Source organism: Magnolia sinica, chromosome 10 (assembly GCF_029962835.1).
Source record: "Magnolia sinica isolate HGM2019 chromosome 10, MsV1, whole genome shotgun sequence".
Classification (NCBI taxonomy): Eukaryota; Viridiplantae; Streptophyta; class Magnoliopsida; order Magnoliales; family Magnoliaceae; genus Magnolia; species Magnolia sinica.
In genome coordinates this window covers 35,182,910-35,254,998 of record NC_080582.1, presented here as the reverse complement: position 1 = coordinate 35,254,998, position 72,089 = coordinate 35,182,910, and the positions used below count along the sequence as shown (strand labels likewise).

General features: G+C 39.7%; 1 protein-coding gene across 3 annotated transcripts; it reads left to right on the top strand.

The window, feature by feature from the left end:
- The first annotated feature begins 20,682 nt into the window (after positions 1-20,682).
- Positions 20,683-60,565, top strand: LOC131258289 (paired amphipathic helix protein Sin3-like 4). 3 transcript variants are annotated; one of them, XM_058259517.1, is made up of 23 exons: positions 20,687-20,965; positions 21,468-21,608; positions 21,711-21,888; positions 22,226-22,324; positions 22,440-22,622; positions 22,719-23,019; positions 29,499-29,635; positions 34,101-34,176; positions 34,296-34,325; positions 34,858-35,138; positions 35,248-35,402; positions 35,702-35,829; positions 35,969-36,223; positions 39,192-39,890; positions 40,065-40,159; positions 54,884-55,546; positions 56,548-56,648; positions 56,736-56,874; positions 57,012-57,164; positions 57,285-57,448; positions 57,534-57,645; positions 57,787-57,935; positions 60,261-60,565. In XM_058259517.1, the coding sequence occupies exons 1-22, from the start codon at positions 20,886-20,888 to the stop codon at positions 57,910-57,912; spliced, it is 4,296 nt and encodes a 1,431-aa protein (XP_058115500.1). In that variant the 5' UTR covers positions 20,687-20,885; the 3' UTR covers positions 57,913-57,935; positions 60,261-60,565. The 3 variants fall into 3 exon arrangements, with proteins under 3 accessions (XP_058115501.1, XP_058115500.1, XP_058115499.1); XM_058259516.1 differs by having other exon boundaries at positions 20,688-20,965; positions 22,716-23,019; XM_058259518.1 differs by lacking the exons at positions 34,101-34,176; positions 34,296-34,325; positions 34,858-35,138; ... (11 more) ...; positions 57,787-57,935; positions 60,261-60,565 and adding an exon at positions 30,776-30,802 and having other exon boundaries at positions 20,683-20,965; positions 22,716-23,019.
- Positions 60,566-72,089: the final 11,524 nt, after the last annotated feature.

Genomic DNA, 72,089 nt, shown 5'->3' with positions numbered 1-72,089 from the left:
GTAGTCGACTTTTAGTTCATTTGTTGCTTGTTTTCTTGCTTCTATGTGTAGCCTTGATGGCCTTAGTAATGTGGTAGTGTGGTTTGCAGATTTTAGTGTGCGGAGTCTTACTTAGATTAACTCACATGCATTTCCCATCATGATCCATGTAATGCCTTATCTCATGTATTGTGACAATTTTGGTATATGAAATGCATAAAGCTTTTTTTTATATTTCAAAATGTGATTGATGTATGACTGCGTGCATTGATCTTATGCTAAATCTCACGGGTTGCGCCCTATGTTGTATATAGGGAATGCCACCTAAGAGCACGTGGAGCACGACACGTCTCGCACCTGGTGATTCACTTGACCGAGCACCTCCCCTAAGCGATAGCCATACGGACCTCAGTTCGGGTCTGACCTTCGAGACTATGCCGGATTCTCAGCCGGCCACTGGCCCCATAAATGGGCCGACACCTGTGCCACCATCTACTGCACCACCTGTGCCACCATTTACAGTACCACCTGTTGCACCACTGGTTCCTAAGCAGAACCATGCATCTTCTTCGACGTCGCACATGCCTCAGTCGGCTCCTCCTACTGATAGGTTCGAGCAAATGATGTTGTTGATGCAGTAGTAGCAGCTACAGCACCAGCACCAGCAGCTCTTGGCCACCCTTAGGGGAATCTTTGCCCAGGGCATGGATGTGGCTTCACCTGCACCTTTTGTACACCCTGCTGGGAACACGAGTATCAGCGGCGCATTCAAGCGATTCCAGTGCTTGCGACCTCCCACTTTCACGGGTACTCATAGACCCGAGGAGACCGAATATTGGCTTGACCGCATCTTTAAGATGCTAAAGCCGTTGCACTGCACTAAGGCAGAGCAGGTGGAGTTGGTCACCTTCATGTTTGAGAAGGAGGCCAGCTTATGGTGGGACAGTATCCTGCGGACTATTGCGGTCGGCTATGTATGGACGTAGGAGGCCTTTAAGATGCGCTTCCACGACAAGTATTTTTTCCTCACGTACCGTCACGAGAAGGAGGGAGAGTTTCTTCGCCTCCGACAGGGAGGGATGACAATGGCGAAGTATGAGAACCAATTCACGGAGCTGGGCAGGTATGCTCCGTTGATATTAGTGAACGAGCCGATGTGGATGCGGCGATTTTCTGAGGGTCTACGACCCGAGATCCGCTCGAAGATGTGCTGTACTAGTATACCCAACTATGCTGAGCTAGTGAGCATGTCCATGTGAGCTGAGCAGGATGGGAACAGGTAATCCCGTATGCGAGCACCTATGGCCCCTAAGCCGCGACTTGATCTTCCGAGTAGACTGTTCTTCGGTAAGAGGCTGCGTGCGAATTCACCGCCTAGGCTTATGGCTTCATCGGTCCCGATGAGGCAACCGGATGTGTGGTGTACCTATTGTAAGAGGTCAGGCTACACAGAGAGGAATTGTTTACTAGGATGAGGGACAGTGGCTTCTTGCCACCTCAGAGGATCAACCGCCCGCTTTCTCAAGCCATTATAGCCCCACCTCTGCAATCAGCACCAACACATCCATCTTTCCGGTCGCCTGCACCCCGATTTAGGCCACCTCAGTGACCTATGATACTGCAGCTGAACTGATCTCAGCAGGCTCGCGTGCACTTACTTGCAGCTAAGGCATCAGAGACAGCACCTACAGCACCTATGGCTTTTGATGTTACGGCACATATCTAAGGTACTCTAGTCTTCTTATTAGTGGACACCGGGTCCACTATCTCTATAATATCGTGCGTAGCAGTCAAGTGACTGGGGTTGGAAACTAGTCCTATGGTTGGGGTGAGAATTCTTACCGCCACAGGGACTTTCTCGGACGCTATCAGGATCTGTAAGGGGTGTTTGATAGACGTAGGGAGCAGGACAGTGCTCATCGACTTGATTGTCACCCCGTTACATCATTATGACATCATTCTCGGTATGGATTGGCTCACAGAGATGAAGGTAGAGATCGACTGCGATACTAGAGTGGTGACAGCCTGTAGACCAGAGGGCATAACCTTTACATTCTCAGTGCAGGTCAGTTGGCCCTATTGCTTTAGTTGTTACGCTTCCATGCTGGAGGATGTTCATGGTCCAACACTTAAGGACACTCCTGTGGTCCAAGAGTTCTCAGATGTGTTCAAGAAGATACCTAGACTACCCCCTCAGTGCGAAATCAATTTTACCATCAATCTAGTGCCTAGTACGACACCTGTATCTCTTCCGACCTATCGCATGGCCCCGTGTGAGATGGAGGAGCTGAGGAAACAGATCGATATTCTGTTGGATGCAGGCTTTATACGACCTAGCGTGTCTCCATGGGGAGCACCCGTGTTGTTCGTAAAGAAGAATGATGGATCTCTGCGATTATGTATTGATTATCGCAGATTGAACCAAGTGACGGTGAAGAACAAGTATCCTTTGCCCAGGATAGATGAACTATTTGATCAGTTGAAGGGGGCACAATATTTCATGAAGATTGACTTGCAGTCGGGGTATCACCAGTTGTGCGTTAGGGATGAGGACGTGTAGAAGACGGCCTTCAGGACCAGTTTTGGACACTATGAGTTTCTCGTGATGTTGCTCGGCCTTATGAACGCACCGGTCATGTTCATGGACCTGATGAACAGGGTGTTTTGGCCATTTCTATTCCGATTCGTCATTATGTTTATTGATGACATCCTGATATACTCTAAGAATCGGGAAGAACACGAGGAACACCTGCGAGCAGTCTTGGATACTCTGAAAAAGAACCAGTTGTTTGCACGGTACAAGAAGTGCGACTTCTGGAAAGAGGAAGTCAAGTTCCTGGGACATGTAGTGTCCAAGGAAGGGATAGTCGTGGACCTTGCTAAGATAGCCGCAGTTCAGGACTAGGAGCAGCCCGGTTCGGTTACTGAGGTGAGGAGTTTTCTTGGGCTGGCAAGTTATTATCGACGATTCATTTGAGACTTCTCCAAGATAGCCAGACCTTTGTCTCAGTTGCCTCAGAAGGATCTTAAGTTCGCTTGGAATGAAAAGGCAGAAGCAGCTTTTCAAGAGTTGAAAGACAAGTTGACGTCTGCCCCTGTGTTAGTATTGCCAGAGCAAGGAGTTAAGTATACGATATACACGGACGCGTCTCGCATCGGTTTGGATGGTGTTTTGATGTAGAAGGACAGAGTTATTCCCTACCTATCGCGACAGTTGAGGAAATATGAGAAAAACTACCCTACGCACGACCTGGAGTTAGCGGCCGTCATCTTTACTTTGAAGATCTGGAGACATTACCTCTACGGAGAGGAGTTCGAGCTCTTTTGCGACCACAAGAGCCTCATATACATATTCACTTAGTGGGACCTGAGTATGAGACAGCGACGACGGATGGAAACCTTGAAGGACTTCAAGTTCGAGGTTTCCTACCATTCGGGCAAGGCTAACTTTGTGACTGACGTGTTGAGTTGCAAGAAGACCATAGAGTTTACGGCTCTGCTGATGGTGGCAGAATGAGATATGGTAGAGTTCGTGCGAGACTTCGAGCAGAAGCTCACTATGGAAGAGCCGTTCGAGAGCGTCGCACACGTTCATGTGCGGCCACTTATTGATGATAGGATCATTGAGGCCCAGAAAAGTGATGGACGATTGTCTGAGCTTTAAGAGCAGGCTAGTGACAATGAGGACGCCGAGTGGAGAGTTGGTACTGATGGGGGCTTACGTTACCGTGGCTGCCTATGTATCCCAAATCTTCACGATATGAGGCGGGAAGTTCTCGAGGTTGCGCATAATGCGAAGATAGCGATGCACCCTGGAAGTACGAAGATGTATCGCGATATGAAGAGATCGTACTGGTGGGACAACATGAAGGCCCACATAGCAGATTACGTGTCCCGTTGTCTCACATGCCAGCAGGTCAATGAAGAGCATTGCCGACCTCCTGGACTTCTTCAGCCCATGCCCATAGCTGAATGGAAGTGGGATTTCATCTCTATGGACTTTATCTCGGGACTACCGAAGACGAGAAAGGGTTATGATTCCATATGGGTGATCGTGGATCGGTTGACGAAATCGGCTCACTTCCTCCCGATTAAAGTTTCGAACTCAGCAGATGAGTTGGCCAAACTGTACATCAGGGAGATTGTGTGTCTGCATGGAGTTCCCTTGGAGATCATGTCAGACCGAGACACGCAATTCACATCTATCTTCTAGACTCGCATCGAGGAAGTAATGGGTGTGAAACTGAAGTTCAGTACTGCGTTCCACCCACAGACTGACGGGTTGACGGAACGGGTGAATCAGATTTTGGAAGATATGTTGCGAGCTTGTGTGATTGATTTCAAGGACAGTTGGGATGACTGTCTCTCATATGCAGAGTTCACGTATAACAATAGTTTTCAGGCGAGCATTGGCATGACTCCCTATGAGGCCTTGTATGGGCGCCCCTGTCAAGCATCGCATTGCTGGGCAGAGGTTGGCGAGAAGAACTTGATTGACCCAGAGTTAGTTAAGGCGACCTCAGAGAAGATCGACATTATCAGGCGTCGACTTCTGGTAGCACAGAACAGACAGAAGAGCTACGCTGATACAAGGTGACGGTAGCTAGAGTTCGAGGTTGGGGACCATGTATTCCTTAAATTTTTTCCCATGAAGGGAGTCCTTCAGTTTGGCAAGAAGGGGAAGCTTACGCTGCGGTTCATGGGCCCATTTCAGATACTTGATCGAGTGGGTGTGGTGGCATACCGCCTTGCCTTGCCCACACCACTTGCGGGCATTCACAACGTATTTCATATATCTATGCTGAAGAAATACGTCCCTTACCCTTCCCACATTATCAAATGGGAGCAGGTACAGTTGAGTGAGGACGCTACATACGTACTACGACCGACGCGTATCCTGCACAGGAAGGAGTAGGTATTGCGTAGTAAAGTTATCCCACTTGTGAAGGTACTGTGGACACATCCCACAGAAGAAGAGGCTACTTGGAAAACTGAAGCCGAGGTCCGTAAGAACTACTCTCAGATTCTCGAGAAATATAAAAAGGTACTAATTTCGAGGACGAAATTTTTCTTTAAGGAGGGTAGATTGTAACGTCTCGAAAAAATTCGTACAAAGGCCCAAATATCACCTCAGGCAGAAATCACTCAGGACCAAATCATTTAGAAATTAGGCGAGAATTAGATAGTGCTAAACTAAAGTATCTGTGAAATTAGCACTAATCACTTTAAATACAATCTGCAAGACACAAAACGTGTACAATCATTGACGGTACTTTACCTGAAATCTAGAATCAATCTCTAAACTCCGTTGCTCTCGGGAGCACATCAAAACTCTGTATCGGACCTGGACCACACATTAAAAGTCCAATAACTACGAAACTATACGAATATGACCGCCTTGTTGGACTTGACAACCATCCCGGAAATCAAGTCCTAATAGTATCCAGAAACGCACAACTTAAGCCCGGAGCGAAGTGTGTGAGAAACGCGAATATCTTTAAGAAATAAACCCAAACTTAAGTAAATTGAGTCGTTCACTTGCAGGTCCAAATATAAGGATTCAGACCGTCAGAATCTGACCCAATTATACCCTCAGATTATGAAAAAATTTCAACCCATGTCGGTGCACTTATGGCCCTGATCGAGTACTAGTGACCGTTAAACTGAAACTGGTCTACCACGGTCGAATTGTAAATCTGATCAAACCAAAACTTAGCTTGACTTAGATCCAATGTCAGAGAGCTTAAGTCCGACCGCACGTAGTAAAGGGGCCTCCAGAGGTGCTCCATTGAGCTGGAACAACTGACTATTTGGCTATAACCTAAGTATATCATGGCCTTAAGGCCATTCCCATTAGTTCTGGGTGTATATAAGCCCCTTAAATCCTCTCTCTCATTCCATACGAATTTAAAAAACCCTAAAAGAGAGAGAGAGGAGAGAAAAGAGAAGGAAAGAGAGAGAAAGTGAGAGAGTGAGTTGGCGATTCTTCCTGGGATTCGATCTCGCTACTCCACGCACTCAACCACCCCATCTGTATCGCTATACCTTTGTTTCCGACAACATACTTAGGTAAGGAATCCTAACCCTAACCTGTTTTAGGGTTTCCAACTAGTGTAATAGATGAAATAGCTAACTTATTTCCTCATATAGGTTGTTGTGGTGCCGTAGACAAAGACTTAGTGGTTAAACTGAGTTCGTTACGAGTTTATCGGCGTAAGGTGCAGACTATAAACGTTTAGGTTATGGCTTTCAAGGCTTTCAATGTCGGTTAATGATTTATAACTGACTTGGGTGTCATTTCACATACTAATTGCGACGTTTGTTTCGCTTTTCAGATATATATATATATATATATATATGAACTATGTTGAGTGTAGTGTATTCCATGTGTTTGATGAAATGACTGGATTCGTATGAAATCTGGATTTGTGCTTGCCATGATTAATTGTCGTGAATATATGATTGTTGTATATGAGACAGCTCCTTGGTGAAAGGATTTGTCCTAATACATATTACGGCCAACATACGTCGTGTATGTTGGAACTTGTAGTCTAAGTGTTTATAAAAATGTCTGTATGAGTAAGTATTTAGTGAATTGTACTTTATGTGAGTGTTGAGATGAGATTCTCAACTATCTTAACTAGGTGTATAAATCCCTCCATGCAACTTACACTGTATTGTCTGCTTTACTCATGGAATGTGTGAATTTATGTGTATGTTGTATTTCATAACATGCTCAAATGGTTGTAGGATTGGAATGATTTGTTCATTATTGCTTGACTATTTCATATGAGTACTTGTTGGAATTGGGTGTGTTTGGGACTACGGTATAGTCCAGGCAATTGGTAACAGGTTCTGACCAGTTGGCTGAGGTTGTTTCACCACGCAGGACGTGTTCAATAAAATCTGAGCCGTACTTTGGTTGTCGACAGTGGTTAGGCCACACGGAGTGCTTACGCACTTCATGTCGATCAACTCGAGGTGCACTCATTCCACTTGAGCTCGTCAAGTAACCCGATTGACCCGATATATGTTCACCATATATGGACGCTACTGTTTGAACCTAAGATACCAAACTCACCAGTGAAAATTCCGTTAACCTTGGTACCTCGATCCGCTAAGATTCATGAGCCGGGCATGGTGGTATGGGACACCGTGGTCATGCTGTCAGCCTACGCTAGGGTGACGAGCCTCCCTGTAGTGACCAGTGAGTAACCCAGACTCGTAAGCCGAATACAGTGTTATGAGACACTGTATTCGATCTATCGGCCTACGACTAGGGGACAACCATTCGTAGTGATCTCGAGCATACTCTAAGACTGCGCTGAGGTGACGAGCCTTGCCATAGTAGACAAGAGTATAAACCAGGTATGCATCGAGGTAACGAGCCCTTTGTAGCGACTTGTAACCGCAACATCGTATGAGATTAGCTAGGACTGACGACCCTAGAATGGATCATTGTTTGGGAAATTATATAAGGGAGGTACCTTAGTTTCTCAATCCTGCTGTATGAAAAGGCTTAATAAGAACTTGGTAATCACGCTCATGCACCACATTGCATGTGCCGTTTGACGTTGGGTAGAGCACTGAAGAAGTGACTGACATGCGACGACCGTGAGATGAAGATCGCAGAGGGAGTGCAGGCGAGGGCATGCATCATTATTACATATCATTCTTGCATTAATCACAGTACTTAGGGATGTTTGATTGTATTGCTTTATCATTACTACTTGACTGAATTGACAGCATGTTAACCTTTACTTTATGGCTCCACTGAGTTGATCGCTCACTCCCACGTTCTGGGACGGTGTTTTAAACACCAATCAGACCCTGTCATAGCTATAGGTGATGGTGATGCCTGCGAGACAGAGCCGGACTTCGAGGACGATGAGGAGGCGTTCTCCTATATGCAGTTGTCAGGCGGGTTTATATAGTCCTGGTGTTGCGCTGACGGGGCTACAGGGTTTTGGATAAAGAACATTACACTATCTTATTTTGTACATTTTAGAACTAAACTTGTAATTATTTAACCTACTAACATTCATACTCTGAGGGCTTGCTATTACTTTTATACAGTTTATATACATATCACAATCTTCCGCTAGCATAGTTTAATTGTCTCTGGAGTATGATATGTTGATTTGGTATAATCCTATTTATGTTTAAAGCACTAGTACAAACAACATTCAATCATCATTATCAGTGTTGCATAAGTGATGCGTTGGAACTCGGGAGCTGAGTATCTACTCGACCCCCGATTTTTAGGGCGTTACAACTACGATATAAGTTCTTGCATTTAATTGATTAAGAAGAAGCTTGAATATCATGTTAATCAAAGTCACAAGTCACATTCAAATTGTTTTATGTAAATAATGCTAGATTTTTCTAACAGTTAGCATGTGCATCATTGATAGGTATTGAGAATTGAGTCTAGAGAATTTTTTCCACCTTAAAAAGATGGAAAAAAAAATCAATTAAAAAACAGAAGATCGATAAAAAGGTCATGCATGATGCAAAGACTGGAAAATAATGAGAAAACTGAAAAATTGAAAAAACTGAATAAATAAAAGGGACCGTCGATATAAAATAAAAAACTGAAAAAAAAAGGAAAAGGAGATAAGTTTGGAATTAGTACTTGAGTTTTCAACTAATCTTGATATGGTGAACATGACTAACATTATGAAATGATAGTATTCTTATGAAAGTAAGTTGATATTCACTAAACACATTGAAAAATGTGATATATGAATTTACGCTCTTAAGTAATTGATAAAGAACCTATCTGATTGATTGCTTATATGATTCGGCTTTAGGTTTTCAAAATCTTACTTTCTCGTCTTAATTCGACTTATTCATGCTTGATTGCATAAATGATTAATTTCTGAATAAGGCTTGAACCTTTTTAATTGAGAATTTTTTCATGCATGTTTTGCTCGGGACTAGTAAAATGTTGGTTGGGGAGTATGTTGAGTGTCAATGTAACGCCCCGACTTTTCAGGACCCGAGTATATGACCCGTGTCCCAAAAGCCCAAGTGTTAACTTTAAAGGATGGTCAAATTCGAGTGTACATTTTTTTTCTTCATCAGAGTAAGCAAATGAGTGTAAAGTGGATAAATCGACATAAAGGAAAATTTCATTATCGTTCAAATATATAAGAAGCTGCCCATAATGACTTATACAAACCAATGTCTCTGAATTTAAACAAGTACAAGATTTACATGATTTAATACATGAAGAATAATAGAAAGCATATAAACATAAGCCGCGAGATCACGCAGCTCCTTCAAACAAATACAGTTATGCATCTCTGGCGATCGTACCCTACTCCTCATCAAGTCTAAACAAGTATATTACTTAAGCTACCTGTATTACCTATACGGTTGTATATTTAATGGATGAGTGGCCAACTCAGTGTGAATTCTCCTCAAGATTACACACCGCCGCATTAGGTAAGAAATAGTATAAAACATTCAGACAACCAAAACAGAGTAAATGCAGTCTTATTAGGTGCATGGATGCATGAATGCAATCATCGACCCGGGTAAACCATCCGGACAGTCGGTGCCCCGGGAAAAACATCCAGACAGGCAATAGGGTCATCACCCAAGGATGTGACTAGTCATCAGCACAACACGCGGCGTAATCGTATGGGCATGAGTGATCCAAGTCATCATCATAAATCGATCAGCTGGTCATTAGCTCAACACGCGGTGTAATCGTATGGGCATAATGATCCAAGCCGTCGTAGTATGCTATGCGTGCATGATTTGTCAGCCCGTTATTAGTCCAATTGCAATCAGTCATTTTTGAATAAGCTCACGATCACTACAGGGAGCACATGGCCCAACGTAAGCCGACAGCTCGGGCATAGTGTCTCATTACTACCATCCCCGGCTCATGAGGCTACTATTTTAGGATGTTTAATGGAAACTCGTCGACTAGTGGCCAATCATATTACAGTATATGGGGCTTACCATCGTATGGTTGTACGGTATAAAACATCGAACCCATATAGGAAAAATACCAGAACAAAGCCACATAGGGCGATATTAAACAAGCCACATATGACAATTATCAAAATAGGCCTCATAGGGCGAGTATCAAAACCATGCGATAAAAGACCATCCTTGAAAACTATTGGACACAACAACCGTGGATGGTAGGCCCACATTAATGATCCATTTAGACCACCACTCAATAACCACTAAGTCGAAGGTCCATTTTAATCACAATCAGTCGGGTTACATCCCAAGTATGGGTGTATATTTATAGGTGGGGGGTTTCCCACTAATATACCAGTTTAAAGTCCATAAGTAATACACAAATAATTCATAAGTATGAGCAAATATACAGGATGAACATTAAGCAGGCAATATAGCAATTCAATTTCCACCAGCTAACACATGTGATTATAAGAGAGAGATATCAATTATAATTTTTAATAAAAACTATTACTTAAGCTAATGAGAAGATGAAAAGCTCAAGGGGAAGAATCATCACCTGATCAGGAACCGAATCACCTTCTGGTAACGCTAACTGCTTGCGCCTTATAGAATTGAATCCTAACACAATTCATGAATTCGTACCATTAGATCCAAGCTCCACGCATTACCTAGGTTTAAGATCATATCCTAGGGTTTAAGTTATCTATCTAATAATTAGTCCTAGCATAAATGTTCCACTAACGTCTAATCATATTAATATTAACAATCCCAATAAATAAGAGTGGTAACAATTATATTAATATAATGAGACATGTCTAGTTTAGAAAGAAAGCATTGACTCGTCGAGTCGACTCAGTCGATTTGGACTCGGTTGGAAAGGTTACCTGATGACGGTGCCTAGCATTATGCTCGGGATTGGGAGCCCCAATGTAGTTGATCCGCTGACCGAGCATGGTCCCTAAATGGCATGGGATTCAGTCAGCCCTGACTCAGTGAGTTGACTCGGTTTGAAACCAAGTTAACTCCATCTCCTCTCTCTTCTTCCTTCTCTTCTTTTGCTAGTTTTCTTTATCTCCTTATCATTCTTTTCTTTTCTTTCTTTTCCTCCTTCCCGCAGCTGGAAGCATCCCGAAATGGCCGAACTAGGCCCAACTCGAGCCGTGACTCGACAGCGAGTCGGGTGCAGCACAAGCACACCCCTCACTCTCATTTTCTCTCTTTTTTTTCCCCTTTCACTCTCTCCTTTTCTTTCTCTTTTCTTCCCTCTTCACCTACTATTGGAAACACCCAACAAGTAGACTAACCGGTTCGACTCAAACCGAGCCGAGTCCAGTTAACTCGGTAGCAATCAAACCCGGCTGAAACCTCCCTTCTCTCTCTCTTCTTCTTCTTCCTTCCTACTGCTGGAAACACCCAACAGTAGCTGTCAAACCCGGCCTGATGTAGCCTCAGTCGAGCTAAGTCGATGTGGTGACTTCGTGAAGAGGCAGCGAGTCAGGCTCCCGAGTCAGGCTCCCTCTCTTTCTCTCCCTTTTTTCTTTTCTTTCATATCTCTCTTCTCCTCCTTCTTTCCTTCCTTTCTTTCTTCATTCTCTTCCTTTCTCTTTTTTCCTTCTCATCTCTGTGAGAACTCCACCATGGACGAATCAGCCCTGCCCGAGTCGCGACACAATGTCGTTCTAGACGAGGAAGACGACCGGGCGACAATGGTGGATTTCGAACAACAACTCCTCTCCTCAAAACGAAGCCACTGGGCTGTCTCTGTACTGCCAACAGAGCTTAGGAAATCAAAAGATCGAAGCTCTAAAGGCATTTCGCCAGTGGGTTCGAAGGAAGAATGGAAACGGCTAGTTTTTTGGCTGCAGCTGCAAAAATGGAGGATGAGCTCCTATTTTCTCGATTCTAATGCCTTTGTAATGAGCCCTAGATCTCCCTATGGCCATCGGATTCAAATAAAGGGCTGGGATGTAATCCTGCTACCAGTTTTCTGAAAAACTGTTGGCGGAAGGGAGGTTTTTGGCTTCGGTTTTCCTCAAGAAACCCTTGCTCACGTGAAATCAACGGACGGCTGGGATCCGTTTGAGAATGGAGCGCTAAGATGATGTAAGAGCAGCTCACGCGGATTGCCCTGCTAGTGTGCAGATAGGTTTCCTCTTTTAAAAATAAGGTGTTTGTAGGACCAGGTTGAACCAAGAATTGTGTGCATACAAACGAGTTCCAGGGTGTGGGTTTAGGTGGGATTTGGTCAGAGGAACCGTCCAGACAAGATGGACGGTTTAGATCATGAAGATGGGTCCCCCTAGTGGGCCACCATTGAAACAAATGGACGTCAGTCCGTTCGCTGGAAGAAAACAAACGGAAAGGGAATCCTTTCCTATTGCGAGAGAACACGGGTCAAACCCGTTTGACTGAGCTGGATCATCCAGTGCATCGCAGGTGCTTTAGCACTGGTGCACACTCACCCTAATTTGGGCCCCGTGGTAATGTTTGTGGAAAATCCGCACCGGCCATTCTCCTTGGAAGCGTAGTCAGGTCTTTTGACCCAAAATCAGGCAGATCTCAGGTCTAGGTGGGGCTCACAACTTGATTTAGGTCACGATGGTGGGTTTCTCGTCAATATAATGGTCGGATGATTCCGAAGTTGGACGTCAACGGTTAAAAGATCTTAATGAGCCATTTATAAGGTTTTCGTCATATATTACTAACCGATACTAATATTAATATAATTTTTGTTATTACTACTATACATTACTTATAATTTCAATGATTCAAATCTCATACACATATAAAAATATAATTTCAATATTAACATAGTACTATATGTATGCCATTGATCTCCTATTTATTAATATATAATTCAAAATATACAGTCTCATATTATACATGAATTGAAAATTGTACAATATCCTATTTAAAATCACATTGCTAAATAATATAAAATTTTATCCAAATATCTAATAAATTTTGGTATACATGTTTATAAAAATATTCAATACTACATTAATATTTATAATTCAATTATATATTATAAAATTATTATTCATTATGTTTAGTTAATATAATATATATATTTTTTCATAATATTTTATATACATTAAATATATACGTATTACTCTTATTATAATATATTTTCATACACTTCTATATGATAAATAATTTACATCTATAATCTTTTCCTGATCTATGTTTGTGTAAAATAAAATAATTATACTTATTAAATATTATACGACTATTGGATGGTTTGATCCATCCATCGAGGTTATCGAAGTCGTAACAATGGGTTGCGCTGATGACATGATGGTTCGTCTCAAAGATCAACGGATGGATAGCTTAATACATAGGTGCAGACTGCTTTCAACAGTCAGATTTAAACTAGGATGAACGTGAATGTTTACTTAAGTCAGGCTTGTATTTATACTAAGTTTGGTTATACGGTAACACCCGAGTACTGGAAAGTACGGGGTGTTACAGTCAAATATTGCATATCTTCCCCTTGTTCATATCTTGGTTTTATGAACATGATATTAATGGGTATATTTTATACATGTTTGTATTGTAAGGTTAATTTGGGAGCTTTGATTTAAAATAATGTTAAAAGTATGGATTTGATGCTCATGAATCACCAAGGCAAAAGATGGATCTTAAGAGACCAAGAATGAAGAATTCACATAATAAAGATCCAAAGAAACCAAGTATAAAGGATGAAGAAAAGACCAGAGAAGATTATTTAATTCATAGCAGAAAATAAATAGGTTCAATTTTACCGAAATCGCACAAAACAATCCAGCAACCAATGATGAAATTCAGAGTTAATTCGGTTCGATTGAAGATTAATTCGGTCCAACCGAAATCAGGCAACTGCTGAAATAAAATCCTGTCGTGATTCGAACTCAACTTCGGTCCGACCGAAGGTGACTTAAGGCTTGACCAATGCGTAACACGGCTGTGTAAATTTGAGGCAGTTTCAAGGTCGGTTTGTGAAAATTCCAAGGCGGTGCAAAAGATAGAGTTTCGCAACTATAAATCGAAGTCCCTAGGATGTCCCAAAATCATCTTATAGGGTTCAAGAAGTAAAGTCAAATGGTTGAGCAGCTTCCTAAGTGTTTTTCTTCATCTTCTTTAGTTTATTTTCATGTTTTGTTTAGGAGCTTTTAGTTCAATCATGTTTATGGTTAACTAAACCTATTGGTTAGAGCTAAGAGGTGAAGCTTGTAGCGTGTTGGAATGTTTATTTTGCTTTAATTTTTGTTTATGTTGAACTTTATTAATTTCTAGTTTGATTATTAAGGAATATTTTCACTTTTCTACGATTTATTGTAACTTAAATTATAATAGATGTTGCAATAGCTTTGAATATCTTCTTTTCCATTATAAGATTGTGAGATTGGTATATCTTGTTGCTCACCATCGTCTCTTAGGCATAGTAGGATAATGGAATCCCTTCCAAGCATCATAATATTCATCTATGTGAGAACTAGTTAAATGATAAGTTTAGATTGTGCTTTAAAACTTTTATCTTCTAATTGGATAGGATAAGAGTCCAATTTCAATTGTGTTTCGTGAATCAAACGAGGTAACATCTTGATAACTACAAGTGAATCCTTGGCGCTTTAATTTCCTTTTAATATTTGATAAATCATTCACAATTTCTCTCTTTTATTCCAAATTTAGGTTTAGATTTTATTATAGTTCTACTTCTAGTTATTTTCAGAATATGTACAAGTTTAGTCCATGTGGATTCGACCTTGGTCTTACCGAGTAATTACTACATCGCGACCCTACACTTGGGGCTGTGAACATTATCTAACACCTCTTGATGGCCCACCTTGTCCACTTGCAGGTGTTGGATAATCTAGATCAAACCCCTTTCTCTATTCAATCACCCATATGGTGATGGTTTAGAGTGTTGGAGGAATTGACCACCGATATGGATATATCATTTGGATAGATCAGATCTTTCATTCTCTTAATTCCAATCATCTTATATAATGGGATTCAGTGTAAGTTTAATTGTCTCTTTATGATTTTAGTCTGAGGTCAGGTCATGTTTGGCTTGCATACTGAGTCGACTTTCGACTTTCAAAATATTTTAGATTACTTCCGGCTCTCCAAACATTTATGAAAAAATCTCTCATTTTGGAAGGACTATAAGAGACAGCCCTCCGGATGATATCATATATACTTGTGAGATATGATATGTTCACTCAACAGGTCTTTTATAACCGTATCAGGCATACTCCTCATTTAATGGGCATGTCTATCATAGCCATATGGCGTATGACAATTCATCATCCTCAAAGGACCTAATATGAGTATGTATAGTTGCATTAGTGACATAATGCATAATGCCGAAGGAAAATCAAATGCAGATCTCCTTCGGTTGCAAGTATGATTCTGGCCACGCCAAACACGTAATGTTTACATGTAGTGCGTTCTTATTAGCACACGTAAGGGTGCCAAAAATGGATGTAAACGGCTCACAACATATTTTTAATGGTCAATCATCATTGTTTCACGTGGTGTTGTGGTGAGGTCCACCTTAGATTTGAATCCACTTCGTGTTTAGTCTCATGCCCTAAAAGGACATGGAAAAATAGATGGACGGTGTGGATATACTACACGAACATCAAGGTGGGCCCGTGGTCAGGGATGCGCCATGTTGGTTGAGGCCAGGGCCGGACCTAATTGGCTCTGCCCACACGCACACATATAAGAAAATGAGTGGGTGAAGTCGCTGCACCTATGGTTGCGTGCAGCCGATCTAAATAGTTGTGTGGTGTGTGGATGGACATTCAACCCATTAAAAATGGGCTCTCCCCAGATGAAAATGGGGCAGTAGAAAATTAGTCCAAACTAATACGTGTTTCACACCACCAATGACAATAACAAATACTTGAGAACCAACAAATTCAAGTTGTGGGGCCTACCTGACTTTGTGGACTGACTGATTTTTGGGGCCCCATCGTCACTATGACATGTACCTGATGCACGGGCTGGATGTCATGCAAGCGTTATAGTGGGCCTCAACCCATAGAAAACAATGCAAAAAAGCCCATGGATATTGGAATCCAGTGGTGAACGCCAACTGATGGTCAAATTAGACATTTTTTATTATTTATGTTTTTTTTATGTGTGACCGAAAGCATCATGGTTGGTCGCATATGATGCATGGGTCCTATGATACTGCATGATTATGGGCCAAACAAGGAATCCATCAGTTTTCACTTTGGGTTTCCTATCCATTGGTTCACCGCGGTGGTTGCACCTCACTATTCGATGGACAGAATTTTTTGCACCCCCCATTGGTTCACCATGGCGAACTGGGATTCCCAGTTACCCCTCGAGTACGGAGGAAGGGAGCCAAGACTAGATCTGTACTAATAGTTTAAAGGAGATCAAAGTTCCATAGCCACACAATGGTGTATTTATTATATCCACACCGTTTATCCATTTGGCTAGATCATTTTAGAGCATGAGCCTAAAAATAAGTCGTATCCAAAACTAAAGTGGACCACATCACATATGGCGGTGGGGACAATAATTCTCACCCTTAAAACAGTTGTAGGGCCTACCGTAACATTTATTTTCCATCCAACCTGTTCATGAGGTCAAACATACCTGGATGAGGAGGAAAAACAAATATCAACTTTTGTGAACCCTGAAAGGGTTTCAATGGTAAATGTTCAATCTGCCACTGTTTTTTTGAGTTTGGTCCATTTGATATTTGGATCTGTCTTAGTTTTAAGCTTGATCCTTATAAAAAGATCGCCAAATGGACAAATGGTTCAGATATAACAGATGCCTCATGATAGAACCCATGGAACTTGGTGACCTGAACACACCAGTCAGTTTGGTGGTGTCTGGTACACCAGCCAATCCGCTTCCGAGTAGAGACATCTGTTACCTTAAAGGCTCCACAGTCCCACGTGTTTTATCTTGGCTGTCCATCCATTTAGCCTGCTCATTTTATGGCATAAGCTCAAAAAATGCCATATCTAGAGGTAAAGTGGACCACACGGTAGGATAACGTGGTGATTGAGCACCCGCCATTAAATGCTTCTCCGGGACAATAGCGTTTTGGATCTCTAAGCTGATATTTATGTTTTACTTTCATCCAATTCCGTGTGACCTAATAAATGGGTTGGATGGCAAACAACTACTGGATTGGGTTTTTGGAAGTTTTTAATGGTGATTGCTCAATGTTTGTTATGATTTCTGTGGTGTGATTCACTTCATATATGAGTATGCCTCGTTTTTTGGCCGGTGCTAAATGAGGGGTAAAATGAATAGACACTTGGCAGCATGGATAAAATACATAGATCATAGTGGGCCCATAGAGCATGTAACAACACTACCATGGTATTGGAGGAAGCTGATTAAGTAAGCGTATTGAGTAAACTTTGTTGACCCACCATCATTTATGCATTTTATCCACTCTGTACATTCATTTACTAGAAAATTGTAGGGCTTTAGCCCAAAAATGAAGCGTTTCCAAAGCTCAAGTGAACCACACCATTGAAAACAATCTACCATTGAAAAGTTGTTGGGTCCACAAAAGTTTTGGATCAAGCTATATTTGTGTTTTCCATTCATCCATGTATATGCAATCTCATGAATAGGTTTAATGACAAATAAACATCACTATGAGCCTTAAAAAGGTTTCACGGAAATCAATATTTCTACTGTTTCTCGTGGTATGCCCTACTTGAGTTTTAGTTATACTTCAATTTTGGGCTCAATACCTAAAATGACTTGTAAAAATGGATGGATAGTGTGGATAAAACACATGCTTTCACAGTGGGCCCAATAGACTCTACTTAGTACATAAGAAAATACCGAATAAAATTCGATTTCAGCACTGGAGGGCCATTGTAGAATTCGAGTCCACACACATCCTTATTAGGGGTGTCAATGAGTCAAGTTTAGCCATGCAAAATCAGAAAATTGAATGGATTGGCTTGACGACATACCCAAAATGGTTCAAAATCTTGGCCAAGACCGACTCTAGGTCTAAACCATTGACAACCCTACCCTTCTCACGCCATCATCCCGTTAAATTTTGTGGCCCCCATGGTGTATGTTTGATCCAAGTTGTCCATCTATTTTACTAATTCATATAAGAGCCTGAGGCTAGAATTAAAGAATATCCAAAGTTAAGGAGAACCGTAGCATAGGAAGGATGGGGATAATGAGGCCCACCATTGAAACCTTCCTAGGGCTTACAAAGTTGCTTATTTGTCATTCAATTCGTTCATAAGGTCACATAGATATGGGTAAAGAGAAAATGTAAAAGAAAACATGTTTATCCAGAAACTTTTATGGCCTAAGAAATTTTCAATAATAAGCATTCAATTCTCATTAAGATAATGCCTTAAAATGAACTGGTAAAGTGGATAAGACATGTATATCACCCCGGGCCTTATTGGGTTTACTCGGCTGGAGTGGATTAGGTGACACTTGATCCATGGAGGTGAGTGGGACCCTGACAGTGGGGCACACTGTGATCTATGTGCCTTAAATCCAATTTGTCCAAGCATTTTGAAAGCCCATTTTGGGCCATGATCCCAAAAATGATGCTGACTCAAAATTTTGGTGGACCATGCCATTAAAAATTTCATAGATTCCATCAAAATGTTTATTTGCCATCCACCCTATTGAGAAAGGTGATAAACACTTAAATGAAGAGACCACACAAATATCACATTGGATCTAAAGTTGTGTGGCTCACATTAAGTTTTTAATGGTCTATCATCAATCTCGGATTTGGAACTGCTTCAATATCTGGGTAATGCTCTAAAATGACCTTTTAACATTGGTTGGTGGCACTGATGTAGTCACATACATCACAGTGGACCCCACACTCAGGGGTCCACCCACCTGGGTGGATCTGGAGCTCACCTATTACGCCTCCTTAGTATGCAATCTGCGCTCCCCGATTAGTTGGTGTGAATGATGGACGTACGGTACGGATATCATGCACATGTCACATACGTCAAATCGTTGGTGTGGTCCACTTAAGGTTTGGATCTGTCTTATTTCTGAGCTCATGACTTAAAATGATATAGCAAGATGAATAGACAACAAGGATATAACATATAAATTATGCTGGGGCCCAGAGAACTTTGCCAGGTGAACACACTGCCTAGGTCGGTAAACCACGCAATCCGCCTCCAATTGACCGCGAACATAGAGAAAACGGACGCGGATTTCCTTCCCCTCGTTAGGTTCTCGTGGTCGGATGCTATGTGGGGCCCGCGGAAATGTTCTCGACAAATCTACTTTATCCATCCGTTTTGCAAAGCCACGTTAACAATGAAATCTAAAATAAGTTAGATCCAAAACTCATATGGGCCACACGAATGGAACAGGAGCATATTATAATGTTTGTATGCCATCCAAACAAATTATTACCACTCAGATAAGCTGTAGACACAAATATCATCCAGATACAAAACTTCCTTGGCTGAAAAAGTTTATAACTTTGAATGATGTGGTATGGCTAACATGATTTTTGAATCTAACTAATTTTTAATTTCCTATGGTCACTTGAAATATATAGGCTGGGTAGATTTGTCACGTGTCTCAGGGAGCTCAGTATCTTCCTGCCACATGCATTCTCAGGTGACACAAATGACCGTAAAAAACGTTTTCACCTTGCATTCTCAAGTGCCAGAGATAACAGTTACAGGGAGCAGATTAGGTGCAGCCTCCCTCGTCCTCACTGTGGGCTACCTTGATACATGTTTTGTACATCCATGCTCTCCATCTGTTTTGTCTGGAAGATCCAAATTTACGGTGGACCATACTTATAGGAAATAGTGGTCTGTAAAAATATTTTTTTGGGCCCACTACTGCAATATTTCCATAATATTTATTTGTCATCCAAGGCATTGATAAAGCCACAAAAACCTGAAAGAAGGAAATAAGCTTGATTCAAAACTTGTGTGGCTCACGTGAAGTTTTTAGTGGTTAATCACTGCTGTTTCTTATTACTTGGTTCACCTGAGATTTGGATCTGCTTTATTATTGGGCTTATGCACTAAAACTTAGTCTGAAAATGGATGGACGACAAGTTGGGCCCCCTTGATAAGGGTCCCACCGTCTTGGATGAGTGGGGAGCACCTAATCCGCTCCCACGGCTAAGAGGGGACGGCCCAAGTAGGTTTTTGTATGGGGTCCAGCTAATTTTTTGGTCCCATTGCTTAAGATCGAAGGACAGCATCTTATGCACGGTTTGGATGTTCCTCAGACACGTGTGAGGGGAATAACTAAAACTAATTAACGTACATTTGAGCCGTATAGCGCCACAGATGTGCATGAAATCCAAACCGTGAATCTGGACCGGGAATCATTCGGATCCATAACTCAAGTGGGACACACCACAAGTAGCATGCACAATCATGCCTGTATATATTCACGTTTGTGGCTCACGTGAGTTTTTAAGTGGCCCTTCATCCGGTGCGGCTCCCCAGGTGAATGGGTTGGATGACACCTGCACAATATGGTGGACCCATATCCTCCCGTGGACGTTTCTACTTTCCTCGTCACCTCCCTAGTGTTCCCATTGTTCATTTTAGATGGCCCAAGCCCACCTGAGTCATGGATCAGACTGAATTCCGGGATCTAGGCCTAACGTTTGAGGGTGATCATATGATAGACGGGCTGGATGCATCTACACATTAAGGTGGGCCCCACGAAGCTCGCACGTACGGGCACTTACCATACATACCCCTAAGGCAAAGCATAGATAACCATCTCCAAAGGATCTGTTGTTCTCCTCCCTCCCTCCTCCCGGCTCTCTCTTTCTCCCGCTTTCTTCTTGTGTGGATCGTTTCCTTCTGTCGAAGCTATCTCTTTCCCTTTTCTCCTGGCTACTAGGAGTTTCCCCTTTCACGCAAGTGCCGATCTGTTCATATTCAAAAGCCCGAATTGGATTCCGCATCTGGATCGGCGCTGCCGAGATGAAAAGGTCCCGAGAGGACGGTGGTGGTTACACGGGCTCTCAGCCCAAGCGGAACACTGCTTCTTCGCGAGGCGATCCGTAAGAAATAAAATCTCTCCTTCTTTTCTTTTCAGTTCTCTCAGATTGATGAATTCTTCTGCAAAGGCTTTCTTCTTTAGCTTTCTCTGCTGATTCTTCAGTTTCTAAGGAGAAGAATCTCTGTAATATGATATGCAGATCAGGATTTTCAAAAATTCCTGTTTAAGTTTCAATTGCTGTTTTAGGTTTCTGCACTATTCTTTTAGGGTATGTTTGGATCTCGGGGTTGGTTTGATACCTCGTTTCTGCCCCAAATAAGAAATCCTATGTGTTTCTGGTCTGAGGCTCGTCTGATTTCGATCTGGGGCAGAAACGTGAAAGTGCGGATTTTGTTCTTTGACCTGTCCTAGACGGGGAGGGGAACGGATAAATATCGTTGGAAATATTGCCACCACTAACGGTCCCCTTTCGTTCACTTGCTTGCTTTCCTTTTTAAGGATACATGGGTTTGATCTGTCGGGATTGATTGAGTTTTGGTGCCTGTTTGGTGTTTGGGGTGAAGGTCCGGGCAACCCGCCAGTGCACAGAAGCTAACTACGAACGATGCCCTGGTCTATCTCAAGGCAGTGAAGGAAATTTTTCAGGATAAAAGGGAGAAATATGATGAGTTCCTTGAAGTTATGAAAGATTTCAAGGCCCAAAGGTTTGAAATTTGATTGACTGTTTAACCTTCTTGCCTCCACCTTTCATTTTCTTCTCACGATCTTTGGCTTATTCAACTGATTTTTTGTTTTCCTGATTTCAGGATTGATACCACTGGCGTTATATCAAGGGTAAAAGAGTTATTCAAAGGGCACCGAGATCTCATCTTGGGTTTCAATACCTTCTTGCCTAAAGGATATGAGATCACCCTCGACGATGATCCTCCGCCGAAAAAGCCCGTCGAGTTTGAGGAAGCGATCAATTTCGTTAACAAAATAAAGGTGAGAATCCCATCTCAGCTGTCTTGCTCAGGGTGTGTTTGCGTGTTCCCCAGTTCCCATGGTGGACACAATGAGCCAAAACAGCCACTGCAAAGGATGTTTGAGAGAAAAAAAGGACCTTCTTGTTGATATTGGAAAATAGAAACCTGCCCAATGTGTGGTCCAGTTTCCACACTGCACAAAACATCAAGTGTGAATATCCTTGGGAAGGAAGCCATAACAACAATGATCTGGCTGTTCAACCAAACACACCCTTAATCATGTGAGGTCCATAGTTTCAATGGCGCTAGTTTCTTTCTATTGATCCTTATGATTTGACTCATACTCTATTTTGTAGACTCGGTTCCAAAATGATGAACAAGTTTACAAATCTTTCTTAGAAATTCTAAATATGTACCGAAAGGAGCACAAATCCATTACTGAGGTCTACCAAGAGGTATATACATGCGACAGTATACTTCTGTTCTCTGCATTAGGAAAGGACTTTGCTTGTTTTATTTTCTTGTTGTTGAAGGCTGAGTTTGGGATGCATCTGTCTGTTTTGTCTGCAGGTAGCCTTGCTTTTCCAGGAACATCATGATTTGCTCGAGGAATTCACACATTTCCTACCTGATGCCTCTGGGACAGCTTCTATGCAGCATGTTCCTTCCGGAAGAGCCTTACCTGGAAATTTCTTGCGTCGGGATGAAAGGAGCTTGGCTATGCCCACGGCCCGGCAAGTGCATGGAGAAAAGGTAGTTGCTCTCTCTCTCTCTCTCTCTCTCGTGAATTTCATTGGATGACCTGTTGAAACCAGCCTAACCGACTGTTATTTGCCATCTTGTTAGAAGGAGAGAGCTGTGAATTACCACGCTGATCGCGATCTCAGTGTTGACCGTCCTGATCCAGATGATAAAGCAATGATTAAAGTTGACAAGGAACGGAAAAGACGAGATCGGGATGATAAAGATTTGGAGCATGACAGCAATAGGGAGTTAGATAATATGCAGCGGTTCTCTAACAAACGGAAACCTGGTAGGAGGGGTGATGACTTTGCTGCCGAGCAGTTACACCCAGGCGGGGAAGGAGCTGAAAACTTTGGAGTGCATCCTGTTTCTGGTTCTTCCTATGATGATAAAAATGCCTTGAGAAGTGAGTTCTCAATTATGCCATATGATACTATGCATATGTATGTTGGTAGCATGCAGTGCTCCTTGTTTTTGGGGTTTATATCTGCTGAAGATGTACATGTGCCTGTTATAGTATGCATTATATGTTTGTTATTGAGCTACAATTTCATGGTTGAATATCCATCATTACTCATAACGATATATGCAGAAGTATTTACGTTAATCAGATCCTGTTTAAATGCAATTCGCAATATTCTTTGCCTCTTTATACCTGAACACTGATGATACTAGGGTTTGTGATGCAAACTTGATGCAGCCCAATTGAGCCATGATTAGATCGGATGGTTGTTTGCCAACTGATGGACCCTACGTCTGATAGTGCTGGATGCAGACCCTGACCACACATGCATCTAGAGAGGGACTCACTTCCATCATACATGTGATTGGCAGCTCTTAAAAATTACTTACAATGCATCTTCCATGGGATGGTTGTAAAAACAGCCCATACGCACGGTATTTTAGGTGTTTTGGAGAAGATCTTTTATAACATTTTGAATCTTCTAGAAGGTGGTCAGTTTCCTGTTTTATTAGAAGTCTCAACGATAATCTTTTAGTGAATTTATTATGTCATAGGTAGCTTGAAAAAGTGAAGTCTATGTTTGAAAGATCTCTTTAGATCTTCATCTTTAGTATTTAGGCCTATAGACCTCTAAGGCCACATCTATGAATATGATGAATAAAAGAAGTGTGGGTTTAAGCGGAAAATATTCTCTTCTATTGCAGAGCTAGGATAATGTGTTGAATGTTTTTCGAGAATGGTACTTTAACCTACTACTGATATTCGAGAAAAAAAAATGACGGGGTCTCGGAAAGGGATGTGTCAAAAAGAATCCAAGTTAATTAACCTATTTGTTTTACCCAATGTTTTAATTAGTGAATAGCGTGTAGCGTGGCATTCACCCCTTTGAAGTGTGAGGCATAAGCTATGTAGTTTGAGGTACAGGTTACATGTTACTTTTAGATTTTTGATCAGGGTTGCACTTGGTTGTAGCCTTGTACCAATTTCATGATATTCTGCGCCAAATTAGACTGTTTGATAATGAAATTTAATAAAATTTCATGATATTTGGTACAACCAAATGCAACCAAAGTAACAAGAAATTGTGATGATTGTGTATAAATGCAAAGAAAGAGCAACAAAACTGAGTTAATATTGTTACCTGTATTATTTTGCTAAAAGCATTAAAAAGATTTAAGTATCTATATATATATATATATATATATATATATATATATATATATATATATATATATATATATATATCAAAAATAGAAAAATGTAACAAATCGTTGAAAACATTAATTGATTTTAATGTTGTAATGAAAAATAACTTGTAATGTGAGATATGGAGCATGTAACGTATGCAAGTTATCATGTAGTGTAGGCTACATGCGACTTAAGCCATTCTCATGAGCTACATAACATTAAGGCTAAGCTACGTTACGTAGCATGTAGTGTAGTCTATGTAGCATGCAACTTATGCAAGTTATCATGTAGTGTAAGCTATGCACGACTTAAGCTATTCTCATGAGCTATGTAGCATTAAGGCTAAGCTACTTGCTGCATAGCATATCTATTTAGAACACTGGTTTTAGCACACATGATTTCATAGAAATGTTAAAAGGTCAATTGTCACTAGAGCCATCATTTGTAATCGTGGAAATCTAGATTTATTTTTATTTTTTTGAGGAAATGAAAATCACAGTTTTTCGAGGAAGATCATGGAAATGGAAATCAACCTCCACAAATAAAAATTTATTTTAGCAAACAGGGGAAAACATCACATGTGGGAAATTGATTTGATTTCAGTTTTCCAGAGGATTCCACCAATCCAAACTGCCCCTAGTGAGCATTTGTTGTGTATGGATTTAGGCACGTTTATAGTCCACTGCTCGATATGGGTGTTAGTGCGTGTGTAATGAGAGGGGAGGTGGGAGTGGATTGTAGGCTTGCAAGTGCAAATATACTGAAAGTCCTTTCGTAGGCAACCATGAATATTGGAACTCCTTGTGTCGCTTTGCCCATGAAATCAGTTCTTTATAGTCCACTGTTTGGTATGGGTGTTAGTGCTTGTGTAATTAAAGGGGAGGTGGGAGTGGGTTGCAGGCTTGCAATTGCAAATATACTGAAAGTTCTTTCGTAGGTAACTATGAATATTGGAACTCCTTGTGAGGCTTAGCCCATGAAATCAGTTATTTATCCTTTTGCTGCACACCCACTATGTTTCAAGATGGCTTGTTTGGTTACTTGTTGGGGAATTCATTCCCTGATTTTTATATTCCTGAAAATGTTAAGAGTTTGCCTAGAATTCGTTGGGAAATCATTAAATTTTGTTAGGTTGGTACACTAGGTTTTCCGGGGAAACCTCAGAAAAGTCTAATATTCTGTTTTAGTTCCTTGGTTTTTGTTTCCCTAGCTACAATGGTTTTCGTTCCTCAGCTTTTTAGTTGGGGCATTTTTTTTTTGAAGAAAGACTGGTGAATGGAAATCCCAGGGAATGTAAAAACCAACCAAAAAGGGCAATCCACAAAATTAAAAAAAAATCAACCAAACACTTCAGAAAGGTCCTAGAAAGTATTTTCTACAATTATACATACTATAAGCATCATAAGATCATTATTTCTTCAGTCTGTCATGAACTCGCTGGTTAAATTCAACTGAGTTGTCATTGTAGGGTTAGTCCTGTGGGAAATATCTTGATGTCGAATGATAACAAACTTAACAGATAACACCTCTTATTCTCATTGCTCATTAAGAATGAAAGAAATGAAAAATGAAAATGACGCACTACCGGTTGAGTTATACTCCCTTCCTCGCACCAATGAGGAAATAATATAGACTAACCCTAAGGCCAAGGGTTGAAAAATTCAACACCACTATTCCGATATTACTGAGCGACATGGAGTTTGATCTTTGCACGTGTTTGCCATCGTCTCATAATCACACGTGTGCTCATGTGTAGATGGCATTGCTAGCCTGTTTAGTAAATGGGTCGGGTTGAGCTGAACCCGATCCATTGCAACCCAAAGTCAGCAAATCTCTTCCCTTCATGCTCGCATTCTCTCGCACACATCCACTTATCTTCCACAGCCTAGCATTAAAGCTAGGGTTTTTTCTTTTAAAATTTTTTTTTTTTAAAGTAACGTGAATATATTGAAGCCGAAAAAGAAAGAGATACAAACGGGGTTGCTGAGATAGTAGAAAAGAGAAAAAGCGAAAAAGAACAGAGCTATAACCCTAAAAAGAGAAAATCAAAACCAGCTAGGGTAGGCATATTTGAAGCCCATTCGATTAGAAGTTTCTTAGCTTTCGATCCTACAGATTGGGCAGAAGCGTGAACGTTGTTGAAGCATCTATCATTGCACTCCTTCCAGATAGCCCACCAGATGGCCACAGTTGCCATTTTCCAAACCTTGGATTTCAATTTCCCCATCTTGAAACCATGCCAATAAGCGAGGAGAGGGGACGCAGAGGAAGGGATACAGTCAACAACGTTGAAACGAGAGATAAAGTCCTGACGGATCTCGGCACCAAGCGGGCAATGAATAAGAAGGTGATCGACTGATAAATCAAAACCACCAAACATTGTTAAAACTAGGGTTTTTCTCTCCCTCTTTCGTGCAAAACTTGGGAATCCACCATTGATTTGAAAGATGTTGATTGATTATTGTGGTAGGATGTGAGGTAGATTAGCAGTAGAGCTCAAAGGCCACGTGCGAAGACGAAAAGTTAGAGAGGGTCTACATCAATATAGCAGGTAGGGGAAGGAGGGCAAGAGCTGCAGGCCATTGTTGGGGTGGAGGAAGTCGAGGTATCTTAGCAACCATGGGGATGGAATTGGTCTGGGGATCACAGCCTGGTATGGGGTAGGAAAGGAGATGGGGATAGAAACTAGATGAGGGGTGTGTAAATGGGAAGAAGGCTTGTTATTGTGTAAGGGAAGGGGAAGAAGCCTATTCGTGAAAATATAGGAGAGGTTATTGTTGTTATGGGGGATTGATAGCGATTGACTATAGGTGAAAATATAGGAGAGGATATTGGTGTTACGGGGGATTGATAGCGATTGACTATAGATGGCGATGACTCGAAGGAAGGGACCAAGGAAGGAAGATGGGTGCAAGTACAAAAGTTGGAGGGGAACAAGTGAGTTCTATTGTCTAGGCCTCTCCTTCAGGTCCTCACTCTCTTTTTGGAAAATTTCCTGGAGGGGTGGATAGAGTTGAACTTCAGAAGGTTTTTCGGTAGAGTCGTGTCAGTGAGGGAGGTGGTGGTGCCGAGGCGGAAAGAGTCTAGAGAGGTTATGCGTTTGGAGAAGGTGGAGGTGGTCTCGTTTGTGGTGAAGGCGTTGAACGGGAAAAGCTTTGAGGCGTTCAAAGGGCTAAATATTGGCCAGAGTCCGTGAATCATCAAATAACGAAGAATTGGAGAAGAAGGATGACAATGGAAAGTTTGGGAAGGTAAATGGGTGGAGAGGGTGGTGGTAGTTAGAACTTCCTATAGGGATGCAATCACCAAGGAATCTCTCAGGGGAGAGCTAGGGGCGGGTAGTGTGGCAGGAGGGGAGATGCAGGCAGAGGATTAGGGGAGAATGGGCGAGGAGAGATGGCTTTGGAGTGACAGCGGAGGATTAGGGGAGAATGGGCGAGGAGAGATGGCTTTGGAGTGACGACTGAGAAGATGGGCCAATGGTAAGAGTCCACCCTAAAGTTGTGGAGAATGGTTGAGAGGCGCTCCAAATGGAACCTGGTGGCGCAGGTTAAGGGAGCAACTGCCACATATGAGGTGAAGAAATGGCTGATTGGAAGTGGTGGAGTGGCTGCTGATTAGAATATTCTCGAACCCCTCTTTGAAAATGAGGTATGGATTTCTTTAAGCTCGGAGGTGGAGGTGGATAGGGTCCTTCACGCTTGGTGGCTAGTCAGGGACGGGCTGGTGGAGTTGCTCTGCAGGTGGGCTGATAGGTTGCTCTTTGGATGGGAGGAGGCGTGGTTTCAGGTTTGGGAGTTGCCATTAGAGCTATGGTTCATGGAGGCTTTTATGATGGTGGGTTCATGCATTGGGAAGGTGGATGTGGTGGAACCAACAACGGATGGATGTGCAAAGATTAGGTTGGCGAGGATTATGTGAGAAGAAAGAAGTAATTACTGGCGCCAGAGAGGATATTCGTTGTGGTGGGTAAGATTAAAGTGGCAGTGAGGGGTGGTAAAGGAAGACCCGAGTCTTGAATGGGGAAGGAAGGTGGGGGTTTTATCAATGGCTAGTGACGATGGAGTGATGGAAATGCGTAACACAACTGCTCGGGAAGAAGGTGGTGCATGCCTCCCGTGCTCCAGCAGAGCATTGGGAGTTAAGAAGGATGCGTGGAGTTCATCTCTTCCTTGTCAGTCGTAAGGTGATGGGGAGGCTGTTGAGAAGGTGACACGTGGTCTGTTCTCTGTCAGCTTTGGGGCGTTGTCTGCCAGTAAATGAGTGGGGACATGTGATGGGAGAGGGGCGTGTGTTGTTAGCCCGTGACGTCTCGACAGTTGAGGTGGGAGAGACATGTGAGGCCCAGACTGTAGGCTGGGTGCGCAACTTGCTTCGGTGTCGACGTTCAGGCAGAATGTGCCGGTTTGGTGGGTGGTCTCGAGCTAGCAGTTTTAGTCCGTGTTAGGCTCAAGGCAAAGCTCTCTCCATGTGTCTTTGGAGTGGAGGGACTGTCATGTGTGGTCTCTCCTGCATGTGTGACCTTATTCCCAATGGGCAATGTTCCGAGTATCGGTGACATTATCAATAATATTTGCATTATAGGTTGTTACGATTGCCTGATAGACTTTCTTCTCCATCCTTTCTGATGTCTGATTTTGGATGTCCCTTTTGTTGGATGTAGTTGGATTTTTATTTTTAATTTTATTTTTATAGATGCGTTTGTAAATGCTTGATCTTATGCATTAATTTTACCTCTGTTAAACTGTTGCAACACATACTGAGGGTGCTTCTAGAAATGCAGTGTTGATTAGGAATAGAAGATAGCCTCCCTTCAATGCGTGGGCATTTCTGGCTGAAGCATAATTTTGTAGTTTATGTTCCGTTTCTGTTTGTTGGTTCAGTGTGTGCCCTGTAGTGTTCTGGGGTCCCTTGTTGTATTTACTGTTAGTTTTTTTTTTCCTTTGTAAATTCTTAGTTACTTATAAAAGAACTGTTGCAATGCATGCTCGTGCTCTCAGACACAGAATTAGTGCAATGATATAATACATGTATGTACATGTGAATCAATAATTTTCTTTTCAATATCTGTGGCTGTGAATTGATAAATATTTATGTAAATTTCATTTCTGTGAAAAAGTCAAGGAGATGCTACATGTGAATTTCATTTGTGTGCGCATGCGTGTGAGGCTGATGATTTATCAGTTTGCTAAAAGCATCTGATCCAATATTTTTCTGTTCAATTTTTGTGGCAGGCGTATACACTCAAGAATTTCATTTCTGTGAAAAAGTCAAGGAGAGGTTGCGCAATCCTGACACTTATCAGGAGTTCTTGAAATGCCTTCATATTTACAGCAAGGAAATAATTTCTAGATCAGAATTGCAGACTTTGGTATGCCCTCCTTGTCGTGTTTCTTATTTTCTTAGGTTCTCATGGGCTTTTTAAGAGTATCTAATAGTTCTTGTCCCTAATGGTAGCCTGTTGTTTTCTGTGCTTGTTCCATGCCTGTTCTTGGAACTGAAGTTCCAATGTTTGGTAACTGCAGTTGCCCAAACTATTAAAATTCATTTTATGTTTATTAAATTCGTGTACAATTATGCTCATTGAGAGTCTCTCTCTACAATTTGATATAATCAGCCATCACTTTTGTATTCTATCATATCATGCATTTGATTGTAGAGCAACAAAGTTAATGCATGTAGCATCAATGAAGCTAAGCGTGATGAGAGGAACTTTCCCATGCAATCAATGCTGTAAAAAAAAAAAAAGGAAAAAGAAAAAAGAAAAATGGATGGTTTGGATTGAAGAAGGTGCAATAATCAGTATGAATAGTCCATTCATTAGAGTCGATTCGTAAGGTTAGCATCCTCCGATAAATTCAAGCTTGTTTTTGTGGTGGCCCATGAGAAGTGGGGCAAACCTGATGACAGTCAAGGCCAATTATTTGACAATCATGTCTGAAAGCACCAAGGGACACAGAGCATCAGTGCATGCTGGGCTAATATGAGCTTTTTCCGGTAAAGTGTTCAATTTCCAAGTGATAAATATAGCAAGTATGTGATGGCAGATATGCATATGGAGATGGGTGTGCTGGTCACTTGACATAACTACAGTGGTGATGGATTTGGGCTATGAAATAAGATTGATTGAAGTGGTACACCACTTTTATGATAATGTTCCAAAGAAAAAAAACACACCCTTATGATGCAGACTGGGACATGGATGTGTTGTAGTGATTGAGTTCTTCTTTACTAGTATCAACTAGATGTAACCTCCACCCTATGGTGGGTGACATAAGAACATATTGCCTTGAAAATATCTCGTCATACATTAGTCTATATTCTCAGCAATTACAAGTTGGCCCAAGTTCAGTAACCCAGAGCATTGGCCTATTGCATCCTGCCATCAGTGGACCACGACCCACATCTCTCTCAAATTTGGAAAGATTGTATCTACAAATTTTGGGCCTCTCTCAGTTCTCAGTTTGAATGTTGACAATTTCTGTATATCTTCTTAAATGTGTATTTGTAGGCCACAAATTGAAAGGTTACTATTGTTCGATTGAGGAGATTGTTGAGGCCTCATCGTCGTCGTTGACGTCATCATCATCATCATTTTTTTTGAAGCTTGAGATTTTAATAAGCAAAAATGCCAAAGGCAAAATAAGAAAAGAAAAATACATACAGGATAACAAAAGCAAAGAAGCAAAACAACTAAAATAAAACAGCTAACACAACACAAGAGCCAAGGCCAACACAAGCCAAGCAACCCAAAACCCAAACATAGAAGAAAGAGTACAAGGATCTGAGGTCAAAATACATAACAGCCACTCTGAGATGCCCCTAAAAATCGAGGCTAGCACCCAGGGAATTGAGGAGGAATTCTGGAAGCAGCAGCCGTTCCTCTCTCTCTCTCTAGATGGCCCAAAGAATCGCCATGTTAACCAAGCACCAAATCTCATAGAAATCCTTTCCAGCACCTCCACCGTGTCAAGCAAAGAGCAGATCCACAGCTTTGAGTCATCATCGTCGTTGTCGTCATCATGATCATCATCATCATCCAAGTCTTATCCCGACTAATTGGGGTCGGCTACATGAATCTTGCTCGGTCATTCCACTGTATCAAGGGTCATAACAACACCCTAGCATGAGTGTGGAATGTCGTATTGTCATATTGTTGGGGCGCTGCCCATCCATGGTAAGGCCTAAGTGACTAATGGTCTTGGTTGCTGAACCATGGGCCATGCTTAACTGAACTGAGACCCCAGTATACCATGCAAAGCCTTAGTTGAGGATCTGTAATTCGTTCTTTTATTTGTAGGGAAAAACACTTCTATTACTTGGATAAAATATGACAGAAGCACAGGTGCTCAGTGGATGCGCTTTTTGTTACACATTAGAATCCCTTTAGGACCCTTTCCCTTAGTCCTGCTGTTTAGCGGCCTCAGCATGATCACATCAATGCGTTGATTTTTGGGCATTAACTCTCTCGCAATCATGGCTGAGCCTTCCCTTAGATAACTTTGGGCTGTTTTTTTTTTTTTTTTTTGTAAGGCAACTGAAAATTTATTAAAAGAAAAGAAGGAAAACAAAGCAAAAACAAGAGAACGAAGACAAAGTGAGACACCAAGACGGTGACTCAGCTACAGCCCCAGAAACTCCAGATTACATCCCATTAGCTTAGGAGTGACGGCGGCCCCACTCAATGACTAAAAATCTCTCTCTTTCTGAGATAGAAGCTGCTGCCTTACAGGTGTTATTAAAACACCTTCTGTTCCTTTCTTCCCGCCTATCACATCACCAAAAAGGATAATCTCCACAGAGGAGTCTTCTGGCTGCTAAGACTGACCCTATGCCAGGCAAGCAAGCACTGATCGAACGACTTAGGATGGCTCCACCTAACTTGAAAGCGCTCGAAGAGATCAGCCCAAATCAAGTTTAGCAAGGGGCAATGCAGGAAGAGGTGGTTGATAGACTCCTCATTTTGCAAACACAAGGAGCAGACATTCGGGATCACCATACTTCTCTTCCAAAGATTATCCACCGTAAGAACTTTCTTCCTACCTATGAGCCATCCAAACGCTTGAAACTTCGGTGCGGTATAAGACCAAAACACCTAGAATTCTATCATGCTGCTCCTAAACAAACAATGTTGAAAAGAATGGAATAACTCGGTTTGAAGGAATTGTAGGGCCCTACTCTGTATTTTGCTGAAGCAAAGGATCTGTACATGTGGATCCCATGGATCATTGGTCCAAACAGTGTTCCCTTTGGCTCCACCATGAATGAAGGATGCCCTAGAAACATCCCAGATTAGAAAATCATAACCATCTGATATGTGTTTTTTTTTTCCATTGAATGTGGATGGTTGCTGCATTTTTTCCCTTAACTGTTGTAGGCTGCCATATTTAGATGTTGGGATCTTGCAATCTGGAACGTTTCGTGGGCATCCTCAAGCCTTGATGGGGTTCCATCAGATCAAAGGTTTGGATCGCTAAAACATGGGCTCCGTCACACGCATGGAATCCTGAATGTCAGCAGACCATATATTTGCAGATGAGCAGGATGATGTAATTCTTCCTCATTCAATCATTTCCGAGGTTTATTTAAGTTGGGTTGGGGTTCTCTAGTCTATTTTGTGAGTCTTCCAGCTTCGGTACTTTACTATAGTTCCTAAAGTCTTCTGGTTATTTGGACAATTGCATTTCCTATTCCTTTGGACCCAGAAATTGCATATTTTATTGTTCCCATTCCTACTATCTCCCATGCCTTCTTTAGTAATGCCCCATGATATCAGTTTCCAGCCTATGCTCCAAAAACTTCACAAATGCACATGCTCACAAACATACTTACATGACTCGACCACACATGTACCTGTAGTCAATTTGTAATTGTAATTGTAATTGTAATATTCCAAAGTGCATGTTTGTGTTAGAACTTCACACGCGTTCAGAAAGGATGCTTATCTCTGTATTGATTGGTTGGCAATGTTTGTGATACAGCTGTTGGTATGTGCTGTCCTTGCTTCCTGCTCGTGGATCTGTTGGTGAATGTTATTGGTTATAAATTTATAGTTGTTGTTACGAAGCTATAGCCTATATGTTGGGCCCACATAGTGTTCCTTTTATTGTCATATTTAATACAATCTGTCAGCATGTAGGTATTATTCTTTTCAATGCCTATCCCTCTGCATCTTACTGAAATAATGAAGAGACTGTGCAGTGTAGTTTGTTATGTGTAGGATGTGGATGTTTCTTGTTTGTATGAAAATGAGCTTATATTCAATACAAGTAGCAGCTTTGGAACTTATTCTTCACCAGTTGAGTTTTATCTTTTCGTAAGTTTTACGAATTATAGTATTCATTTCCATGCTAAAGCTACTATATATTCCTTTCAGATGGGTTAGATATACTCGGCAAATATATCACCCATCTGAAAATTTGTGGCTGAGTTTTACAGCTGCTGGTATGTGCTTTCTTTGCTTTTTGTCATCATAATCAGTAGACTCAGTACAATCCAGTAGCATATAGTGATTTCCCTTTTACATCTTATCGAAACAATGATCATAGTATGCAGTTGAGTTTATTCTGTGTAGGAAGTGGATGTTTCTTATTTCCTGTTTGTTTGAAAATGACCTTCACCTAACGGGCACTTGAACCCATGACCTCAGTGTTGAAACTCACAGAGTCTACCACTGAGGCATGAGAAGGGACCCACGAACCTTATGCATTCAATACACGTTGCAGTTGTCGAAGTTACTCTGTGCGGGTTTATTTTTATTTTATTTTATTTTTTTAACATAAATTTTATGTATTATATTATTCATCTGCGGTAAAACTAGTGCATATTCCTTTCAGATGGGTGATATACTCGGAAAATATCCTGATCTGATGGATGGATTTAATGAGTTTTTGGCACATTGCGAGAATATAGGTATGCTCAAAAGTGTCCTAGTTTTGTTGTTGCAGAAATCCGTTATGCAGTCTGTTTTGATTATCATCTTTGGATTTTATGATTGTTGATGCTGGTTCTAATCGAGGCCTTTACTGCAGATGGATTTCTCGCAGGTGTTTTCAATAAAAGTACGTAACTGAATATCTCTGTCTTGTTGTTTTTTGCAATGATAGAGGCTCTCCTTAGTAGAGATTTCAGGTCATGTTTCTTGGTCAAGATACTTGTGAAGATGACCACTAAGTTTTCCTATCTTGACCTGAGCTTATTATAAAAGTTATTATCAGTGTTTAACCTAAACTGGAAAGTCGGACCGGTTTGGACCAGAACCAGCCCCTGATGAGTTGTAGGGATAACTGTTTTGCCAAAAGAAGAAGAACCCATTACATCTACTTTGATATCTCATTGGAACCACTAGTCTAACTGCAGATTAGTTTAGTTTCTTTGTCTTTTATGCTTTACGATGAAGCAGATTTCCTGGCAAAAATGGGCCAGAGCATGTCTGCCTAGTGGCACCGAACCTCCCACAAAATGGGCCGAGGTCCGGTCCAGGTTTTAAAACAGTTCAGAATATTATCATGTCACTTAGTTGATTTTATTTTTGGATTTGAAGTTTTCCCCCCTTTTCTTATAAAATATATTTGAGCCTTTTGGCACGTGTAGAATCTCTTTGGAACGAGGGACATCTGACTAGACAAGTGAAGGTAGAGGACAGGGATAAAGAAAGGGAACGTGAAAGAGATGATAGGGAGAAGGATAGAGATCGTGAAAGGGAGAGAGATAAGGAGCGGGAGCGGTTTGACAAAAATGGTGCTAAAGATTCTGCACTTCCCAAGGTTCCTGTACTCCCAAACAAAGAAAAATATATGACCAAACCAATCTCGGAGCTTGACCTCTCAAGCTGTCAGAGCTGTACCCCTAGTTATCGTTTTCTTCCGAAGAATGTAATGCCAATTCTTAGCTTAAGCCTTTTCTGCCTATCTAGAAATTATGACCTTTCAATGATTTTGCAGTTTCGTAATCAATCTTTAATGTTTTGTCTTTGCTTTACAGTATCCAATGCCTCCAGCAAGCCACCGGACGGAACTTGGAGCATCTGTACTGAATGATGATTGGGTATCTGTGACATCTGGAAGTGAGGACTACTCTTTTAAACACATGCGCAAAAACCAATATGAAGAAAGCCTATTCAGATGTGAAGATGATAGGTGAGATACTGAAGTTTTCAGCATAGTGTTACTGTTTTTCCTGGATGGTGAATTTTCAAATGGTTACTACTTTTTTTCAGCGTAGTGTTACTACTCATTAACTGCTTGTTTACTTATTCCACAATATACTTAGAAAAAAATAATGGAAAAAGAGCAAGTCCTCTTTGCTATTTTCTTCTCTGAAAGAATGAAAAAGAGTTTTGCTTTTATCCCATGCCATTCTGTGCCACTTACACAAATTATGCTCCTTTTTTTGCAATTAGTCATTGTGACTTCTGTTGTTTCTGACTTGCTGTCAGGTTTGAACTGGACATGTTGTTAGAGTCAGTTACTGTAACTACCAAGCGTGTGGAAGAATTGTTAGTCAAGATGAATGACAATACAATCAAACCTGACAGTCAAATCCGCATTGAGGACCACTTTACTGGTTGGTATATAAATTGATTTGGGGATAAAAGGCTGAGATCTTTCTTGGAAGTCCCTTTTTCCCCCCCTTCTCTATTTGGAGCTTATCTGTTTCTATGGTTTATGATTTCTTTTGTCTATCTCTTGCTTCTTTCCTGCAGCTCTAAATCTAAGGTGCATGGAGCGATTATATGGTGATCATGGATTGGATGTGTTAGATGTGCTACGCAAGAATGCAAGTGCTGCATTGCCTGTTATATTAACTCGCTTGAAGCAGAAACAAGAGGAGTGGTTAAAATGTCGTTCAGATTTTAATAAGGTTTGGGCTGAAATTTATGCTAAGAACTATCACAAGTCACTTGACCACCGTAGCTTCTATTTCAAGCAACAGGATACAAAGAGCTTGAGCACGAAAGGCAAGTTAACTATCGTTATTGCAGCATATTAAAGATCATGGTCAAATAGTAAATGCTACATGCTTCGAAACTCAATTTCCTAAAGTATAGAAAAGAATATTTTTGTCTTTGAAATTTAAAGAAAATGACATTTTGTTGCTTTGCAGTATGCATAGTCTCTATCAACATCATCATCTGGAATTTTGAGTAGATCAAGTACTCCAACATTGGCTTAGTAGCATGGGCTGAGAATTTTGTTTTATTGCATATTGTGTTTCTTTAGAGTTGCCTATGCCACATAGGGACACTGGACACATAAGAGCTGAACAGCAATGTGGTCTAACCGTTTGGCACAATGGCATTATTGGTGAATGAATGTCCCTAGTGCAGCTGGAACACTGATGTAAAGAAGTACCAAACAAAGATGAAAACAAAGAAGGGGAGAAGATAAATCTAGCAACACTTGCTAGTAGCAATGGCAATGCATGCCATTATCAATCAATGCTAGAATAAAACTTTCTCACTAAGAGAAGAAGGAAGACTTTCATAAACTCATTCTAAAGCATTACAAGTCCGAAGAGAGGCTTTATATAGCCTAAGGAAAGATAAAAGAACCCTAATGATAGTAGGATTACTAAAATGCTCCTACATAAAACATAAACAATTACTAAGAGTAGCCTTTAGGTAAAGGCGTTCCATGTCCAACCTTTTGGTCCAATTGGGGTGGTTTTATTCTAATTGGCTGGTAAGATACGAAGATCAGGGAAAGATGGAGTGCACCCCCTGTCAGGTCTTTCAAGCTTAACTTTGATGGGTGTTTATTTTGGAATCCTGGTCAGGCCAGTATTGGCGGAATTGTGAGAAGTGACTGAGTCGTGGATCGAGTTCTCTGGTCTGATTGGAGTGCATGATTCATATTATACAGAAGCCACAACTTCAGGGTATCAAAATGGCCATGAATCTCTCGCCGATTATCATCGAAGGGACTATGATAATGCATTTAGCTGGGCTAAATTGGGCAGCTGGTCATTGAAGATTGCCAATCTGATCGAGTGAGCCAGGTTAATGTGTAGTTATTGAGGTTCTTTCTCAAATATGCATCGGGAAGCAAATTCTGAGGCAGATTGCCTTACCAAAGAGGGAGCTGCTAGGGAATCCTTTCTTTTGATTGAACCGAGAGAGATTTAGCTCTTGGGTGCTTCCTGCATTGGGGTTGATATTTATGTTCTTTTTCCAGTCTTTGTGCCAAGGGTTTTGTATTCGATCCTTTTTGTTTTTTGGTTTTGCAATAAAATGATCAATTATCCATCAAAAAAGAATATACCAAGATATAAAGAAGTATCAAAGTAAGGTGAAAAGGAAGAAAGATAAATATTAAAACACATGGTAGTATCAATGGTAACGCATGCCACCAGCTATAAATGCTAGGATAAAACTTCCTCACAAAGAGAAGAAGAGAGACTTCCGTAAACTTTTTCTAAAGCAGTACACGTCAAAAAGGAGTGTTTATATAGCGTTAAGACAAAAAACCTAATGATAATAGAATTTACTAAAATGCCCCCTACTTGAAATATAAACAATTACTAACCCTAGCCTTTTTAAGGGCACTTCAGACTTAAAGCATGAACTGATAAACCAAACACAACGCCCTCACATGTGGCAGGTAAATGTGATCTCATGGGACCATGAATGTGGTTGAATTGGCCTCTGCATGTGATGAGGGTTTCACTTTTATCAGTCCCCTTGAGTTTTAAGTTTTGACCAATTCCCTAGACTTAATTCAAAATTGTAATTGTAAGAGGACTTGTTTGTTAGAATTGTAAAATGGATTTTGCGGAATACTTGGAGGGAGCGCAACAATTGATGCTTTTGCAAGGATTGTGGGAAGCGGTAGTGTGGCAATCCAAGAGAGATGTAGTAGGTTGGGCATGCGGGGTGAAGAATGTTAGTGTTGTTGAAATTTCATCTTTGTTTGGTTGAGTCTCTGGGATGTAATTTTTTGAGAGAGCACCAAAACAAAAATGAGAAGCCATCTGTACTGTATATAATATGAGTAGCCTTGGACAGGAGAAATGTGTGGATAGGCTCCTGTACTAAACAAGTACCATGGACTAGGCACTAAAATTTCTGTTATTGTCACCTGTAAAATTCCTCTACAGCAACAAAGGCTAGAGAATTTTTATTTTTATTTTGGTTGGTGGTGGTGGTGGAGGATTATTTTTTTCTTTTCGTGTGTGTGTGGCACAAAATTTCTGTTACAGTCACCTATAAAATTCCTGTGTGCATGCGCGCATGTTTGTGGAGATCTCTTGAAAATGTTACATTTTTTCATGGGTTCAAAATGTACTGAGATGGGACATTGCGCCTGCAAAAATGGCTTCCTCAGAAATGGTTCAATTTTCTCCTTAGTTATATTTATATGAAAATGGAATCTTGATGGCTGCAAAAGTTCTCCCTTGTGCCAAATTTTAGTCCCAGCACATCTTTCTTATTCAGCCTGTAGCACCTTGAAGGCTCAAGCGTATATTGCCCTTTTAAAAAGTAAACTGAAATACCTGCTAACAAGGAATATGTGCTTCTACAATGTCTGCTGCTTTACAAAAGTCCCTTGAAAATGATACGCTTCTCGAAGGGTTTAGCTTGTACTGAGATTGGATGTGGTCCTAAAAAAGAGGCTGCCATGGTTCAAATTTTCCAAATAGTTGTATTTTCATATGGGTGGGATGCCCTGTCACTGCAAAAGTTCCCTCCCTTGTGAAATGTAGTCTCCATACTTTTTCTCTATGCCGGCCTTTTGTACGTCATACTTAAACTGCCATTTTATTGAAATGCCTTTTTTTAGTTGTCTTACAAGTGTGACAGTATCCACACACTCCATTTTAAGTTCCATTTCAAGTGTTTTAGGTTTTTTTGGGTTAATATTCTGTTGCATCTTTGTTAGGAGCTTCTACTGTCTCTTGCTGATGGTTTGTTCTCATGATTTGTACAGCTCTTTTGGCTGAGATCAAAGAGATCAACGAGAAGAAGCGTAAAGAGGATGATGTGCTTCTTGCTATAGCTGCTGGGAACCGGCGCCCTATAATTCCAAATATGGAATTTCTGAATGCTGATTCAGACATTCATGAAGATATATATCGGGTCATTAAATATTCATGTGGAGAGGTTTGCACTTCTATGGATCAAGTGGATAAAGTTATGAGGATTTGGACTTCCTTCTTGGAGCCCATGCTGGGTATTCCTCCTCGACCTCATGGGTCAGGAGACACAGAAGATGTGGTAAAAGATAAGAATCATGTTGTAAAAAGAATTCCAGCAAGCGCAAGGGAAAGTGATGGCAGTCCTGGTGCTGATGCTACCATGTCTAATTCAAAGCATCTCAACCCAGTTTGCAATGGCACTGACAGTATTCCAGCAGAACAAGCTAGTTCCTGCAGGGTCAGGTTGGTAAATGGGGATGCTGTGGTTAAACAAGATGGTTTTCATGATGTCGATCGAGTTGCCCGCCGGAATGATACTTTCTGTAGCATCTCACAGCATGAGAACATGCAGAATAGTGTTTCTACAGCAGATGAGAGGTCAGGAGTCAACACTCAGGCTGCTTCTAATGAACGATTGATGGATGCTAATTCCTCGCTTACACTTAGAGCAGAACAAAGTCATGGTAGACCCAGCCTCGAAGCTACAGCAGGTTCATTTTTTGGTTGGAAACAAATGTATCTGCTGGTTTTAACTATGATTTTTCTTTCAGTTAGAATGAGACATTACTAGCTCTAACACCCCCCCAGCTTTAGAATCTTGGTTCTCCAATCTTCTAACTAGGTGCATTCCAGCTGGCCACTGAGATACTTATTTTTCTTTGCAGGGGTTAGCACCACACCTTCCAGACTTGGTCATGCTACTGCTAGTGAGGCTGGCTCAGAGCCCAAATTTAATAATGAAGTTCTACCTTCGTCAGAGGTATGATTTCATGTTTAGATGATATTGTATGACTTTAAGAGAAGTATGCATTTCACTCTTGGAGATAGTGAAAATGGGCCCTCTTCTGGTTCGTGATTGTGTTAGTGTTGTGATTTCATTTCTTCATGTTCTCTTATCTTGTTTCAATTTCATGATAAGCTGATTTAAATTCAGCATATTACTTGGAAGAAATCTGCTTTTACCCAAGGAGAAGTACATAATGCTTTCCCTAGAAAATGAATAGTTGCTTGGGTGGAGTTGTACCATTTAATCCAATGGTTTACTTTTGGTGGAGATTCATATACCCTGCCACTAGTAATAGGCCATATCCGAACTAACATGGAAAAAGGTGAATCCATCACTTTTATGGCATTTGAAGGAAGCTTGGGTGAGTGAGTCCAAGTCTATAGTGCGATTTTAACATCAGTTCTGAGATGCAGCGACTTCCTATATCTGACCATTTTACTAATATAGTTTATCAATCGTTTGATTTTTCCCTTATGCCTATGTCGATGCTGATCTCAGTCGGGGATTTCTTTATGGCTCAGCATGGAGTGGGGCTTGGGAAGCAAGCAAGGGTAGTTTGGAGGTTGAGCCTGTTGGCTGGCCTTTTGGCAATATGGGGGAAAAATGAAAGGAAGGTGCTTTCCGAATGAGAGTAATGTGGCGGAGCAGGTCTCCAGCATGTGGAATGGTTTTAAAAGATTGCAATTTTGCTTTCCTTGGGGTCGTAGCTTTGCAACCTCTCGGCACTTCTTTCAATAAAATTACCATTTTCTTAAAAAGAAAAAAGTTTAATTTTTCTTTAAGAAAACTCTTCAACAAACGGTTAGAAGGTTAGTTCATTTGTTATTTTCCTTTTAAATTGTGGTCATTTTCAAGTTTCCATCTCTTATTCTTGTTTTCATGTATCCATTACCCATGCGGCAAATATTGCCCATATTTTGAAAATACCAGACATTTATACAAAAAAAATAAAAAATAAAAAATCAACTAAATGATATTATCATTTAGTTGCAGGAGACCGTCATGCAAGCAAAATGGTTGGCTTCTCAGGTGGGCCCCACCATGATCTATATCTGAAATCCATTCCAACCATCAGGTGAGCCACCCATGATAGGCCTAGGGCTAAAAAATTAGCCCATCTGTGATTTAGGTGGCCCACATGATTAGGAACACCAAACAGGGGAATGCCCAATGTCCAAACTGTTTCCCTGAGTGCGGACCACCTGAATCATGGATGGGCTTGATTTTTGGGCCCTGAGCTGAACATGTGGTGATGTGCCTAATGGTAGGAGTGGATTTCACATAGATATCATGGTGGGGCCCATAAAATTCAGGAGTGGCTGTTCTCCCTCCCAACTGTTTCCCTTGATGTGGCCCACCTAAATCGCTGATCAACCTCATTTTTAAGCCTTGGGCCAACATTGGGTGGCACATCTAATGGTCAAATTGGATGTCGCATACAATGCATGGTGGCCCCTTAAAAAATCGAGGGTGGGTGCCCCCCTACTGTTTACTCTGGGTGTGGCCAGCCTGAATCACCGATCATGCCATTTGCCCGCACGTAAGGTCTTCTCATCATGTCAATTTGCTAATTTCAAAGCCTCGCCAGTTTTTTATTTTTTGCAATTTAATTGTGAAATATTATTGGGATTTGACCTGAAAATTATTTAGAATTTTAAGTAATTCATGATATACATACACATACATATATGTAAATTATAAAATATATTTTCAGTCAGATTTTAGTATTTTCCAAAAAAAACCTCAAAATGTGAAAATCTCCTGAGAAATTCCTGAATCAAGAAATTGCCGAGGAAAATATTTGTCCCTATGGCTATTGCTGATTATTTAACAGAAAAAAGTGATCAATAACAGTTTAGAAGGTGAAAACCTTAGAGTGGATTCGGTTGAAGGAATTAAAGTTTCAAACTATCTAAGCTCATGGTTGGCGTGAATTTTCTTTTGAATAGGCAATGGGCACTGACGCAAACTACATTTACAGCTTGAAACTGAGTTTTTTAGTTAACACCCTCCACCCCCCTCTCTTTCTGTTGCTTTTTGCACGAGGGAGAACACTTGAATTGATGAGTTGCATGAATCATTCAGGCTCCAAATCGATGGGATGAAGTGGAGCAAGAAACCCATTTCAAAAGAAATTAAAAGTAAATGAAATAGACAAAAGGAAACAACCGTATTCAAATGAATTACAAAGCTCTACCCACAAGAAGAAATGAACGAGAGGAAGAAGAAGAAATCAATTTAAAAAAATCCATGCTAGATCATAGAATTTGACGCTCGTTTACAGAAGCCCCTTGGAAGGGGGATAACTATTGACTTCCTTACCTTCAAAGGCCTTTCTAAGGACCCTTCTAAGATATTTGAAAGATAGCCCGTCTAACTTTGGTCTTGATATGATCTCCTTTGTGTAGAACTGATCATAGAAGTTGAACATCCTTAAAATTTTCCAGTCATTGATCATTATGTCTGCCACCTTGATTATTTTAATTGCACTAACCCTTATATTAGAAATTTGATGGAAAAATGTTGTATTTTGTTTACTTCCTGACTTTGCACCATTTCTTCATCCCTTGATTTGTCTCTACCATAACTTCCTCCATGCCTTGAGCTTCAATTTAATAATTTTTAGTTTCTTCCATAGCCTAACACAATTCAACCCTCTATCATTATGTTGTTCTACTTGTCTTCAACCATATTGACAAAATCTGGCTTCTCAAGCCACTAGTTCGAGAACTTGAATGGTCTCATGCCCTAGGAAACATCACGACTCCTGAGATGATGAGGGTTGCTTGTTTGATAGGAGTACTTTGTTTGATATTGATGAACTTGCTTTCCCATTCTTTATTGATTAGGAATTTGTCCATTCTACATAGAGTTGGAGAGTTTTGGTGCTTAGATGAAGGGAAAGGGACCACCCTCAAAGGAGAGGTCAATTGGATCATTTTTCTTCAAGAATTCTATAAATCTATTCATAGGATTGCAAATCGTGGAACCCTCTAGCTTTTTTGGGAGAGAAGCTGACATTGAAGTCAATCCCCAAACACCATGGGCGACTTAGACGGATACGATAGCTCCAAGCTCTACCAATAGCACTTCTCTATCGTCATCACCACTGGCACGTAAATCTTAGTATCCACCTAAGAGCGATAACACTTCTCTACCGTCTTCATCATTGGCACCGATTAGGAGTGAGTTGGTACAAGTTAAAGGGTTTGAAAGGGGCAAGTGAAGGCCTATAAGGATGAGGGTGGAGTTATTAAGAAAAGACTTGAACCTATGGTCTAATTAAAGTTATGGCACTTGATAGTGTGAAATGGCAGAATAGGATTCATGTAGCCGACCCCGATTTATTGGGATAAGGCTTAGATGATGATGATGATAACCCTAGAGAATTTCTCTTCTAAGCACTTTAGACAAGCCTCAAACAAAGAATATGTGAAGCATTGATTTGTAATAGAAACCGCTGCCCTAGACTACTGACATACCCCTTTTAGCCTTTTGATGAGTTTCCCATCCATCCACGGTTCTTCCAAATCTAACTTACACACAATCCCATTCTTCTTCTCCGTGGGATTTCCTAGATTATATGCTTGTTCGATTGGGTTAGGTCGAAAATAAAGAGGATGGATGAAGGCGTGTGTTTAGTTTGCCTCTTTCTTTATTTTGGCTAATGGGTTGTTGAAAGCTTTTTTTTTTTTTTTTTTTAATAAGTGTTTAGAGCAAGTTGTATCGTTGTGGTAACGGTGCCCACCGTTATTGATACGGTTACGGCCGATACGTCCCCTGTAATGTTCAGAATTTATTTATTTATTTATTATTTATTTTTTGTTCAAAAAAAAATCAAAAAATATCCATTAAATTTAGAAAATTTTAAACATTCCAAATATGCATTCATTTATAATTTTGAACGTGTTTATGGTGGTTTAACGGTCCATTCTTTGGAGAGAGAGTTGTATCGGGTGGTTTGATGAATTTATGTACCTAAAAGCCTGGAGTTGACTGCAAAACTCATAGATTTAATATTCTATCTAATACCAATGATGGATATATTAGAATGAATTTAATATCAAAATATCTCACATATGTAGGTGTTTCAGGGTGTTCGGTATCAGCTATATCGACCGATACGTAATGGTAACAGTCGGCACTGTTACGCGTTGCAGGGTCGTAATGGCTAACCCCCTGTTTTTGTAACCGTAATGGCTGTTACACCCCGTGATGGCCGTTACTGCCCAGTAATGGTCAGGGCGTAACGATCCGAAAACAGCTAGTTTTTTTTTTTTTTCTTTTTAAGCTCCGATTTTTCACTTTTTTTGATACTTTTCTCTTCCAAATTCTTCCTAAATCATTCTATTGCAAATACCGATCATCCTTAGCTTGAAATTAAGGATCAAAACAAGTTATATTAAGGATTTTCTTGATTCGAAGCTCCATGGGCCATTTTCCAAAAATTCTTTAAAAATAGGTATTTATACTTTTTATTCAATGTATTGCTGTTTTAATGGTAGAATATGATGTGTTAATCGTAATAGAACATATTAATGTCCATTTAACAGATTATTGTTGTGATTTTATATATATTTATATTTTTTTTCTATTTACGCACTATTTTTGGCTATTTTTTTTTTAAATTTGAAAAGTCATTTTGTATTCCATGTAATGCTGTTTTAATGGTAGAATATGATGTGTTAATCATAGTAGAACATATTAATGTCTATTTGACAGATTATTGTTGTGATTTTATATTTATATATATATATATATATATATATATATATATATATTTTCTGTTTATGCACTATTTTCGGTCATTTTTTAAAAAATTCGAAAAATTATTTTTTTATTCAATGTATTGCTGTTTTAATGGTAGAATATGATGTGTAATCATAATAGAACGTATTAATGTCCATTTAACAGATTATTGTTGTGATTATATATATATATATTCTATTTACGCATTATTTTCGACCATTTTTTTTTAAAATTTGAAAAATCACTTTTTATTCAATGTATTGTTGTTTTAATGGTAGAATATGATGTGTTAATCATAGTAGAACATATTAATGTCCATTTAACAGATTATCATTGTGATTTTTTATTTTTTAATATTTTTTTTCTATATTCGAATTAGTAACTTTATATTTATATTTTCTTATTTTGGACAGGTTTTTGAGCTTCTTAAGGTTTAGAACATAAAATCATCTTTATTGATCAGATTTTGAAGTTCGAACTTTTTGTTATTAATCTATTTACATTAGGTTTTCGATATTTAAATTAATTAATTCATTCTCTTAGAAAAAGTTAAAATCGTATATAAATTTAGAGAATTGAGTAGACTCACAATCTCACATAGACATAGACATAGTTAAGGAAATGTCTGGGTCTGGCCAACAAGTGAGGATATTGGATGGTAACATTGTTAGAGGGGAGGTGGTACTAAGCACCAAATGAAGTGCAACTATTGTGAAAGACTAATAATTGGTAGAATTACGCGTCTCAAACAACATTTGGCACATCGAAAGGGTCAAGTTGCGGGATGTACTAGAGTACCAAAAGAGATAATGATTTTAATGCAAGCCAATTTGGATGAGTCGAAGGGTAAACGTGCCACTGGACAAAAGAAGAAAGATGAGATTTTGGATGTGGCCCGACAGGAGGTGTCTGGTCCTGAATATATGGGTGTTCATGATAAAGATATTATTGATTCTGACGAAGATTTAGATCGGGAATTAACTATACCTCGGAGAGAGCTTTTGTCTTGTTCGTGAAGAGAAAGAACGTCGCTGCATGTTTGGCTCTAGTGGATCAATATGTGATACAAGGGGGGTAGTGGGAGTGTGACTGCTTCTGCAAGTGGGGGGAGGGGAGTCACTAATGAGGGTACTCCGTCTTGTTGAAACCGACGAAACATCTACCACGGGTTTCCTATACGATGCCATGGATAAGGTAAAGTTGGAAACTCAACGTGATTGTAGAAGCTGGAGTCTTATTGGAGGATGATCGATAAGAGATGGACGAGACAACTACATCACGATTTTCATGCAGCAGGTTATTACCTAAATCCTAGGTACAGATATGCCCAATCATTTGTTGCGGATAATGAAGTTTGTGTCGGGCTAAAGAATGTAATAAAGAGATTAAAGCCAGACTTAGATATGCAAATAAAAGCGTTGAATGAATTAGATACATTTGAAAATCACTTTGGTAGCTTTGGAGATGCTCTTGCACATCATGCAATATCTAAGCTGTAACCGGCCAAATGGTGGATGAATTTCGGAAAGAGTACGAAGGCTCTCCAAAAAATTACGGTGAAAGTTTTGATCCAGACAACATCTTCTTTTAGTTGCGAAAGGAATTGGAGTTGTTTTGCACTTATTCATTCAAAGAATAAGAATAGATTGCAGACTAGGACGTTGGATAGACTTGTCTTCATGTACTACAATATGAAGCTAATAATGCGACTACATCATAGGAGTATTACAGGCATCGATGACATAGACTACTATCCAATAAACTTGGACAATATTTATGATGGGGACGACCCGCTTCTACCTTAGTTGGAAACAAGGAAAAAACAAATTGAAGAGGATAGTGAAGAATTGGAAATTGATGACCCACTAATACGCACAACGCAACAAGAGAGTCGTGCAGCTGTGTTGGACCCAGAAATGGGTAGTTTTTATGCCAAGTACGGATCAAGATCAACGGAAGAGTACGAGCAGTGGTAGCGTGACCGTGTTGGATGATGGTGATGATGACGCCCCTACCCCTAGTGCTGGCACTCTGGTGTTGCTCAGCACACTATACAACCGTCTACAGATCGCAAGGCCGATGAACATCGACGTGGTAGTACACGAGGTCGGACTTATGTGTACCGAGTCACGATACAACCAACAGGAGGAGGGTAGGTCTAGTGGTGCACCGGGTTCGAGAGGTTCGGAACATCAGTAGGCCCATGGTCCTGGGCATTATGATGGATATTCTTATGGCCAATTGGATTACGGTTATGGTTATACTAAGCCTGTTCCATCACATTCATGTTGGAGTAGTCCTCCTGATCCATATCCATATGATTATAGATATCCAGATCCAAATCCAAGTTACTCATCATACACACACTCAATCTCAAGATTCTCAACAGCCTGAGTATGAGCACCAGTATGGCTATTCGACGGGCACTGGTGGATATCTTTACTCGGGATCGGAGTCGTTGCCTAGGTAGGATCAGTCATCCTCTGGTTTTGTTGACTTAATATTTCCTTCTGGCATTGGATATTATGAATATACAACACCTCCACCTATTGAACAACCTCAGCCTGATGATGACAATGGCGATGATGTGGAGGTCGAGCAACCACAAAAAAATAGATTTTCATTTTGGTGGTGACTTGTGAATTTTATTATGGTAATTGTAAGTATATATTTGTATTAAGGTTAGTATTTGCAGCAGAGCAGTACTATTGCGAGCACACCCTTGACACTGCTGAACTTTTATTTAAAATAACTCCCTTGACAACCAATCAACTAATCTTTAATCAAGTTGCAGGGGAGTATATTAGACACTATTATTTTTTTTAAATTTTTTTTATTTTTAATATTCTTGACTTGAGGATGGCAAGAGTCATAGGACAGGAATCACAGCCACAGGAACAGGATAAGAGGAGAAGTCTCTGACATGTTGAAGAATGAAGACTTTAAAATATAATGAAAATTGTAGTTTATGTAAGTTTGGATTCTAGTTTAGACTGTAGAGTAGAGACCTCACTCCTCCTCAGGTATGTTAATAACTTAATAATTTAATATAGAATAAATTATGAAATAGAAAATTAAATATATGAGTTTTGCAATCAAATCCAGGTTGTCTGGTTAATAAATTCATCAAACAGTCTAATACAACTTTTCACCAAAGAGTGGACCTTTACACCACCATAAACATGTTCCAAATTATAAATGAACGCATATTTGAAATATTTAGAATATTCTGAATTTAATCCATATTTTTTCATAATTTTTTGGCGAAAAAAATAAAAATCTGCATCATTACGGGACCCGCATCGGCCATTAGACCCCCGTATCAGCCAATACGGGCCGTATTCGTGTCGGTAATGGTGGGCACCGTTATGCCCACCGATACCGATACTGAACACCTTGAGGTGTTTGCTATTATTTTTCAAAATTTACTCTACAATTCTACATTACATACTTGTCTTTGAGGAGTTACCTGTCTTTGAGGAGTGTGAGGTGAGGACTTGCATAAATTATAATTTTTATTTTATTCTATTTAGTCTTGAGCATGCTAGAGATTTCTCATCTCTCGTAATTCTTGTCTTGTCATCCTTAAGATATAAAAAGAAAAAAAAAATAGTAGTGTTTGATTTACTCCCCTGCAACTTGATTGTCAGGGGAGTTATTTTAAGCACTAGTTCGGTAGTGTTAAGTGTGTGCTTGGTGAATGTATATGTAATGGGTATAGAAATACTTACCTTAAATGTAAATAATATCTAAAAAAATATACTTACCTTAATAAAACTCTCGAGTCACCACCAAAATGAAAATATGTTTTGTTGTGGTTGCTCGATCTCCACGTCTTTGTCATTATCACACTGCGGTTGTAGAGTAGGTGCTGCATATCCATAATATTCCATGCTAGAGGGAAAGATCAGGTCAACAAAACCAGAGGGTGACTGATCTTGACTAGGCAACGAGTTCGACCTTGAGTAAGGATATCCACCAGAGAAAGTTTGAAAAAACTATTGATTTTTCCTAATTTTTAAAAATAGGCTGAAAATAGTCTGAAAATAATAAAAAATACAAAAAAATAGAAGAAAATCAATTGCATAATCTATAAAAAGAAAATTTATATGTTCTACTATCATTAGCACATCATATTCAACCATTAAAATAAAAAAAGATTGAAAAAAAAATTGATTTTTCCAAAATTTTAAAAATAGGCCGAAAATTAAAAAAAAATACAAAAAAAACCAAATCATTGCATAATCTGTAAAAAAAACATTTATATGTTCTATTATCATTAACACATCGTATTCAACCATTAAAATAGAAAAGGATTGAAAAAAAATTTGATTTTACCTATTTTCAGAAAATAGGGTAAAAATAGTCCGTAAATACAAAAAAATACCAAAAAATACCAAAGCATTTGTATAATCTGTAAAATATGTTCTACTTTCATTAACACATCATTTCAACCATTAAAACATAAAAGTTGGAATTTTTTGGATTTTTCCTAATTTTTTAAAATAGGCCGAAAATAGTCCATAAATACAAAAAAAAAAAAAAAACCAAATCAATTGCATAATATATAAAAAGGACATTTATATGTTTTACTATCACTAACACACAATATTCAACCATTAAAATAGAAAAATATTGTAAAAAAGTGATTTTTCCTAATTTTAAAAATTAACCGAAAATAGTCTGGAAATAAAAATATTCAAAAAAAGAAAAGAAAATCAATTGCATAATTTGTAAAATGCACATTCATATGTTCTAATTTGAATAACGTATCATATTCAACCATAATAATAGAGGTTTAAAAAAAGGTTATAAATACCTATTTTTGAAGATTTTTCGGAAAATGGCCTACGGAGCTTCGATTCAACAAAATCATTGAAATAACTTGTTTTGATCTTCAAATTTAAGCTAAGAGTGATCGGAATTTGTAATAGAATAGTTTGGGAAAGAATTTAGAAGAGAAAAATGCTAAAAAATGAGAAAAATCGTGACTTAAAAAAGAAGAAAAAAAAAACTAGCTGTTTATGACCATTACGGGGCGGTAACGGTCATTATGGGGCGTAACGGTCGATTCGAGTGAAAAACTAGGGGTCATCGTTTCGACCCCCATATTATATAATGGACTCGGTTGTTACCATTACGTATTGGGCGATACATAACCGACTCCATGGTCAAGAGGCTTAAGGCAAGGGACCTATTATCTCCTTATTTGTTGTTAGGGAGGCACTTAGTATGATGCTTTGCAAACGGGAGTTGAATGGGTTATTCAGCGGGTTCAAAACGTTAGTGGATAGGTGTCAAATAAGTCACCTTCAGTACGTCGATGATATGTTTATGTTTTGTTGTGTGAAGGAGTCTTTGGTGGATTATCTTTTGAAATTAATTGTTTTTTTTTTTTTTTTTTTTGTTAAAGCTGTGTTGGGGACGAAGACTAATGTGGCCAAGTTTGAAATGCTGGGTGCATGTTAATAATGAAGAGCTTCGTCGTCTTGCGAATGTCTTTGGATGTAAACCCGGGTCATTTCCTTGGACATATCTAGGGTTTCCCTTGTGTGTTGGGAAACTGGCTAATATGATAGTGTATATTTTATCTTTGTTCAAATGTCCTAAAGAGGTTCTGGATAGGCTTGACAAGCTAGAAGAGATTTCATCTGGAAAGGAGCTGTAGATAGTAGAAAATTTCATCTATTGAAGTGGCTAGAGGGATGCGTGGAGATTGTGCTTTGCAAGATCTTTTCCTAAGGATGGCACATCTTGCTTTTAACCATTTCATTTACGTGGCGGATTGCCTTTTTTTTTTTTTTCTTTTTTCTTTTTAATGAGCGGTGGCTCGATGGTGTGGAGCTTCCTTGTGATGCAGGATAATTAACCACTTGCTCTAAAAGCTCGAATTGTTAGAGTATGGCGAATTAATCCCTTTACCTCATAGCTCAGGCCCCACATCTCATGGGTTAGGACCTTGGCCGAACCCCCTTCGTGGGACCCAAATTACACGGGCCATCCACCCCAAGTGTGTCCCCGCATCCCATGGGCTACCCCACTCGAGCCCGGTGTGAAATGCGCATTAATCACTCCTGGTGAGGAGTCTCGAACATGAGACCTTCCTCGTGGGCCCCAAATCACATGGGTCACCCACCCCGAGTGTCCTCGCGTCCCATGGGCTACCCCACTCGAGCCCAGTGTGAAAATGCCCCTGCATTAATCATCATCGGTGAGGAATCTCGAATACGAGACCTCCCGCTCTGATACCAATTTGATGCATGACAATTAACCACTTGCTCTGAAAGCTCGAACTGTTAGATTATGGCGAATGAATCCGTTTATCTCATTGCCCAGGCCCCACATCTCATGAGTTAGGACCTCGGCCGAACCCCTCTCGTGGGCCCCAAATCACATGGATACCGCCTTACATGAACCACCCATCCCGAGTGTGTTCCTGCATCCCACAGGCTACCCCACTCGAGCTCGGTGTGAAATGCGCATTAATCACCCCTGGCGATGAGTCTCGAACACGAGACCTCCCCTGTGGGCCCGAAATCACATGGGTTACCCACCCTGAGTGTGTCTCCGCATCCCACGGGCTACCCCACTCAAGCCCGGTGTAAAAATGCCCTTGCATTAATCACCCTCGGTGAGGAGTCTCGAACACGAGACCTTCTGCTCTGATACCAATTTAATGCAGAACAATTAATCACTTGCTCTAAAAGCTCGAACCGTTAGAGTATGGCGAATTAATTCCTTTACCTCATAGCCCAGGCCCCACATCTCATGGGTTAGGACCTCGGCCGAACCCCCCCTCGTGGGCCCCAAATCACATGGGTACCGCCCACCCCGAGTGTGTCCCCGCATCCCACGGGCTACCCCACTCGAGCCCGGTGTGAAATGCGCATTAATCACTCTTGGTGAGGAGTCTCGAACACGAGATCTCCCCCGTGGGCCCCAAATCACATGGGTCACCCACCTCGAGTGTTCCCGCTTCCCACGGGCTACCCCACTTGAGCCCGGTGTGAAAATGCCCCTGTATTAATCATCCCCGGTGAGGAGTCTCGAACACGAGACCTCCCTCTTTGATACCAATTTGATGCGGAACAATTAACCACTTGCTCTAAAAGCTCCAATTGTTAAAGTATGGTGAATGAAGCCCTTTACCTCATAGCCCAGGCCTCACATCTCATGGGTTAGGACCTCGGCCGAATCCCCTTCGTGGGACCCAAATCACATGGGCTGCCCACCCCGAGTGTGTCCCCACATCCCATGGGTTACCTCACTCGAGCCCGGTGTGAAATGCACATTAATCCCCGGTGAGGAGTCTCGAACACGAGACCTCCCCCGTGGGCCCCAAATCACATGGCTCACCCACCTCGAGTGTGTCCTCGCATCCCACGGGCTACCCCAATCAATCCTGGTGTGAAAATGCCCCTGCATTACCTTGCCAAATGATAATGCTAAATGAGGAGTTTGGGGAGTTAGCGGGGCTTCTCATGTGAGTAGTATACATGACTCTCCCAGCTTTTCTTCTCCTCCTCATCCTTTTCACGTTGGTCTAGGGTGGCTGTGTTTGTTTGGCTGGTGGAACACGAGGGTTCTTACTGATGATAACATTTAAAGGAGAGCTCTTATTATCCCCAATATATGCTTGATGTGCATGGAGAAGCTGGAATCGATTGATCATCTGTTTGTGCATTGTCCTTTTGTGTCTAAAGTTCGGGTTCATGTTTTGGGTTTGATTCATGTCAATTGGGTTATGCCGGAATATATTGAAGATCTCTTGCGGGCTTAGCATGGGGGAGGTGTGGGGAAAGCCGGAATAGAGGCTGATTCTTATGGCTGCTTTTTTTTGGGTCTCATGGGGTTCTAGAAATGGTAGATGCTTTCGGAATGAAAGCATGGGGGTGGATGAGGCTGTTAGGTGTATTAAAGGGCTTGTGTCGAGTTGGGCTGTTTATGTTAATGCCGATTTGGCTGATAATATTTTCGGAGCTTCTTAGGGCTGTGTGGGTTTGTATTCTTTTCCTGCTTTTGTGGGTTTCTTAATGAAGTTTTTGTTATCTACTCTCTCTCCAAAAAAAGAAAAAAAGAAAAGGAAAATCTATGGTTCTTCATTTCCCAGATTTGCATTAAATTGGCTTTATCCACATTCTCCCATTTAAATTCTTGATTAACTGTATGTCTGTGTTCTGCTTGCTAATCACAACACAAATAATCCTCTTATCCTACGACCTCCAAGCCTTTTACGTTCCAGGAATTGTCTTCACTAGGCTCTAATTTGTTTCTCCATCCGGGCTGACCTGCTAGATTTCCCGATCACATTGTTGGGTTGCTTCTGTTTTGTAATTCACTAACAATAACAATAACAATCTTCCTTTGTTTTGCCACTTCTGTTCTTCTCCTTGACCCCCATGCTAACAATCATCTTTGCTTCCAGCCCCTCAAAAAGATAGTGGAAGTCCCATCTTGGACTCTATTTAGTCAAGTCCAATTCCTTAGTCATCACCATCATTCTAAAATTTAGGAATCTGGTTGTTGGGCTTTGTGTAGTTGCACGAAGCATGAAGTGAGGAGGCAACATATGAGCAAGTATAAAATGCTAGGAAGTGAGAGCAAGAACAGGAGGCTGGAGTGAGACTCTTAAGTGGGAGGGGTAACTAATGGTGCAATCCTATTATTGAATCAATGTGATTTTGCTTGAATAGCAATAATGGATGAAGAGCACACTCACAAGAATGTTGGAGTATGGAGGAATAAAAAACTTCATTGACATTCAAGAAGATCATAGATCAAATCCTTTTTTCAAGGATAACTAAACTTCTATTGAAGCAGAAGCAAAAGGGGTGGAGAAATCATCTGGTTAATGCAGAGAAGAGGACTCCCCGAACGGCTACCCTGGAAGGCCTCAATCTGGCTCCCAGCAAAGCCTTAATCAACCCAAACCCATTCTGTTGTGAACCATTTTGCTTTGTAGAAAACTTTATTTGGATCATAGATCACATCATGTTGGATAATTTATGTAATAGACATAATTGCATATTATCAAGTTACAAACACGGCTGTGGAATGGTAACCTGCAATTGGTTACATTTGAACCTTGCACGATCTTTCCAACTAGGTGCGGTTCCTGGATCGTGCTTCAAACTTGCACTCCTGCTTCCTATCTGCTCGTATGTGCTAAATATTAGAAACAGACACGCACCTGAATCCATTACTGCTTTGCTTCATGTTTTTTGCAACTATAATTTGGACTTCGTGAAGATAGAAGATTGCACCATTTCAAAAGGAGGGTGTATGCTGGGTCATCATCCGCCCAAGCAACGTGCCATTGATGTCATGTGTGTACGACATTGTAGCCATGTATAAGGTGGCCCCGCCATGATGATTACCTGGCACAGATAATACTGGTCCACTCCTCAGGCGGTCTACAAATGTATATCGAATAAGACTGTTGAATGTCTGATCTGTATGTCTGGTGTTTTATATAGAGTGGCCTGCTTGACTTACGTGCCAGGTGATCCATCTGATTCTCACCTGTCTCTAATGTTGATACTTGTCCTTTTCTTTTCTTTTTTCGGGTAACATGAGAAGGGAGTATACTAGAAAAATATTTTTATTTTCTTTATGTGGATTTCGAAGGAATAACTGGCTCCCTCAAATCCTAAAAGCAATAGAAAAAGAAAAAAACTGGAATTCCCAATGTCGGTCTTGGTTTCTGTGGAAGAAGAATCCGCCTTGAGGGAAACTTCAGGGGGTCAGAAGACAACAGCTTCTTCAACATTGCATAAATCTATCGATGCTCATAAAGATGTGTGTATTATAATAAAAAATTGTCACACATCTTGAAAAAGTCCATTTTCTTGGATATTCTGCTCAGAACAACTGTTTCCCTGGTTTTCATTGCATTATATTGTCTTTGATTATTCAAAGCAGTTATTTTTCTTCACTTCTGGGCTATAGGGAGGTGATAATACGAGATCAGCTGTATCAGCAAACGGGCAATGCATGACAGAGAGTGCCAGAAGTCACAGATATCAGGAAGATATTGTTGCCAATAACAACTTCAAGGTTGAGAGGGAAGAGGGTGAATTATCACCCAATGGGGATTTTGAAGAGGACAATTTTGTGGTCTATGGTGATGCTGGTACGGATGCTGTTCCCAAGTCTAAGGATACTGCTGCAAACAGGCAGCATCAAGTCAGACATGGTGAAGTGTGTTGTGTGGAGGCAGGAGAAAATGATGCCGATGCTGATGATGAGGGTGAGGAAAGTGTTCAGAGGTCGATGGAGGATAGTGATAATGTATCTGAGCCTGGTGAAGATGTTTCAGGGAGTGAGTCAGGTGATGGTGAGTGCTCCCGTGAAGATCATGAGGAAGAGGAAGAAGATGTTGACCATGATGATAATGATGCCAAGGCTGAAAGTGAAGGTGAGGCTGAAGGGATGGCTGATGCACATGATGCCGAAGGGGATGGAACATCATTGCCATTTTCAGAACGCTTTCTACTCACAGTGAAGCCCCTTGCGAAACATGTGCCATCGGCATTACATGATAAGGAGAATAAAGAATCTCGTATTTTTTACGGCAATGATTCATTTTATGTGCTTTTTCGGCTTCATCAGGTAATGCACATGTTTCCTGCTATTGTACATATATACATGCATGCATAATGTTAAGCATGTGTGTTAACAGCCTTATCTTTAACGCAGCACATACAAACACCACCAGTGAACATCTCCAAGTCAATTGGGTTGCTCATAGCCCAAAATTTGGAATGATGGGATATCCTACGGGTTTTAATCTCCTGCTTTCAAATTTTCATGTATACACTTCGGTCATGAAAGCTGACAATACGCTCAATCTACAAATTGCACATTTTCTCATTGATCTGGACCACTCAATTGATGAGGCTTTTCTTGGTTGGACTGTAAACTAGGAATCATTTTGACGGGATCTTTCCGACCCACCCATTCGATGCAATTTGATTTGGACCATTATCATTGTTGAGATTGGTCTAGACAGGCTACATGGGATGGGTGGTTGGAAACATTCAATCAGTGCAAATTTTAGGCTTCAAAAAAAAAAGAGAAAAAGAGTCAAATCAATGCAAATTTAAGTCTATGGCCTAGAAAGAGGTGGCTTGTTGATTGAGTAGTTCTGGATAATTGAGAGAATGTGCTAATTGTAGAAACTGCATGGCCCACTATGACTAGAGTTCAGGGTGTTATTCATCTGTTGGACAACTTGGATCCATGAGCGCATTCACAATTTTTTCGTACTGAGGATACCATATTATCTTGGTTTGATGGCACTCACATTCTGTGCAAATTTTCTACTTGCACCTGTTTAATGATGTAATCAACTTGTTACGGATGTGCCAGCTGCTCCCAAGCCTGAGTAATGGAGGGTTGATGATATGTGGGTAGCTGGGCATCCAACTTTTGGCTAGCAAATCATTAAAGTTGAACCCAAATAACTGGGTCTAGGCTGTGATGGTGATGATGATTAAAGATAAGCTTGTTAATATGCATGCGTTGAAGTTTCTATATGTGTGTGTGGGTGGGTGTGTATTAGTTTTTTGTACATGTCATGTGGTTTCATTAGTTAGAATCTTTTGTGGTAGACTTTGTACGATAGGATGCTCTCAGCCAAGATGAATTCATCATCCACTGAAAGAAAATGGAGAACTCTGAAGGATACAAGCCCTCCTGATCCATATGCCAGGTATTTGCTTCACACATATAGTCCTTTCAAATTTAGATATGCTCATATGCTTCAATTTAGGATGCCCCCTTTTTTTTTGAGGTACAGATTTTTGAGCGCACTGTACAGTTTACTTGATGGTTCTGCTGACAATACAAAGTATGAAGATGATTGCCGTGCTATTATTGGAACTCAATCCTATGTGCTATTCACATTGGATAAGTTGATATATAAACTTGTCAAACAGGTAATTTCCTTATGAATAATATCTTCTTGATTATTATTATTATTATTATTATTATTATTATTATTATTATTATTATTTTGGGTAGAATGTGCATATCTGTGAATTGATATAACATGTTTTGTGAATTTTTGTTTCAGCTTCAAGCAGTTGTATCCGATGAGATGGACAATAAGCTTCTTCAGCTGTATGCATATGAAAAATCACGGCGACCTGGCAGATTTGTTGATTTAGTTTATCATGAAAATGCTCGTGTTCTTCTCCATGATGAGAACACATATAGATTTGAATGCGTAGGTTTTAGTGGCTTTTGTTGCCTTTTGCTTAATATGAAAATAATTTGCACTTTAAATTCAAAACCTACAAATGCTCACTTGTTATGCAGAATGTGATTGATTTTGTAATTGTTGCAGTCATCCAGTCCAACCCGCCTGTCTATCCAATTGATGGAATATGGGCATGAAAAACCTGAAGTGACTGCCGTTTCGATGGACGCTAATTTTGCGGCTTATCTGCATAATGAGTTCTTGTCAGTTGTTCCTGACAGGAAGGAAATGCATGGTGTCTTCCTTGGAAGGTATATTGACAATTTGACATTGCAGATCATGTTGTTTGAATGGTCACAATGGTTGATAAGCTATGAACACAATGTATAATTGCAGAAACAAGCGCAAATATGCATGTGATGATGAATATTCTGCAGCATGCAAAGCAATGGAGGGAATTCAATTAATTAATGGTTTGGAGTGTAAAATATCTTGCAATTCATCCAAGGTACTTCACTGTGCTCCTTGTTTTGAGATGTGAAATTTTAACATTGTTATGGAATATTTTCTCAATTATGAGAATATGTTTATTTTGATTATCTTGCTTTCTCACAGTCTGTTAAATGTTTGTGAAATGCATATGCTGCAGGTTTCCTACGTTCTAGACACAGAAGACTTCTTATTTCGCATGGGAAGCAAAAGGCAAAGAAGAAGTTCACTAGATGTTTGGACTATAAGAGTCCAACGGTTCCACAGATTGTTATCTGCCTCCTAATATTCCATGCCACAACAAAAGAGGTAGATTCTGATATTCCCATTTTCTTTACTGTTATTGCTGAGAGCTCATTTGATGTTTGGATAATTTCTGGGTGATTGATCATTCAACATGATGTTGTGTCACTTTAAATAGTGCATTTGGGAGTTCCTTTTCTATCTGGATACATAATGTTGGGTGGTTAAGGAACAACATGTTAATAGGCTTGTAGCTGAAATGAGGATGCTGAGATGGCAAGGGAAGGATAGAATTAGAAATGAATGCATTTGAACTTGGAGTAGCACTAACAGGTATTAAGATGAGGAAAAGTAGAAATTAGATGGTTTGGCTATGTGCAACTGAGACTAGGAACTGCACTAGTTAGGAGTGAGTTGGTTCAAGTTGAAGGCTCTGAAAGGGCAAGGGGAAGAAGGCCCAAAAGGACGTGGTTGGAGATAGTAGGAAAAGAATTGATGACCTGTGTTTTAATTGAGGATATGGTCCTTGATAGAGTGGAATGGTGGAATAGGGTTGATGTAACCGAACCAATTTCTTTTATTACTACCTCCAACCTCGCGCTTTTGGTCCTTGATTGAGTGGAATGGTGGGACAGGATGTGGATGATGATGATGATACTCGTGATGATGATGATACTTATGGTTGTTTTGTTTTACATACGGAAGAATGGGACCTCCAACTTGCTTGAATATCCATGCCAGCTGATCTGCTTGCAGTTTCTCTGTATTTTTTTACCCTCTTTTGAAAAACGTCAAGCCTTGCTGGAAATTTATCTTTTCTTTTCCAAATTTGACTTGTCGAAGCTGGTGAAAATGAGGTGTATAGGCTCGTCAATGGAAAATTCCTAAAGAACAATGAAAAGATTATGAAAAAAAATAAGGCAGGAAGATTAGGAGAGTAATCCAGAGAAAGATGAGCTAGTGCTAATGCTAAGGGAAAACAGAGAAGAAGCAAAAGGAAGAAGAAAGGTTATTTGTCCAGTATGTTTTTGATCTGTAATTTATCTAGGATTTTCTGGAAGGATAACATAGAAGTATGATTTTTTTGGGGTCGGGGTGGTCGGGTACATTGTTTCTCAAAAAAGAAGTCAGTCTTGTGACTGGCTTTAGAGTCTGAATCCCTAATCAGGTTCTATAGCCTGCATGCATGCCTTTTTACCAAGTTCTTTTGCTGTGATCTTCTATCTGGACGCTGCTCTCATGTAGTAGTCACTTGATAATTACAGTGGATGATTCTAGGAGGCGATACATCCCCAATCACGTCAACAGTGTCTTCAATAATGGTATAGCTGATAAGGCATTATGAGGCGTTATGCTGAATTCTATTTTGTGCTTTGATCTGGCAACACTAGATTTGCTTCTCGCTCAAATAAATAACAAAGGAAAATAAGATAAACAACAGATTAGGTAGCTTCTTAACTCTCTAAATTATCAAATTACCCTCATCAAATGTAGATCCTGCAGTCTTAGATTATCTCCTAATGAACTTGCCCAGTCTTATTGTGTGGAGGGTGCTGCCGTGCCTGCTTGAAGATATGCCCTTGATGTGCAAACATAATCCCCCAGCAGATAATTTCTCCAAACATATCAAGATTCTGTTTATGACTTCTAGGTGTGGGCTTCCAGAGCACTTTGCAAGAGTTGAGCAAGTTTCATAATCATAATCATCATAGCCTTATCCCAGATTTCCAGCTAATTGGGGTTTGGCTAGGTCAGGTCTCATGTGGTTAGATAAATCAACTTGCTGATCACTCTGATAGGGACTTTGATCTTCTTGTGGTTTCCTATCTTTTGAATTGAGATGATTAATCTCCATGGATGATCGTTTGGTTTAGTTCTCTCTTCCGGTGATATAGGGGGGCCTTCCATCACTGACTTGAACCATTGTGGGGGGACACATTAATGAATGGGAGTCTTTTCCAGCCACGTGTGTGAGTAGTGGATTATAGGGGACCAAAGGGTTGTCCTTTCGACCAAGTGGTCCCTATTGACTGGCAATGAATTTGGCAATCGGAACGTCACCCATTATCATTTGATGCTTCTTATTTCCCATATTTGCTATTCTTTTACTCATTTTTATTTTGGTTATGATGATACCCAGCATACTTTTTTTTTTCTCTAGGGCTGCAAATGGGTTAGGCTGGGCTGGGCTTGAGCCCATTTATTGATTGAATTGCCCAGGTTGGTCTATTCAAAATTTGCACTTGCATGGTCCAGCCTGCCCATTTATAGCCCTAGAGGTAATTAACCGTAAGTTATGTGATGGATCTGTGATTCTGCTGTTTCTTCCAGGCTTTCTGTCAGAATGCTCTGACATTTTATCCCTTTGGGATGTCTGCTTTTCCTCTGCAGTTTTTATTTCTTTTTTGGACTGTAGGCCTGTGCTGGCACTGGATAGTGAACCTTTGACGATGGCAGAGCAAGAAGCGTTGTTCATTTGTTCGTTCTACAATGAGGTATTCTCTCTCTCTCTCTCTCTCTCTCTCTCTCTCGTTCTTCATGGAGGGACTCTCTCTCTCTCTCTCTCTAATGTATCTCAGAATATAGCATGATGTAATTTGTTTTAGCAGTGCATTTTCCGCCACAAATGTATATAATACAATTTTAGCATTTGTCATGTAATGAATCTGCCTGGATATGTTGAATTGATTTTTCCAGTCTGTGTTTGTGTGCATGCACTTTCCTGTGTCACTTAGGGTGGCATAAGTAAATAATTCAGGACAAGTAACTTCTGAATGTGCAAATGAATGACTGATGATGCCTCAAATGAATTTCCATGTTTAGTCAAAGAGTATATTTGGTCCCCGATCTGATGGGCGCCAGCATGGATAGGGATGTGGTCCAATACCATGGGAGTGAATTGGTTGAGTTGGAATTTCAGACCCCTTGTTAGTACTAGGGTCTTGTTGTCAGTGCAGACCCAATCCATTGCTATATGGTTAGGGTCTGGGTTGGGTTTTGAGTCTAAATACACCCAAAAGAGCATTTGTTTAAGCAAGTTGAATTAAACCTGTTTCATTTGTCAAGAAGTGCTCATTTTATTTGAGAAAGCCTTTCTTTATAGGTGATCTTAAAAGAAGAGCATGGTATAAAATTAGTTGAAAGACTGGAAATTCTGTGCGAAGGGATTGATTTATATAGGGGATTACTTAAGATGGTCAGCGCCCGAACTAACAGAACTTTCTCAGGTAGTACAATGGTGTTGTGACGCATGTCTGTAATGGCTAACTGCCTCGACAGCCGACCGTAATTGCCTAACAGCTCAATGGTAGACCTTCTGGGCATTTTAGAGATTGATAAAAGCTCTCTGAAACCTTCTCTGCCTTTTCTTCATTGTGTTGTGCCAAGGTACAGTCAAGGTGAGGATGAGATTGAGAGTTTTAAGGACTCCCTCTCTCGCTAATCAAGCCTTTCATCTAGCCAGTCTCCAGCAGTGGCTCTGTGTTTCTTGTCTGAGTTTCAACAGGTGCATCTGCACTGTCTAAAGGAGCGGTTCTAAGGATTACTTCATTTTCTTCTTTTATTTTCCAATTAGCACTAAGCTATGAACCCCAGCACTAGCAGTGGCTCTGTGCCAACTGTCTGAGCTCTAGAAATGGCTTCATGTCAACTGTCTATTGCAATCTGCGGCCCCGCATTGTGTGCTCTTGAGCAATGGCCCAGTGCTACAAGCTCTAGCTCTCCGCAACCTGTGCAGCGGCCCCAAGCGGAGGCTCTGTACTAACTGTTTGGATTGTTCAACAGCTCTCTCTACACGCCCTATGCTTGCTGTTAAGATGGTATGCACTACGCTCTACATACTACATGCAGTGCCTGTCCATGATATCTTCCTACCTAAGTAGGACATGAATGCTAGGGCTTCATGAGCCTTCAAGCACTGAAAAAGCGGATCCATTTGTTTAATGGGTCGAGTTTGGGTCCTGTACCAAAACCCAATTCATTGATCTCGTGGGTTGAACTTATGTTTTGCAATTTTTTTTTTTTTTTCTGACAGATATATTGCTCCAAATATACTATTCTAACAAAGGTTTAAATCAATGAGCTTCGAAAGCATGCGCTTCCTGTTGAATTGTACCGAATTGAGTAGGATTTAAGAAAAAATCCAAGTAAAATTCGTTTCAATAAACAGGGGCATGCTCACCTGCGCACGTGTGCACCTTTGTACATGTTGTATGGGCGTATAATCCGAACGGTCCATTTGATGAGGCATCTCATGAAACCATAGGCAACCAATTTTCGCCCTGATCTAAAACTCTGGTGGGCCATAGAAAAGAGATGTGCAAATCAAGGGAGGAAACCGTCTTCTTTCTTCATGGTCCACCTTAGTTTAGATCAAAGTAAAAGTTGGGGACTAGCGGTTTCACGAGGTGCTGCATCACGTGGACCGTTCAGATTTTGGAAACGCATCACGTGTGATGGGTTCTGAAAAAAGTTTGCGCGAACTGGTGCGCAGCTGAGCTTTCGGCTCAATAAACATATCCCACACAATGCTAAAAAGAATCCATAAACATAGTGTTTATAGAATAGATTTAGTATAAAAAAAATGGATCACATTTAAAGGTTCTTAATTTCCCAGTTACCCTAATTAGTATTAATTAGTTAAGCAAAATTTTAGACTTTCCTAACTAATTTTAATTAATTACTACTTTTGGGTGTGGGTCGTGTCCATTCCAGGGTGGCCTAAGCGGATCCATTTGAAAAATAGGTCCAGATTAGGTTAACTTCGAGAGGTTCTAGACCTGACCCATTTAGTGATTCAGTTGAATGCTTAAACCCAAGTCCGCTCATGCTCCAGATTTAAAACGCAAACCTATCTATTGTCTGCACGGGTGCGATAACCGTTCATCTTTATCATCATTCAGATTGGACCATTTGCATTTGAGATTGGTCCAATGTCGCTATTGATTTTTTTAATATCATTTCAATTGGACAAATCAATGACAAAGAATAGATAGAGGTTCTTCTTATCGGATCAAAGTAAGTCTTGAGAGTTTAGAGGCTGTCGAGATTGATGATTAGACCATTTTCTCAACAATTAATCTAAAATTTTCAAATTTTTTTTTTTTGCCATTGGTTAGATGATTAGAATAATCTAATCATAGTAATTTTTTATTTTTATTTTTTGGGATAAATGTAACTAAGTACAACCATATGATAAAAATTATTCACATCACCGGCATCACATTGCATTTACCTCAAACGCAACATGGCTTCCATACGTGTATGAGTATGGGCATATTTTGTATAACACACGTGCATGCCACATGTCTTTTGCATTATGTACATCATGTGCATTATTGTTGGGGGACCATAGAAGCACACATAGATGAATCAAGTGAAGTAATTCAATCGCACCAAGGAAGCACAAATAGAACACAATGATTTTAATGTGAAAAAATTCTTCCGGGAAAAAATCATGGCACAAGTGACATATAATCGTTATAAAAGTATAAATTACAAGAGTTTAGAGAATACCCAATCCAAACAACCTCGAATCAACCTCATGATAACCCATAGGTGGTGAAATCCCACTATGGCGTGCGTGGGTGTGTGGCGGGTGCGTGTGTAAAAAGAAAAAAAGAAAAAGCTACATCCTTAAAACCCTAGAATGAATTGGAAAAGCTCTATAATACTCCCCCAATCCCCATTACACCCTTATATATAACCTTAGGAGGAATCACAATCAAAATTGGAAACAATAATCTCTACTATGTCTTCAATCTTCAATCATGTAGCTTCTTAACCTCTTCTCTTGTCTTTACCTTATGTCATAGCTCCATCATTGCTTCTTTTGTACACTCCTTCACCTTCTTATGCTTTCGCCAAGCCCAGAAAAGTTACACAGAACTTGAACTTCTCTTTAGGAACTAGAGGTGGGCATCGAGTTGAGTCAGACCTAGTTAGGTCCAACTTGACTCGATCCGACTTGGGACCGAGTACAGTAGGGTTAACTCGATTCGAACCGATTCGTGGTTAGCCTGACCCGAACGGAGTCCGACTTGGTTAGGGAAAACGAGTCGGATCGAGTTGGGAATGATTCAGATGGAGTCATTTGTTTTTTTTTTTTTTTTTTGAATTTTTTTTTTTAAATGGAAAATTTCCAAAAAATTATTAAAAAAAGAAAAAATTAAGGGTAACTTTTCTAAGTTAATAAATAACTAATTTTACATATTAAAATATATTTGAGAGAAATAAAATCAATTAAACAATGAATGAAATTATAAGTGCTTGAATCTTATAACGGGTTGAGCAAAAAAGAATTTAGGTGGGTTAGGGTTCGAAACATCGGGCTGATAGTTGGGTCCTATACTCTTATTGAGGTCGGATTGGGCACTTGAAAATTGATAGTAGTACACGTACAAATATAGAGAGCTTTAACTAAAACCATCACACATCTGCACACTTGGCACGCAATGGGTCATTCAATTGTTCTTTGGGAGATCCAAGGCAAAATCTTTCAATTTGGGATATTTCATAAAGCATCATTCATGGTGAGATGCATGATATCATATGTTGAATGATTTAGCTAGGTCATTCAACTGTTAAAATATCACAAATCCAACTTCCAAAGTAAATAAACTATGCCCATAAAAAGAACAAAATAAATAAACTCCGTCCATAATCAAAAGTAAATAAACCTAACATACACATACAAACAAATAAAACTTTCATACATTTAATAACCTCTGTATGATGAATGCCGTTGTGGCGTATAACCAGATGAACCTTGTCTTTACTAGTAACCCCCTCCTCCACCTCCACCTTCATTGCCAGAATCATCATTTGATTATCTTTTTATGACTTCAACTACGCTCGAATTCTGGGCCGACTCTGAGCTGGAGGTGTGCAAAAGATGGTCATTCACCTCTGTTGAATCGGATGGTAGAGATATCTTCCCATCATCCTCGTTCATATATTGAACAAGTTTTTTCCGGCACCTTTTATGATCCGATTTGTACGGGATTCCCAACTGCCTATAAAATGCTTCGAGACTTTTAAGAAATTTAATAATTTACTCATGCCTGCTTCAACATCATGTTGTCTTGGAAGGGGTGGATGTTGTTGTTTGGTACTGGATGCCATTTTCAAGCTTTCTTTTACGACCTCTTTATAATCATGTTCTTCTTGTTCCCTTAAAATTCTCTATTATTCTTCTTATCTACTAACTGTGGAGGGTCTGGAGGCAGTTCCTTTGTTTAACCCTTCTTTATTTATAATAAGCCTACTTCTATATATTTTATGACTGGTTCTATTAGTTGTAATTGTAGGGGGAGGGGTGTAGAAAGTCTTTGTATTTGAATCGAGAATGACTTAGAATAAATCTCGAACTTCCTAAAGAGCTTTACTACATGGTGCAATGTCTCCTCCCCGACAAGCCAAATATAATTTCAGCTGATTTATTTTATTTACAAATTGTTTTTCACATAACTTGCATTGTAACTTTATCTTTCCATCTTGGGAGTAGACTTAGACTCCATAATCCCAAATATCTGCCGATGTATCATCTTTCGATGACATATCTACGGGTGTATATTTTAAAAGAAAAATATTTGGTTAGGTTAAGGCAATAAAAAAAAAGTTATAGTGATGAATGAATGCAATTAGCCAACTATATAATATGAGATTTAAGCAACATTAACTAATTGAATAGTGTAAGTGCTTATACTTAAAGCACATATTAATTTGTTAAATTTCGTAATCCGGTTACGATTGCAAGCTCGACTGAAGACAAGCTATCAATCGATTAAGTACCTAGAAAGAAGATTCAATATCTCAATGTAAGATCATTTATAATTCAAAGATCAGCACACTTCCTTGGACCATAGGTTAGGTGTATTTCACTCCTGCATATTTTGAATCACATTTTATGGTAAATATACTCTAGTTAGGCCAGCTTAACTACTTGGACCAATTATGTAAAATTCGGACAAAATTCAGATCTCATAAGATCTTCTTTTGCAGTAGGTTCGTCGAACCCAAGGTAGGGTTCGGCTAGCCGAACCTAACTTCGGCCAACCTAAGGAAGTTCGTTCAAGTTTCCAACAATGAAGCGATTTCAGAATCTAGGCCAGTTAGGCCACCGAACTTGAGCTTAGGCTAGCCGAACATGGGTTTATGCTAGTCGAAGTTTTGAAAGATTTTATCTCGTGATTTACAGATTCTGATTGGAACGTAATCTTTAGAGTTTGACCAGCCGAACCGAATCTTAGGCCAGTTGAACTACATAGATTCTTGGTTATAAATAGAGGCTTTCTCTTACATTCTAAATCATGAAAATTCATATTCTTTTAATGTGTTGTAGAGATAGATCCTTCAAGCCTCTTTAAGGTATTTGTGTTGTAATTCATATTTTATTATTAGCTTATTATATTTTCCTTTTCAAAGTTAGATTAAATTGTTTTGATAAGAGTAATCCATACTCTACTTTGAAAAGAAGGAGAATCGAATCTGCAGCAATAGGGTTTCCTTTATTTCATTGGAAATCTATTAGATCCTTTTGTATCTTTTTGGGTTGAACTTATACATTGGCTTTATCAATATCCGAAGAAGAAGATTACTGCACTCAAGCTATAGGTATGACTTCGACTCACCAAATCGAAGATAAGTACTGTTTGTTTTTAATTATTTCAGTTTGGATTTTTCTGAGATTCCTCGAAAATCTTAGCGGGTTTGTTTGTGGTGACCTTGTAAAATCACAAAGCGGGTTTGTTTGTGGTGACCCCGTAAAATCATAAAATGGGTTTCATTGTGATAGCCCGTGAAAATCGCAATAACTGTATAAGGTTGTTAAGGTGACCCTGAAAAACCTTGAAATAGTGAAAGCCAAAGTTGTGAGGGTAGTAATTTTAATAGTGGAGTAGGTTGCATTGAGGAACCGAACTACTATAACTCTTTTGTGTATTGTGGTGATTGAATTTGATTATTTGTGCTATTGTGCTTTTCTTTCTCTTTGCAATTAGTTTGATACTTTGATTTCAAAGACATCATGAAATAAGGTTGTCCTACCTAAATATTTTAGGTGTAAGGTTGTCCTACGAACCATTTGGTATCAAGGATTCAATACTTTACAATATTATATTTAATTGATTCATTATTCCGCATTGTATCGAATTATTTGGTATTGTCCAATTCACCCCCCCTCTAGGACATCTATATCTCATCCTTTCAAATAGTATAAATGAAAAGGGAGAAATATCTATCCACCCATAAAATATTACAATTTAAGCCATTAAAAAATAATTACAAATATCTTGTTGTAACTTGTAAGCAAATGTAAGAGAAATAGAAGGCAGTGTCTTATCCTGCAGGTATTGTCTCATCTTTCTTATCACTCTCCTCTTCCTTGAACTCCTCATCAATAGATTTTCCTTTCCCCCAGATCGAACACAGCTAATCCTATGTACAAATGAGCGCTTCAACCGATTATGGTGTAAGCGAGCTTCGATACTTGTTCACGACCTTACTCCCCATACTAAAAGTAGATTCTTAAGCCACGTTTAAAATTAGAATTGATAATATGTCTTGTGCCATTAACGAGAGCATAGGGTATTGTGAATCACGAGATTTCATCTTCCACCAGTTTAAAACATCAAATTCATTGGCATTGTATTTTACACGTGGCTCCTTGAGATAGTTTTCAAGTTCTAATGAGGGTGTTTGCATTTGAGTCGCATGTTGTGCATTGAAAGACATGAAATCATCTACCATTTCTTCTCGGGGTTTATCAAAAGCAGAACTAGAACTCACTTGAGGAGTTTTGTCTTTTACGATGCACACATAGAAATTATACAAATCATTGACTGCATCACGAATCTTATCGACCTTAGGGGCACTCTTCTCACCATATAATTTATTACATATGAATACAACCATGATCATCTTGTATCGAGGATCAAGAACGACTGCAACAACCATTACCAGACTACACTCAGACCAATACTTATCAAACTTAACTGCATACCCATGGTTATTAATTGTAAAAAGTCTAGTCCACTATAGCTTTTGTACAAGACATATTTTACCCTCCAAAGTTCTGACAGAGATATATTTGTTGTTGAATACTTGCTTCCTGAAAATTTCTTCGTTGTGTCGTAAAAAATCGAAATGAACTTGTGAACTGATTCAGCTCTTGACCTATCATCTTTAGAAGGCAACCAAAGATACGCACTATCACGCTTCGCATAGTGAGAGAATGTATCTCTGAAAGCTATTGCTGAATCCAATATTTAAAAAATTGAATTCCAACGTGTCATGTCATCCAACTTCATCATTTTTTGAGATGACAAATTTGACCGCTTCACGATCTCATTCTCTGTATATAATCGTGAAGGTGATCCCCGTATGTACTTAACACTCTCTCCTATGTTCTCGATTATTGGCTCAATTGTTTTAAGGTCATCTTGTACAATCAAGTTTAGGATATGAGCATAACACCTAACATGAAATATCTTTCCACCAAAATACATGTCACCGGTAGCACTAAACTGGTTCCGCAAATTCGTTATCACGTTATCATTTGCAGAGGAATTGTCTACAGTTATTGATGGGCTGTTCTTCTCAATGCCCTAGTCCATAAGACATTTGTACATGTAGTCCGAAATCATCAATCCAGTGTGAGGAGGCGCAAGATAACGAAAGTTTATGATTCTCTTACAGAGCCTCCATTCGGCATCAACGTAGTGTGCAGCTAGTGACATATATCCCTTTTATTGATTGGATGCCGTCCACAAATCTGACGTTAAGCTAATTTAATAAATCAATTCAACTGTCCTTTCAACTTGAGCTTCTCGCTTTCATACATCATTATACACACTCTTTTTATTGTTGTACAGGAGACCTTCTCGTATCTGGGGTTAAGGCATCCAGCTAATTCGACAAAAGAAGGACTCTTTATCATCTGAAATGGTTTTTCATTGGTAATAATAAATTTGATCGTCAACTCATTCATATAGTCTTTGTTGTACTTGTAAATGGACAATGTACCTTGCGAAAAACTCCTTACAGATTGGGTAAATGAAAGTGTCTATTGCCCTGAGGTCTGAGTTCTCACTTTTTTATGATACTTCAGATTGTATTTCTTCAGAGTTGTGGTCGATCCATCTGCTTTCTTAGCATATTGAGTCTTACAGTACTTGCATTGTATCTTCACGTTGCTATTATTTAGGGTTACTTCTTTAAAATCTTCCCATACTACTAATCTTTTTTTCACTTTTTCCGTAATATATGACTATAAGATACTAATATCAATGGGCACCTCTTCATCTTCTAGACCTAATCCTTCATCTTTCAGGATCATCGATGATTTAACTGACAAACTACCTGAGGTATTGGAAAGACCCTCATTAGACATCTAATAGTTGAAAGATATTAAATCATATTAGCATTAACAATCTAATGTTAAAAGAGTTATACTAAATCGTAAATTAGTTATCCATCCAAGGTTGGATAGATTGTAATACTTTCATATTCCCATTTAAACGCCTATGCCGAAAATCCGACAGCATCTCCATATATCTATCCAGATAAGTTGATCTTCCATTACATTCTGATGTCAAATATCTAAGCAATGTGAAGATATTTGATATTAGAAATGAAAAGGAAGAAACATATTCAGAGAAAAATGAGGAGATGGATCGCAGATCAGGCATGAATATTTAAATAGATTATATGAAAGCACACTATCCATCTAACCTTGAACTGTCCAAAATGGGACAAATTGAGTGATTTCTATGCCACAAAAAACACACTATATCTATATATGACCACATAGAAATCCTCAAATGGACAACTAATTATTTAACTCACAATCGCAACTCATAAGTCACAATAATAAGCTAAGCAAAAAAAAAAAAAAAAAAAACACAATGTAATACATATTAAGCTAACTATATAATGCGCAAAAATAAAATAAGAAAAAAGTAATGTAATACAATTATACAAACATATTAAGTTAACTAGTAAGAAATAAGCAATAAGCAATGTAAATAGTAATTCTAAAAAATTAACTACTAATTATTTAATTCAAAATTTCAAATAAATTAATGTAACACCCCGAGTTTTTGGAATCCGAGTATATGACTCGTTCTCCAAAAACTCAAGTGTTAACCTTTAAAGATAGTCAAATTTAGGTATTTTTTTCTTTTCTTTTTCTTTTAGAGATAGTAGTTTAGTGAAAGATAGACAAATCAAATATAAAGGAAAATTTGCATTTCATTCAAAATATACGAGTGGCTACCCATAATGACTTATACAAACCAATGTCTCTTATAATAGCAAATACAGAAATTACATAATTTATACAAGAGAAATAATAAAATGCATATAAACTTGAGTCGCGAGATCGCACAGCTTCTCCTACCAGATACAGTCATACGTCCCTGATAGTTGTACCCTGCTCTTTATTACTCTGGACATGAGTTTCTTTTAAGCCACCTATGCTACCTGTACGGTTATATATTTGATGGATGAGTGGCCAACTCAGTGTGAATTTTTCTCAAGATTACACACTGCCGCCTTAGTTAAGCATAGTTAAAAACAACAAGACATTCCAAACAAAACAGAATGCAATCTTATTTAAATGCATGGATGCATGAATGCACATCGACCTATGGATGCTCATCTAGTTGGATTTGGGCTTGTCACCCATGTATAAGACTGGTCACCAGCATAGCATATCTCATACAACATAGTGACCAAGTCATCGTACATCATGTACGTAGGTCGATAGTTGATGGTCTGAGAGCTAGCGAAACGATACCCCACTAAACCTAAGGGCACGTGCTACAACATCCACAATTAGTTACTCGCCATCGCCAATATGCTATAAATGCATGATTAGCCAAATCATTATTATTTCAATTACAATCAGCCGGTAATGGTCACTACGGGGGGCTCGTCACCCAGCATAGGCCGACAACTCGGCCATAGTGTCCCATGACCACCATTCCCGGCTCATGAGGTTCTCCCATCTTAGGATGTTTAATAAATGCCTGTCGACCAGTGGCTAATTAAATTCAATAAGTTGGGATTACCATCGCATGGTTATAGGCCATCGAAGGCACGCAAGGCAATCATCAAAACATAGGACAGATGTTAAATCACAGCGGTAAAAGGATGCTCAGAACATTAAATAAAGACGACATAGGGGTCTGGTAAGGTTAAATCAGAGCGGTTAAAATGGTCATTTCTAAGCCACTCAAGCTGTATGACCTATAGATGGTAAATCCCACATTAATATTCCATGTCCCATATAATCTTCAAATCGAGGGCCCATTCCTTACCACACTCCATCTTGTTACATCCTAAGTATGGGTTCACATACACAAGAGGGCTTATCCACTAGTGAGTGTAGTGAATATAGATCTATAGTGACTTACAACAATTCATGTAAAAGCATATAACTATAACACGACAGACATATGTTAAGCATAATAATCGCAATAGGTCATGATGTGAACTATCGATTAAAATGGGAGTTATCATGTAAGTAACTATCGCATGAAATCATTATTCACAACTATCAACTATAAATCAGATATAAATAATGTATTAAGAATTCATAACTAATGTAAGAAGTCGCATGCTATGAGATAACAATTGTGGTTCTTAATAAATACTATAACTTAAACTAATTTGGAAATGGAAAGCTTAAGGGGAAGAAATCATCACCTTATGTTTTGAACCACCTACGTCATCACTAGGAGGTGCGTGCGCCCTTAGGGTCGAACCCTACCACAAATCATGAATCTTATACAATTAGGTTCAAATTCTATACACTACCTAGGGTTTAAGATCATAGTCTAGGGTTTGAATAATTTATCTTAGGGTTTTAATGTAGAATTAGAGTTTTCATCCTAGGGTTTAGTTCTAGGAGTTGTACTATGTGGTTTAAACACAACATAATAATATGGTTAATTACAATTTAATGTTAATGATATAATTAATATTTATGACCCTGGTAATAATAAGTATTACAATGCTAATAAAATAGTATAATCTATTATTAAAGATAATATTTTCAGGTGCTGGATACCATGCTAATATCATTAGTGGTAATTTCATTTATAATAACTAATATTAGCATAAACAGTGTACTGATGGCTATTCATGCTTAATAATTATCATAATCATGGTAATGAAACTAATGGTAATTCAAGATAATCTAATATGGGAAGAGAGAGT

Excerpts from the sequence above, each read along its gene's own strand:
- LOC131258289 (XM_058259516.1), top strand. The coding sequence starts at position 20,886 with ATGAAAAGGTCCCGAGAGGACGGTGGTGGTTACACGGGCTCTCAGCCC. Across the intron at positions 36,224-39,191 it reads AAAGAGCTTGAGCACGAAAG|CTCTTTTGGCTGAGATCAAA; the intron begins GCAAGTTAACTA and ends TGATTTGTACAG. Across the intron at positions 55,547-56,547 it reads TGCTTTTTCGGCTTCATCAG|ACTTTGTACGATAGGATGCT; the intron begins GTAATGCACATG and ends CTTTTGTGGTAG.